The 72089-nt window shown below is 44.8% G+C and overlaps 1 long non-coding RNA gene across 1 annotated transcript; it reads right to left on the reverse strand.

Moving 5' to 3' along the window:
• Nucleotides 1-11425: 11425 nt before the first annotated feature.
• LOC140613219 (uncharacterized) lies at nt 11426-58091 on the reverse strand. The gene is made up of 3 exons (XR_012014397.1): nt 57360-58091; nt 37791-40857; nt 11426-12936 (listed from the first exon to the last, which is right to left on the reverse strand). It is a non-coding gene; the product is annotated as an uncharacterized lncRNA (long non-coding RNA).
• Between the last annotated feature and the right edge of the window lie 13998 nt (nt 58092-72089).

Raw genomic sequence — 72089 nt, forward strand, 5'->3', positions numbered from 1 at the left:
GGGCGTAGAGAGACCCCCAGAGAGGAGGAGGGGGCACCACCTAGGCCCCAACCAGCCCCTGCAGGGCCACCGCCAGGCAAACACAGCTGACGTCCCCACGTGCCTTTCAGGGAAGGCCTGACCCACTGCCGGACATGGGAATGTGGCCGAGCCGGAACTTCCAGCTCAGCTGACCCTCCAGCTGAAAGTTCCTGCACGAGTTAGCCCCGGCGTAGCCAGGAGAGCTCATCTAGCCGCCAAGCGCCAGCATCAGAAATGATATTCTGACAAACATTTTGGGTTTTTTTTTTTTCCATTTTGGGGTTTTGGGTGACCCAGACAGAGGATCCGATAGCTGCATGGGATAGCTGCATGTGATAGACACACATGCACCTCAAAACCAACAAAAGTCAGAATCCCCCCAATGTTGTCAAACAGCAGCCAGATGGTTACATACACTAAGCCGTGGTCCCCAATAGGATACATGGAAAACGCTATAAGCCATGACTGCAGAGGTGCTGGAGGCACGTAGATGTGCCTGCTTGTGTTCCAACAAGGAGGGCAGAGGGGCAGGAAGCATCCTCCGGATGGGGGGCACTCCTAGGAAAGGACATCAGGTCCCTATGAAGGCTACGGAGGGTGAAATCTGTCCTCCTCTCTTTCTGCTTCTGGTTTTCCTCCTAAATGCCATTTTCCTCAATCATATTAGCAAGAATTTTTTTTTGTTGTTTTTAAATTTCTTTTTATTGGAGTCTAATTTGTATGAATTCTTTCTTCAGCAATGTGTCATTCAGGAGGGAAAGAGAGATAAAGATTTTCCCAGACAGGCAACATATAAAGGAGTTCAGGACCACTTAACCAGTCCAGTAAGGAATTTTAAGACGGACTGTTCTAGTGGGGGAAAAAGAGACAAAAAGCAACAAAGACGAGAAAGGCCCAGAGAACGTCACCAGAAACACCAACTCTTCCGGTAACACAAATGCACAAAGTTCATATCTTTGAATAATCACTCTGAATGCTGATAGACTAAATGCTTCAATCAAAAGATATAGGGTATCAGAGTGGCTTAAAAAGCAGGATCTGGGATGCCTGGGTGGCTCAGGGTTTGACCCTCTGCCTTTGACTCAGGGTGTGATCCTGGAGTCTGGGATCGAGTCCCATATTGGGCTCCTGGTGGGGACCCTGTTTCTCTCTCTGCCTAATTTTCAGCCTCTCTCTCTCTCTCTCTCTCTCACACACACACACACACACTATCATAAATAACATTATTATTAAAAAACAACATCCATCTGTACGCTGCCTACTAGAGGCTCACCTTAGACCTATAGACACCAACAGATTGAAAGTCAGGGGACAGAAAATCATTTATGATGCTAATAGATATCAAAAGAAAGATGGAGGACTCATACTTATATCAGACAAACGAGATTTGAAACCAAACCCTGGGGGACACCTGGTGGCTCAGTGGTTGAGCATCTGCCTTTGGCTCAGGGTGTGATCCTGGGATCCCAGGATCGAGTCCCACATCAGCCTCCCTTTGGGGAGCCTGCCTCTCACTCTGCTATGTTCCTTCCTCTGCTTCTCTGTGTATCTCTCATGAATAAATAAGTAATTTAAATTTCAAAAAAGAAAGAACAAATACTGTAAGAAGAGATGAAGAAGGGCATTATTTCATAATTAAAAAGACTCTCTATCAAGATCAAACAACTAAATATTTATGCTGCCAACATGGGAGTATCTAAATATAGAAACTACTGTTGGTGGGAATGTGAACTGGTGCAGCCACTCTGGAAAACTCTGTGGCAGTCCCTCAATGAGAAAAAAATAGACCTGCACAACGACCCAGAAATTGCACTGTTGGGGATTTACCCCAAAGATTCACATGCAATGAAATGCCGGACACCTGCACCCTGATGTTTATATTAGGAATGTCCACAATAGACAAACTGTGGAAGGAGCCTCGCTGTCCATCAGAAGATAAATGGATACAGAAGATGTGGTTTATGTATACAATGGAATATTACTCAGCCATTAGAAATGACAGATACCCACCATTTGCTTCAATGTGGATGGAACTGGAAGGTATTATACTGAGTGAAGTAAGTCAATCGGAGTAGGACAGTGTGTGTTCTCATTCATTTGGTGAATATAAATAATGCTGAAAGGGAATATAAGGGAATGGAGAAGAATTGTGTAGGAATTATCAGAAAGGGAGACAGAACATAAAGACTCCTAACTCTGGGAAACGAACTAGGGGGGCTGGGAGGGGAGGAGGGCTGAAGTGTGGGTGAATGGGTGATGGGCACTGAGGGGGACACTTGATGGGATGAGCACTGGGTGTTATTCGGAATGTTGGTCAATTCAACATCAATACAAAATAAATTTATTAAAAACAAAAGATCCAACAACTAAATATTTATGCTGCAACATGGGAGTACCTAAATATAGAAACGAATTAACAACAAACATACAGGAACTCACTGATAATAATACAATGACAGGGGTTTTAACACCCACTTATGGCAATGGACCGATCGTCTATGCAGAAAATCAACAGGGGAACAATAGCCTTGACACACTGGACCACAGGGACTCAACAGATATAGTCTGAACATTTCTTTCTAAAGCAGAATACACATTCCTTTCAAGTGCGCATGGGACATTCCCCAGAACAGATCATATGGCCCACAAATCAGACCTCAACAGGTACAACAGGTACAAGAAGGTTGATATAACATGCTGTACATTTTCGGAACACGATGCTATGAAACTCGAAGTCAACAGTAAGAAAAAAAAATTGGACAGACAAAAAATACGTGGAGATTATGAACATCCTACTAGAGAATGAATGGATCAACCAGGAAATTAAACAGGAAATTTAAAACAAATGAAAATGAAAATATGTTTTTCCAAAATTCTGGGATGTAGCAAAGGCAGTCCTAAGAGGTAAGTACATAGCAATACAGGACTACCTCAAGAAACAAGAAGTCTCCAATACACAACCTAACCCTACACCTAAAGGAGCTGGAAAAGAAATAGCAAACAAAGCCTAAAGCCTACAGAAGAAGGGAAAAAATAAAGATGACAGCAGAAATAAACAATACAGAAACAACAAAACAGTAGAATGGAATAACGAATCTAAGAGCTGGTTCTTCAAAATAATTAATAAAATGGATCAAGCTCTAGCCAGCTTTATCAATGAGAAAAGAGAAAACACCTAAATAAATAAAATAACAGATGAGAGAAGAGAGATCACAATCAACACCAGCAAAATTAGACAATTATAAGGGAATACTATGAAATTATACGCAAACAAACTGGAAGACCTGGAAGAAATGGACAAATCCCTAGAAATGTGCAAACGAGCAGAACTGAAATAGGAAGAAATAGAAAATGTGAACAGACCCATAATGAGCAAAGGAATTGAATCAGCAAGGTACCTGGGTGCATCAGGGGTTGAGCATCTGCTTTGGCTCAGGTCATGATCCCGGGGTCCTGGGGAATCATGTCCAACATCAGGGCCCACTGGAGGCTCATTTTCCCTCTGCCTTTACCTCTGCCTTTCTGTGTCTCCCATGAATACAAAAATAAAATATTTAAAAAAGAAAAAAGATAAAAAGTGAGAAAGGACCCAAATAAAATCACAAATGGGTAAAGAGAAATAACAACCAACACTAGAGAAATAGAAACGATTATAAGAGAACATTATGAAAAATTATATGCCAGCAACATAGAACCTGGAAGAAATAGATCAATTCTGGAAATATATAACATAGCAAAAATGAAAAAGGAAGAAATAAGGAACTTGAACAGACATATAACCAGCAGAGAAATTGAATAAGCAATCAAGGATCTCCCAACAGGAGACGCTTAGATCAACAGAACAGAATGGAAAGCCGAAACAAGATACAAACCTGTAACTCTGTAATCCATTAATCGACAACAAGGCAGCAAGGAATATCCAATGGCACAAAGACAGTCTCTTCAACAAACCCTAACCCTGACCCCAGGAAAAGAACAAATAGTGTTGGGAAAACCAGGCAGCCACATGCAGAAGAATCAAAGTGGACCACTTTCTTACACCATATATATAAAAAATAAATTCAAAATGGATGAAAGACCTAAATGTGAGACCTGAAACCATATACAAAGAAGAAAAGATAGGCAGCAACGTCTTTGATATTGGCCATTGGATCTTCTTTCTAGATATGCCTCTGACGTGAGGGAAACAAAAGCAAAAATACTATGGGGACTTCATCAAATGTAAAAGCTTCTGCAAAGTGAAGGAAACAACCAAAGCTAAAAGGCAACATACAAAATGAGAGGAGATATTTATAAACAACCCATCCAATAAAGAGTTAGTATGCAAAATACATAAAGCAAACATAAATCTCAGCATCCTAAACACAAATTATCCAACTACAGATGGGCAGAAGAGATGAATGGACTTTGTCTCTGACAAGACTTCCAGATGGCCACCAGACACACGGAGAGACACTCAGCATCACCCATCATCAGGGAAATGCATACCACAATGAGATGTCACCTGACAGCCGTCAGATTGGCTAAAATTAACAGCACAAGAAACAACAGGTGTTGGTGAGGCTATGGAGAAGGAGAGCCCCCTTACACTCCTGGTGGGCATGCGAAAATGTACAACCACTGTGGAAAACAGTGTGGAGGGTCCTCGAAATTTTAAAAATAGGGGATCCCTGGGTGGTGCAGCAGATTGGCACCTGCCTTTGGCCCATGGCGCAATCCTGGACAGCTGGGTTTGAATGGTACTTCGGACTCTTGGTGCATGGAGACAGCTTCTCACTCTGCCTGTGTCTCTGCCTCTCTCTCTGTGACTATCATAAAAAAATAAAATAAAAAGAAGTTAAAAATAGAGCTAACCTATGATTCAAAAATTGCACAGCTAGGTATTTACCACAAGGATACAAAAGTAGTTTAGTAGATTGGAAGAGGGACACGCAGCCCAGTGTTTGCAGCAGTGTTATCAACAAAAGCCAATCTGTGGATACAGCCCAGATGTCCATCGACAGATGAATGGGCAGAGACGATGTGCTAAATATACACACTGTGACATCACTGGGTCATCAGAAGGGATGAAATGAAGCCATTTAAAATGATGTGGGAGAAGTGGAAAGGACTTATGCTAAATGAACTCAGTCAGTCAGAGAAAGACAGATACCAAATACCATACAATGGCATTCACATGTGAATTTTAAAAAACCAAACAAACTGGCAAAGGGGCAGAGGGGGGGATGAGAGAAGCAAACCAAGATACACACTCTAACCAAAGAGAATAAACTAATCAACACCAGAGGATGGTGGGGGAAAGGGGAATCAGGGCATGGGGATACTGGAGGGCACCTGTGACCAGTACCAGGCGTTGTATCCAAGGGTTGAATCACTATGTGGTAAACCTGAAAGTATATCATACTGTGTTTACAAACAGGAATTCAAGTAAAACTTTATTTTTTTTTTAATTTTTTTTAATTTATTTATGATAGTCACACAGAAAGAGAGAGAGAGAGAGGCAGAGACATAGGCAGAGGGAGAAGCAGGCTCCATGCACCGGGAGCCCGACGTGGGATTCGATCCCGAGTCTCCAGGATCGCGCCCTGGGCCAAAGGCAGGCGCCAAACTTCTGCGCCACCCAGGGATCCCTCAAGTAAAACTTTAAAATGATAATTGGTAGGATTGATGAAACATGTGCACACAAGAGATAAAATCAGAAAGGCAACTGAAAATCCAAATAGAGTATTTAGAGGCACAAATCCCCTCCTTAGCTCAGCTCAGGAGAAGCCTGCCATGTCTATTCTGACCCCAGCAGTAGCCTGGATTTTGATTCTCTGGGGAGGCCACTGACTTGGTGGAGTCAGGCTATCTTTGAAACCAAAACCTAAATAGAGTGCATAAAACTAAACTGCCCAAGATACTAGGAGTCCCAGTGAGGCACATGCCAAGACCCAAAGTCTAACCATACACAGACATAACCCTAACCCTACACTTAATCCTAATGTTAACCTAAACCTTAAACAAGATCCATCACTAATCAAAAACCAAACACAAACCCCAAGACCAAAACACATTCACTAAACCTTCCTGCCAACCCTCACCCTAACTCCTAAACCTATTCTAAACCCTTAGGCCTGACCCCTAAATTAAATCTAAACCTAAGCCTACCCTCTAACCCTAACCTTAACTTAATATACTCAAATCCTATTCCTAACCTTAACCAGTACCCTAACCCTAACACTCTAATACTAATCCTATCTCATACCCCAAACTGTACCCTAACCCGTACCGTAAAACTAACACCTAACCCACTCCCTAACTGTATCTCTTACCCTTTTCCAAATCCGTACCCTGACCCTGACCTGAACCTAAACCTAACCCCTAACCAAACACTAACCCTAACCCTAGCCCTAATCCCTATCTTAACCCTAACCCTAACCCTCGCCCTAACCCTAAACCTAGCCCTTCTTTAACTCTAACCCCTAACCCTTAACCCTAACCCTAACTCACACCCTAACCCCTAACCTTAAATGCAAACCTAAGCTCAACCCTAACTCTAACCATAACCCTAACCCCAACTCCAAACCTCCTGCCCTAATCCCTAGAGCCTAAACCCTAACCCTAACTCTAAATCCTGTCCCTAACCCTAACCCCCATCCTAACTCTTAACTACTGACCCTTACACTTATGCCTCACCTAACCTCTAATCCGTAACCATAAGCATAATCATAACTCCTAACATCTAACCTAAGCCTAACCACCAACTGCCTCCCCTCCCCTGACCCTACCATTTATTCTACCCATTCACTTACCCTATGGTTGTGAGTAGTCCCTTCTGATATGGACGTGGCCCCCAATGGCGCCTCCAGAGTCCTCCACGGGGTCCTGAGTAATCCAGGATCATGTGAGTGCGGACGTGGCCCCACATGTTCCTGAGTCATAGTCAGCAGGTCCTGAGGACGCTGGGTCTCCTATGACTGTGGACTATGCCTCACATCCTCTGGAAACCTCACAGCAGGTCCTTAGGAGGCCGGGGGGTCCTGTCAGCCTGAGCATGGCCCCACATCCCCCAGAAAACTCACCGCAAGTCCTGAGGAAGGGCTCCTATCAGCATAGACACATCCCCATACGTCCCAAAGCCAAAGTGCAGGTGCTGAGGATGATGGGGGTCCTGTCACTGTGAATGCGGCACCCAGCTTCCCGAAGCCTCAACTTATGTCCGGAGGGGGCCTGGAGCTCCTGCCAGAGTGGAAGCGGTGCCACATATTCCTGGAGTGTCCCCCTGGGTCCTGAAGCAGCTTAGGGGCTCCTGTCAGCGTAGATGCGGGCCCACAATTTCCTGAAGCCTCCCCGAGGACCTGAGGCGGCCCAGGCCTCCTGGCAGCGTGATGCGGGCCCACATCTTCCTGAACCTCACTGCTGGTCCTGAGGAGACCAGGGCTCCTGTCAGCGTGAACGCGGCCCAATTTCCCCATGAGACTTCCCGCGGGTCCTGAGGAGGCTGGGATTCATCACCGTGGACTCGTCCCCATGTCCTCCTCAGGCCTCCCCAGCACAGGCAGGCTCCTGTTAGTGAAGGCAGAGGAGGCCTACTGCACATGCGCACCCCTGGGTGGGGCCTGGAGTCGGGCGCCCCCTGCGGGACGCTCAGGCGCTGCAGGAGGCCATGCAGGAAGAGTCGGGTGCTCCAGAGGCCACACCTGCCTCATCCAGGTTCCAGCTGTGGCCTGTTAGCTTCGGAAACATCTCACTGAAATGGAGCCCAACACCCGGATTCCCCAGAAATACTCAAAGATAAGGAATTGTAGCCACAGGACACGAAATGAAATGTGGACCAGACTTTTACCACGTCCTGCAAAACTCACTCAACCCTCTTCCACTGTGGGTGGGACTGCGGGCTAGTGTAGCCGCCCTGGACAGTGTGGAGGCTCCTCAGGAAGTTACAAATAGAGCCGCCCTGCGACCAGCAGGTGAAAGGCCTGGAGCTCACTCCGAAGATACAGATGCAGTGAGACTCGGGACACCTGCACCCCAATTTCCACTGCAGCCGGGTCCACAGTAGCCACACTGTGGGAGGAGACTTGGTGCCATCGGGCAGATGATGGATAAAGAGGACAGGAGATAGATGATGGTCATAGAGAGAGGAATGGTACTCAGCTATCAAAGAGAAGGAAATCTTGCCATTTGCAATGATGTGGATAGAACTAGAGAAATCATGTTAAGTGAAATAAATCAGTCGGGAAAGAGAATGACCGTGTGGTGTCATTCATAGGTGGAATTAAAGAAGCAAAGCAGATAACAACTGTAAAGGGAAGGAAAAACAAATATGATAAAAACAGATGCAGGAAATACAGACTCTTAATGATAGGAAACAAACTGAGGGCCGCTGGAGGTTTGGGATAACAGGGGACCAGCATGAAGGAGGGCACATGATGTCATGAGCACTGCTGTTATCTCCAACTGGTGAATCCCTGAATTCTTCCTCTGAAAGTATAATACACTATACATTAATTAATTGGGTTTAAATTAAATTAAGTTAAAAAATCATTTGTATCAGAGCACATTTCCTTCTAGACTCTCAGTTTTGCTCATTCAGCTTATACCGGGACCACCCACCGTGGGTCCTGTTTGTCTAAATAGGCTCCATGCCTCATCCATGGCCCAGCCCAGGGCTAGAACTCATGACCCCTGAGATCAGGACCAGAGGTGAGGTCAGGAGTCGGATGCTTAACCAACAGAGCCAGCTGGGGGCCCGAGAACCACACTGCTTTATCCTGTGTCTCTGTGACATCATTTGAAATAGGAAAGTGCTGCGTTCTGCTCTCTCCTGCTTCTCCAATACTGATTTGCTGTCCGGGGTCATTTGTGGGGGCAGATGGATGTTATGGGTTTTTTTTTTACTATTTCGAAGATCTGCCACCATGATTTTGATAGGAGTGACATTGAATCTGAGGGTGGATTCAGGAACTGCGGACATTTTCACAAGATGAGGCTCTCACCCAACGAGCCCAGGATGGCCTCCCAGAGCCTGGTATGGCTCAGTGCAGAAGTCTTGTGCTCCTTTGGTTCAGTCTCATTATTAATTCTCCTTGATGCTCCTGAGAAGGGAGTCACAACTTCATTTTTTTCCTGAGTGCTCATTGTCGGGACACAGCAAGGCTACTCTGCTCTAGGGTCAGTTTGTGTCCGTGACTTTACTGAACTCACTCCTTAGTTCTAACAGGTTTTGGTAGAGGCTCTCGGGTTTCCTTCTTCTAGCACCGCATCTTCAGCATATAGGGACAGTGTACGTCCCCCTTCCAGGTGTGGAACCTTTGCTGTTTACAGTTTAATGACCTAGAAAGCTCCACAATAGAATCAAAACTGAGCCCAGGACAAGGACAGGAAGGCCCTATTATAATGAGAACAGAACTCAATGCCCTTGAAGGCCCCATATCAAAATGTAAACAGAAGTTGAGGAATTGCTCCAGCCCTTCTGGAGGTCCCCAAGACCAGCCCTTAAAACTAAGCAAAAACCCACATCGGGGTCCAAGTCCCTGCTCCACTCTGTCGGGTATACTAGGACACTATCTTGATCTTGTAAATAAACCCTCATGTGTTTGCATTCGTGTCGGCTTCTCAGTGATTTCTCGAATTCGCAATCTTGGGCACAACAGACTGAGATAAAAAACAAAACCAAAAGAAACTCGGATGAGGGCAGAGTGAAAGCAGGATTCTGAGAGAAGCAGCAGAGACCCGGGGGCTTGGCGGCTCTTCTGTGGTGGGCCTGCAGACTGGGGGGCGGGATGCTCAGCCCCAGAGCTAGAGGACCCAGCGTCCCCACCCGCATCCCACCCATTAGCACGGAGTCTCAGGGAGCAGCACAGTGCCACCCGCTGGAGGCCGAGGCACTGAAGCCCACCCCACCTCTGACCCCACAGGTGCATCTCCCAGGCAGATGTGCACCTGACAATCAGCACCATGGGCCATTCCCAGACCACGCACAGACCACTTGCTGCCACCAAGTTGTTGGACCGCAGAGGCTGCAGAGCTTCAGCTCTGCCTGGAAAGTAGGGTCTAGCTTCCTTTGTACTTTGTGCTTTATTTTCATGTATTTTCTTTGATTCTAGTTTATAAATTGCCTTATTTTAAATTTTATGTATGTACCTTATATATTTCTTATGTTTAGTTTCATGGTACTTTAATTGTGTTTCTTATTTTGGGATTTAGAATCTTTTAACAAGCAGGCCAAAATAATCTGGTGTTCTTTTAGGAGGGCAAATTTATTGTTTTTCTTGGTTTTTCTTTTTCTTCCTTCTTTTTTTTTTTTTGGAAAAAATAATGAGATGGAGAAATTCACCTTCATAAAATAATATGAGGTAGTACTCACAGCCAGGAAGTTCATCCATTCACATATATGATGTCTAAATACAGTTTAAAACAATGATTATAAAGACAGCAGCTGGGCTGGAAAAAGAGCACAGAAGAAAACTGGAGAATCCCTTCCTGTAGAAATAAAAGAACTAAAATCTAGTCAAGCCAACATTAAAAATGCTATAACTGAGATGCAGTCCCAAGTGGAAGCCTTAAAAACAAGGAAGGTTATGGACCACAGAGGCAGACATAGGGAACTCAGCCACTTATTAAAGCAATAACATTCATATCATAGGAGACTCAGAAGATGAAGAGAGAGAAAAGGTGGGCCTTGATCAGCCATTATAAATGGCAAATACCCACCATTTGCTTCAACGTGGATGTAACTGGAAGGCATTATGCTGAGTGAAGTAACTCAATCGGAGAAGGACAAACATTGTATGTTCTCATTCACTTGGGGAATATAAATAATAGTGAGAGGGAATATAAGGGAAGGGAGAAGGAATGTGTGGGAAATATCAGAAAGGGAGACAGAACATAAAGACTCCTAACTCTGGGAAACGAACTATGGGTGATGGTAGGGGAGGAGGGCTGGGGTGGGGGTGAATGTGTGATGGGCACTGAGGGGGGCACTTGATGGGATGAGCACTGGGTGTTATTCTGTATGTGGGCAAATTGAACACACACACAAAAATAAATTTATTATTAAGAAAAAAAAAAGAAGGAAGAAAAAGTGGCACCTGGGTGGCTCAGTCAGTTAAGCTTCTGACTTAGGCTCAGATCATGATCCAGGTCCCAAGGAAGACTCCCTATTCAGCAGGGAACCTGCTTCTCCTTCTTCCTCTGCCCCTCTCACTCATGGTTTTTCTCTCCTCTCTCTCTCAATTAATTAAATAGCGTCTTTGAAAAAGACACAAACAAACCCAGAATGAAGAGAAATCTCCCATGTAGAAGAATTTCAAACAATTTGTGCAGACATTCCACCCTCAAGTTCATGAGCATACCTTCCCACTCTTATGTGTGCAATACACATAGTAACTTCCTTCTATAAAATATATTATGAAAAACCTTAAAAATAATGATAATATAATATTAATAATAATAATAACAATAACAATAAAGAATCACTTTACTACGGAGAAAGCTGACAAACACTACATCAGCAAGATGATCAGATGGATACCAAGACTGATAAATTATGTTGATAGTATCTATCCTTTATATGATAATAATAAAAAATCAGTATATCTCTGTATATAATCCACAAAAACAGTTCAATCATGAGATAACAGACATGTCCCACTGAGGGAAATTTTACAAAATACTCTACTTCTCAAAGCATTCCAGTTCAAAGACAAAAAGGAAAGACTGAAAGACTGTCACAATCCAGAGGAGCCTAAGAAAACATGAGGACAAATGGAGTGTGATATGAGGAATGGTAACTTAGCAAAAACTAAGGAAATCTGAATAAAGCATTGTCCTTGGTTAATGCAAATATTTTAATATTGATTCATTAGCTAATATTTGAACCATACTAATATATCAATAATTGGAAAAATTGAGTGCAAGTGAATGAGAATTCTCTTACTATCTTCTCAATTTCCCTATAAATCTTTGTTTTTATTCCAATAAACAAGATTTATTTTGAAAATTGAGTTAAATAAATCAGGCTCCAAGTGTGAAGACATTTCAAGAATAGTTGAAGTAACTTTTGCCTTATTCTTAGAGAGTTCCTTCATTGGGAACAAAGTAAAAATTTTATATCAGAAGGAAAGAAAAACACTTATGAACACGTACAATGCATTCTCAACCTGAAAAGCAGGAAAGGATAATAAATAGCAAAAATCAGATTAAAAAACTTCTATTATAATAGACACCAATTTGCAAGTGCATTTAAAATTAGCAAGGCATAACATTTATCTCCTTGACATTTGTCTTCCAAAGAGTTCACAGTGTTTCAGTGTCAGTTGAAACAGGGGAAGAATTTCAGGGAAGAATCCTTCACATAATAATAGGACCATTGGTAATAATGTCTCTCAGTTATTTCCAAATCCATAAAGATGCATTTTCTGATGAGTGACTGAGCTGTGAAGAAATAGTTGAGAAAGCCTCATCCCTCTGAATTACTAGTGTCAGAATATATTAACAATACTACTACGGATAGTACATTATCCATATTAAAAGTCAATACGTCTCAGATTGGAATCTGAGCAATCAGATGGGCAGAGAAAAAATGCTTTGACTTGCTCCTCATCTTTTAAAGGCAAAGGAGAACTTTTCTATGTACAAAGTCAGTTGTCAAGATAGCCTTAGGGAATAAGAGTCTGCAGCATCAAATCACGCTGCATAGCCGATATGCCGATCTCCAGGTCTTCCTGATCGCAAATCCCGGGGCTTGTCCCCCAACACAGGCTGCCACGTTGAGGTCATTTGCAATTGCTCTCTTAGGAGCTCTGGGGAGGGCGGCAGGAGCTAGAGAGTATGGGACGGGACGTGGGGAGGCCGAGAACATTACGGCCATTCCACTTTAAGTTCAGCATTTGCACACAGCCAGCAATCCCAGGCCCCTGTGAAGAAGAGCTGAAATTTACATTACTTCAGATACAGGAAAAAAACAAAAATTTACAGCTTAATGTCCAGAATGCCCCAGAATAGAATAAAAACTGAGCCGAATCCAAGGGCTGGAAGCCCCTATTAGAATGAGAAGAGTGCTCAATGCCCTTGAAGGCCCCATATCAAAAAGTGAACAGAACTTGAGGAATTGCTCCAGCCCTTCTGGAGGTCCCCAAGACCAGGCCCTTAAAACTAAGTTAAAACCGTCCTCGGTGTCCAACTCCCTGCTCTACTCTGTGGGGTACACTTGGACCCATGCTCGAGTTTGTAAAACAACTCTCATTTGTTTGCATCAGTGTCGGCTCCTTAGTGGTTTTTCGGATTCGCCATCTTGTGCACAACACCCCCATGTCCCCTTCCCACCTGGACTGACCTCCTGTCCCCTCCCACCCAGGCTGAACCTCAGTCACCTCCCCGCCCACAACAGCTGGGCACAGGCCCTCACACAGGTCCATGGGCATGCTGGGCACTCCCGCCGTCCCCAACTTCCCAGGGGAAGGAAGGAGGATTCCGCAGGACACAATCCCATGGTGGCCCCTGGGCTCCCTGCCCAGGATGGCACCTGGTGACATGTCAGGGTCTGAGTCCCTGACGCTGGCTCCTCCTCCATGGTATTCACACAGGAAATGAAATAAGAGGCCCTGGTCTCCTCCAGGGACATCAAGCAGGTGGACCTGGACATCAACATGACGTTCAGCAGTCACATCATGTTTTGGGACTACTACGAGGTAGGGTGAGGCTGAGGTTCCAGGGGAATGGGACCCGGGGGAGGACTGGTGGCTTCTGGGAAGGGAACATGGGGCTTCTGAGGCCGGGGGAAGAACAGCAGCCAACAAAACACAGCGGCATGGTAGGGTGCTGGGGATGACCTCCGTGTCTCTACCCCTGGTGTCTCAGGGATGAGGAGGCCACTAGGATGGGGCCTCCAGGGGTTGCGATGTGAGCTGATCCCCAAAGGGGTGATGGACGGCACCCTGAAAACCAGGTGCCTGGGTGGGGGCCATGGGGGCATTAAGGGGACCTGGGGGCAGGTTGCATGGCTGTGACTGGAGGAGGATACACATTGATCCGATGAGGGTCTGAAGGGTCAGAGTGACACCCACCCTCGGTGCTTTATATATTTCTAAATTCTATGCATTTAATTTGAGACAACTTGCAATTTGTAAACATACATAGTATGATGACCCCCAGATAATGCGCCCAGTCCAGCCAGGGCCCTGAACTGACCACACGGGGCCCCTGAGGCAGGTGTCACAATAAACCCCAGACTGTGGTCGCCTTTATCTGTAGATGTCTTGGTGTGCATCTTAGAGAAAGGGGATGCCCTGTGTCTGCAGGCCCCCCACGCCATCCCCTTCATTCCCCACCCACACACTATCCCCCTACATCATTATCCCTCATGGCATCCCCCCTACACCATCCCCCTCAAACCCACACACCCCCACACAAACCCCACCCACACTATACCCCAACACCATCCCCCATACACCATCCCCCTCAATCCACCACCATCATACCCCTGCCCACACACCATCCACTCACACACCATCGCCCCTCAGCAAGGATCCGGTGCAGCTGCCCCCTGTGGGACATGGTCAGCCTCCCCATGGTTCTCTGGACAGCCTGCTACCATCAGAAGCCCGGTGTCCCATAGTGTATCCAGGGGTTGCAGGGAGGAGGAAAGACAGGGAGCCCCCGACAGGGTGGGTGCAGGTGCATGGAGCAGAGGAAGCACTGTGCCCTGCCTCCTCCTACTCTTCCTCCTGGAGGGCGGCACAACCTGCACAGGACACCAGCCCCTAACCCAGAGGGACCTGGGCTGACTTGGGCCTAGGCTCTTTGGGGGCTGGGTTGATTTGAGCCCACACCAGTCCCAACTCAAAGACTAATGGAATCAGGCCCCCATGGCCCTGGCCAGCCCTGGATTCTGGCCCTGGGCTGAGTGAGCCCTCTCAGAGCTGGATGTGGCCTCCTGGGCCCTGGGCGTGCCCCACAGATCCAGGTCGCTGATCTAGGGCAGCCCTGGGGATCCCAGGACCCACCAGTGTGGGGAGAGGAAGGGTAAGCCGGTGGGGCCCACCCACACCCACACCAGGAGGCAGACTCCTCCAGGTGCTCCAGCCCCAGAGAGCCTGAAGCCGGGAACCGTCAATCAGGGTGAAACCTCAGGACACTTGCCCCCACCCGGAGTCCACACATTCTCCCAGGTGGGGGACTCCAGCACCCGCCCCCCCACCCCGTGTGATTCTTGCCCCCCCTTAAAGGACAGAAAGGTCTCCTTCCCCAGGGGAAGGCACGAACTCATGGCTCTGAGCCTTTGCTGTAGAAAGCCAATAAAGTGTTGTGGTGTGAAAATTCAGAGCCAACCCATTTCTGTGTCTCCCAGAACTATGTGCACGGGGCATGGAGAGACCCCCAGAAAGGAGGAGGGAGCACCACCTAGGCGCTAACCAGCCCCTGCAAGGGCACCTCCAGGCACACACAGCTGACCTCCCCACGTGCCTTCTAGGGGAGGCCGTACCCACTGCTGTACATGGGAATGTGGCTGAGCCGGAACTTCCAGCTCTGCTGACCTTCCAGCTGAAAGTTCCTGCATGAGTGAGCCTCATCATGGCAACAGAGCCCAGCTAGCTGCCCAGCGCCAGCACCAGAAATGATGTTCTGCCAACAATTTCGGGGTTTTGGGTGACCCAGCCAGAGGATCTGATGGCTGCATGGGATAGCTACATGTGATAGACACACACGCAGCTCAAAACCACAAAAGTCGGAATCCCCCCAATGTTGTCAAACAGCAGCCAGATGGTTACATACACTACAATGTTGTCCCCAATAGGATATTTGGAAAACGCTATAAGTCATGACTGCAGAGGTGTTGGAGGTACAGAGATGTCTTTGCTGTGTTCCAGAAAGGAGGACAGAGGGGCAGGAAGCATCCTCCGGAGGCGGGGGGCCCTCCTAGGAAAGGAAACCAGGTCCCTATGAAGGCTACGGAGGGTGAAATCTTTCCTCCTCTCTTTCAGCTTCTGCTTTTTCAACCTAAATGCCATTTTCCTCAATCATAATAGCAAAAATTTATTTTATGTTTTTAAATTTCTTTTTATTGGAGTCCAATTTGTATGAATTCTTTCTTCAGCAAGGGTGTCATACAGGAGAGAAGGAGGGAGAAAGATTTTCCCAGACAGGCAACATATAAAGGAGTTCATGACCAATTAACCAGTCCAGTACGGAATTTTAAGATGGACTCTTCTAGTGGGGGAAAAAAAGAGACCAAAAGCAACAAAGACGAGAAAGTCCCAGAGAACGTCACCAGAAACACCAACTCTTCCGGTAACACAAATGCACAAAGTTCATATCTTTGAATAATCACTCTGAATGCTGATAGACTAAATGCTCCAATAAAAAGATATATGGTATCAGAGGGGCTTAAAAAACAGGATCCGGGATGTCTGGGTTACTCAGGGGTTGAGCCTCTGTCTTTGAATCAGGGTGTGATCCTGGAGTCTTGGAACGAGTCCCATATTGGGCTCCTGGTGGGGAGCCTGTTTCTCTCTCTGCCTAATTTTCTGCCTCTCTCTCTCTCTCTCTCTCTCTCACACTATCATAAATAAAATTATTATTAAAAAAACAACATCCATCTGTACGCTGACTACAAGATGCTCACCTTAGACCTATAGACACCAACAGATTGAAAGTCAGGGGATAGAAAATAATCTATGATGCTAATGGATATCAAAAGAAAGCTGGAGGACCCATACTTATATCAGACAAATGAGATTTGAAACCAAACCCTGGGGGACACCTGGTGGCTCAGTGGTTGAGCATCTGCTTTCGGCTCAGGTGTGATTCTGGGATCCAAGGATCAAGTCCCACATCAGCCTCCCTTTGGGGAGCCTGCCTCTCACTCTATGTTCCTTCCTCTGCTTCTCTGTGTAATTCTCATGAATAAATAAATAAATATTTTAAATTTCAAAAAAGAAAGAACAAATACTGTAAAAGAGATGAAGAAGGGCATTATTTCATAATTAAAAAGACTCTCTATCATGATCAAACAACAAAATATTTATGCTGCCAACATGGGAGTACCTAAATATAGAAACCACTGTTGGTGGGAATGTGAACTGGTGTAGCCACTCTGGAAAACTTGTGGAGGTTCCTCAATGAGATAAAAATAGAATGGCACAACGACCCAGAAATTGCACTGTTGGGGATTTACCGCAAAGATTCACATGCAATGAAACGCCGGGACACCGGCACCTCGATGTTTATATTAGGAATGTCCACAATAACCAAGCTGTGGAAGTAGCCTCGGTGTCCATTGAAAATTGAATGGATAAAGAAGATGTGGTTTATGTATACAATGGAATATTACTCAGCCATTAGAAAAGACAGATACCCACCATTTAATTCAACATGGATGGAACTGGAAGGTATTATGCTGAGTGAAGTAAGTCAATCGGAAAAGGACAAACAGTGTATGTTCTCCTTCATTTGGGGAATATAAATAATAGTGAAAGGCAATATAAGGGAATGGAGAAGAATTGTGTAGGAAATATCAGAAAGGGAGACAGAACATAAAGACTCCTACTCTGAGAAATGAACTAGGGGTGCTAGAAGGGGAGGAGGGCGGGTAGTGGGGGTGAATGGGTGATGGGCACTGAGGGGGACACTTGATGGGATGAGCACTGGGTGTTATTCGGTATGTTGGTCAATTCAACACCAATAAAAAAAATTTATTTAAAACAAATATCCAACAACTAAATATTTATGCTGCCAACATGGGAGTACCTAAATAATAAAAACCAATTAACAACAAACGTACAGGAACTCACTGATAATAATACAATGACAGGGGATTTTAACACCCACTTATTGTAATGGACCGATCGTCTATGCAGAAAATCAACAGGTGAACAATAGCCTTGACACACTGGACCACAGGGACTCAACACATATAATCTGAATATTTTTCCTAAAGCAGAATACACATTCCTTTCAAGTGCACATGGGACATTCTCCAGAACAGATCATATCATGGCCCACAAATCAGCCCTCAACAGGTACAAGAAGGTTGATATCACACTCTGTATATTTTCGGACCACGACGCTATAAGACTTGAAGCCAAAAGTAAGAAAAAAAATTGGACAGACCAAAAATACGTGGAGATTATGAACATCCTACTAGAGAATGAATGGATCAACCAGGAAATTAAAGAGGAAATTTAAAACAAATGAAAATGTAAACATGTTTCTCCAAAACTCTGGGATTTAGCAAAGGCAGTCCTAACTGGGAAGTACAAAGCAATACAGGCCTACCTCAAGAAACAAGAAGTCTCCAAAACACAACCTAACCCTATACCTAAAGGAGCTGGTAAAGGAATAGCAAACAAAGCCTAAAGCCTACAGAAGAAGGGAAAAAATAAAGATGAGAGCAGAAATAAACAATACAGAAACAACAAAACAGTAGAATGGAATAACGAATCTAAGAGCTGGTTATTCAAAATAATTAATAAAATGGATCAAACCATAGCCATCCTTATCAATGAGAAAAGAGAAAAGACCTAAATAAATAAAATCACAAATGAGATAAGAGAGATCTCAATCAACAGCAGAAAAATTAGACAATTATAAGGGAATACTATGAAATTATATGCAAACAAATTGGGAGACCTGGAAGAAATGGACAAATCCCTTGAAATGTGCAAATGAGCAAAACTGAAATAGGAAGAAATAGGAAATGTGAACAGACCCATAACTAGCAAAGGAATTGCTAGCTAGGAATTGCACCTAGTCACCTAGGTGCCTCAGTGGTTGAGCATCTTCTTTGGCTCAGGTCATGTTCCCAGGGTCCTAGGGGATCACATCACACATCAGGCTCCCTGCATGGAGCCTCATTTTCCCTCTACATATACCTCTGCCTCTCTGTGTTTCTCATGAATAGATAAATAAAATCTTTAAAAAAGAAAAAAGATAAAAAGATGAGAAAGGACCCAAATAAAATCACAAATGAGAAAAGAGAAATATCAACCAACACTACAGAAAAACAAACGATTATAAGAGAACATTAAGAAAAATTATATGCCAGCAACCTAGAATCTGGAAGAAATAGATCAATTCCTGGAAATATATAACATAGCAAAAATGAAAAAGGAAGAAATAAGAAACTTGAACCGACATATAACCAGCAGAGAAATTGAATTAGCAATCAAGAATCTCCCAACAGGAGACACTTAGATCAATAGAACAGAATGGAAAGCCGAAACAAGATACAAACCTGTAACTCTATGATCCATTAATCGACAACGAGGCAGGAAGGAATATCCAAAGGCACAAAGACAGTCTCTTCAAGAAACCCTAACCCTGACCCCAGGAAAAGAACAAATAGTGTTGGGAAAACCAGGCAGCCACATGCAGAAGAATCAAAGTGGACCACTTTCTTACACCATATATATAAAAAATAAATTCAAAATGGATGAAAGACCTAAATGTGAGACCTGAAACCATACAAAGAAGAAAAGATAGGCAGCAACGTCTTTGACATTGGCCATTGGATCTTCTTTCTAGATATGCCTGTGAGGTGAGGGAAACAAAGCAAAAATACTATTGGGACTTCATCAAATTGAAAAGCTTCTGCAAAGTGAAGGAAACAAACAAAGCTAAAAGGCAACATACAGGAGGAGGGGCAAAAATGGCGGAAGTGTAGAGTCTCCAAATCACCTGTCCCCACCAAATTACCTAGATAACCTTCAAATCATCCTGAAAATCTACGAATTTGGCCTGAGATTTAAACAGAGTCCAGATCGAATGCTACAGTGAGAAAAGTTCGTGATTCTATCAAGGTAGGAAGACGGAAAAAAGAAATAAAGAAACTAAAGGCATCCAAGTATGAAGGGCCCTGAGAGGAGCCCGGCTAAGGCCGGGGTGAGTGTCCACAGGACAGAAGAGCTCTGTCCTGGGAGAAGGAGGGGCTGCACCAATCTTCCAGGGCGGAATGGCACCTTCAAGGAGTCAGAGAGGAACCCCAGGAGGGCGGGGATGCTATAGGGCTCCCTGGGACACTAACAGAGACCTGCACTCCCAGGAGAGTGCACCGAGCTCCCTAAGGGCTGCAGGGCACATGCATTGACCAGGGAGTAGCACTGAGGGGCTCCGGTGGTGGCTCTGCGTGTAGGAGTTTGAGCGGCCCCGGGAGCACCTTGGCGGTGGCGCCACCTGCAAAGGAAGAGGCGCCGTGTGGAGGGGGCTGCGCAGCTCCAGGAGGAACTCGGAGGGACTCGGGCGGTGGCTCTGCAGTGAGGCAGCTGTATGGCCAGGAGCGAGAATCCAACAGCGCAGGACCCGGAGCACAGGGCGCCAGGACACAACCCAGGATTTGGCCTCTGCTGGGACAGGCAGAGGCACGGAGGGCCCAGGATAGCAAGGACGCTCCTGCTCAGAGCTGAGCAGATCAGCGGCCCTGCCCAAGAGCCTCCAGGCCCTGCAGATGGACTGCTCCTGAGTTACTGCGGGGGCTGAATAGAGGTTTCCAGAGCTGACCGCTGCCACTGGGGTTGTTCCTCCTGGGGCCTCACGGGGTAAACTAACTGCACTGAGCCCTGCACCAGGCAGGGGACAGAGCAGCTCCCCCACGTGCTAACACCTGAAAATCAGCACAACAGGACCCTCCACCAGAAGACCAGCTAGACGGACAAGTCCAAGGGAGGTCAAGGGACTTAAAGTATACAGAATCAGAAGATACTCCCCCATGTTTTTTTTTTATTTCTGATTGCTTCCCCCACCCTCTTTCTCCACTTTCTTTCTTTTCTTTCTCTTTTTTCCTTCTTTCTTCATTTATTCTTTTTCCTTTTTCTCTTTTCTTTCCTTCTTTCTCTCCTCTCTTTTTGTCCTTTTCCCAATTCAATTTGTTTTTGGCCACTCTGCACTCAGCAAAATGACTAGAAGGAAAACCTCACCTCAAAAGAAAGAATCAGAAACAGTCGTCTCTCCCACAGAGTTACAAAATCTGGATTACAATTCAATGTCAGAAAGCAAATTCAGAAGCACTATAATCCAGCTACTGGTGGCTCTAGAAAAAAGCATAAAGGACTCAAGAGACTTCATGACTGCAGAATTTAGATCCAATCAGGCCGAAATTAAAAATCAATTGAATGATATGCAATCCAAACTGGAAGTCTAAAGGACGAGGGATAACGAGGTGGAAGAACGAGTGAGTGACATAGAAGACAAGTTGATGGCAAAGAAGGAAACAGGAAAAAAGAGACAGACAATTAAAAGACAAGGAAGACAGATTAAGGGAATTAAACGACAGCCTGAGGAAGAAAAACCTACGTGTAATTGGGGTTCCCGAGGGTGCCAAAATGGACAGAGGGCCAGAATATGTATTTGAACAAATCCTAGCTGAAAACATTCCTAATCTGGGAAGGCAAACAGGCATTCAGATCCAGGAAATAGAGAGATCCCCCCTAAAATCAATAAAAACCATCCAACACCTCGACATTTAATAGTGAAGCTTGCAAATTCCAAAGATAAAGAGAAGATCCTTAAAGCAGCAAGAGACAAGAAAATCCTGACCTTTATGGGGAGGAGCATTAGGGTAACAGCAGACCTCTCCACAGTGACCTGGCAGTCCAGAAAGGGCTGGCAGGATTATTCAGGGTCCTCCATGAGATGAACATGCAACCAAGAATACTTTATCCAGCAAGGCTCTCATTCAAAATGGAAGGAGAGATAAAGAGCTTCCAAGAAGGGCAGGAACTGAAAGAATATTTGACCTCCAAACCAGCTCTGCAAGAAATTTTAAGGGGGACTCTTAAAATTCCCCTTTAAGAAGTTCAGTGGAACAATCCACAAAACAAGAGCTGAAAAGATATCATGATGACACTAAACTCATATCTGTCGATAGTAACACTGAACGTGAACAGGCTTAATGACCCCATCAAAAGGCGCAGGGTTTCAGACTGGATAAAAAAGCAGGACCCATCTATTTGCTGTCTACAAGAGACTCATATTAGACAGAAGGACACCTACAACCTGAAAATGAAATGTTGGAGAAAAATTTACCATTCAAAGGGTCCTCAAAAGAGAGCAGGGGTAGCCATTCTTATATCAGATAAACTAAAATTTACCCCGAGGACTGTAGTGAGAGATGAAGAGGAACACTAAATAATACTTAAGGGATCTATCCAACAAGAGGACTTTACAATCCTCAATATATGCCCAGAATGTAGGAGCTGCCAAATATTTAAACCAATTAATAACCAAAGTGAAGAAATACGTAGATAATAATACACTTATACTTGGTGACTTCAATCTAGCTCTTTCTACCCTCGATAGGTCTCTAAGGACAACATTTCCAAAGAAAGAAGAGCTTTAAATGATACACTGGAGCAGATGGATTTCATAGAAATCTACAGAACTTTACATCCAGACTCAACTGAATACATATTCTTCTCAAGTGCACATGGAACTTTCTCCAGAATAGACCACATACTGGGTCACAAATAGGGTCTGAACCAATACCAAGGGATTGGGATAGTCCCCTGCATATTCTCAGACCATAATGCATTGAAATTAGAACTAAATCACAACAAGAAGTTTGGAAGGACCTCAAACATGTGGAGGTGAAGGATCATCCTGTTAAAAGACGAAAGGGTCAACCAGGAAATGAAGGAAGAATTAAAAAGATACATGGAAACTAATGAGAATGAACATACAACCGTTCAAAATCTTTGGGATGCAGCAAAAGCGGTCCTAAGGGGGAAATACATCACAATACAAGAATCCATTCAGAAACAGGAAACTACTCAAATACAAAAGCTAACCTTACACATAAAGGGGCTAGAGGAAGAAAAAGCAGATAGATCCTACACCCAACAGAAGAAGAGAGTTAATTAAAATTCGAGCAGAACTCAAGGAAATCGAGACCAGAAGAACTGTGGAACAGATCAACGGAACGAGTAGTTTGTTCTTTGAATGAATTAAGAAGATAGATAAACCATTAGCCAACCTTATTAAAAAGAAGAGAGAGAAGACTCAAATTAATAAAATCATGAATGAGAAAGGAGAGGTCACTACCAACACCAAGGAGATACAAACTATTTTAAAAACATTATGAACAGCCATACGCCAATAAATTAGGCAATCTAGAAGAAATGGACGCATTCCTGGAAAGCCACAAATTACCAAAACTGGAACAGGAAGAAATAGAAAACCTGAACAGGCCAATAACCAAGGAGGAAATTGAAGCAGTCATCCAAAACCTCTCAAGACACAAAAGTCCAGGGCCAGATGGCTTCCCAGGGGAATTCTATCAAACGTCTAAAGAAGAAACCATACCTATCCTACTAAAGCTGTTTGGAAAGATAGAAAGAGATGGAGTCCTTCCAAATTCGTTCTATGAAGCCAGCATCACCTTAATTCTAAAACCAGACAAAGACCCCACCAAAAAGAATTATAGATCAATAGCCTGATGAACATGGATGCAAAAATTCTCAACAAGATACTAGCCAATAGGATCCAACAATAAATTAAGAAAATTATTCACCATGACCTAGTAGGATTTATCCCCGGGACACAAGGCTGGTTCAACACTCGTAAAACAATCAATGTGATTCATCACATCAGCAAGAGAAAAACCAAGAACAATGTGATCATCTCATTAGATACAGAGAAAGCATTTGACAAAATAGAGCATCCATTCCTGGTCAAAACACTTCAGAGCAGAGGGATAGAGGGAACATTCCTCAACATCTTAAAAGCCATCTATGAAAAGCCCACTACAAATATCATTCTCAATGGGGCAGCACTGGGAGCCTTTCCCCTAAGATCAGGAACAAGACAGGGATGTCCACTCTCACCACTGCTATTCAACATAGTACTGGAAGTCCTGCCTCAGCAATCAGACAACAAAAAGAAATAAAGGCATTCAAATTGGCAAAGAAGAAGTTAAACTCTCCCTCTTCACCGATGACATGATACTCTACATAGAAAACCCAAAAGCCTCCACCCCAAGGTTGCTAGAACTCATACAGCAATTTAGTAGCATTCAAGGATACAAAATCAATGCCTGGAAATCAATGGCATTTCTATACACTAACAATGAGACTGAAGAAAGAGAAATTAAGGAGTCAATCTCATTTAAAATTGCACCCAAAAGCATAAGATACCTGGGAATAAACCTAACGATGGAGTTAAAGGATCTATACCCTAAAAACTATAGAACACTTCTGAAAGAAATTGAGGAAGACACAAAGAGATGGAAAAATATTCCATACTCATGGATTGGCAGAATTAACATTGTGAAAATGTCAATTTTACCAAGGCAATGTTCACCTTTAATGCAAACCCTATCAAAATACCATGGACTTTCTTCAGAGAGTTAGAACTAATTATTTTAATATTTGTGTGTAATCAGGATCCCTGGGTGGCGCAGCCATTTGGCACTTGCTTTTAGCCCAGGGCACGATCATGGAGACCCGGGATAGAATCCCATGTCAGGCTCCCAGTGCATGGAGCCTGCTTCTCCCTCTCACTGTGTCTCTGCCTCTCTCTCTCTCTCTCTCTGTGTGACTATCATAATAAAAAAAAGACTTGTGTGGAATCAGAAAAGACCCTGAATAGCGAGGCGAATTTTAAAAAAGACAGCCATATCTGGGGCTTCACAATGCCAGATTTCAGGGTGTACGACAAAGCTGTGGTTCAAGACAGTGTGGTACTGGCACAAAAACAGACAAATGGATCAATGGAACAGAAGAGAGAACCCAGAAGTGTACCCTGAACTTTATGGTCAACTAATATTCAATAAAGGTGGAAAGACTATCGATTGGAAGAAAGACAGTCTCTTCAATAAATGGTGCAGGAAAAATGGATATACACATGCAGAAGAATGAAACTAGACCACTCTCTTTCAGCATACACAAAGATAATCGCAAAATGGATGAAAGATCTAAATGTGAGACAAGAGTCCATCAAAATCCTAGAGGAGAACACAGGCAACATGTTTTTTGAACTTGGCCACAGTAACTTCTTGGAGATACATCCACAAAGGCAAAAGAAACAAAAGCAAAAATGAACTATTGTGATTTCATCAAGATAAGAAGCTTTTGCATAGCAAAGGATACAGTCAACAAAACTAAAAGACAACCTAAAGAATGGAGAAGATATTTGCAAATGACGTATCAGATAAAGGGCTAGTTTCAAAGATCGATAAAGAACTTCTTAAAATCAACAACAAAGAGACAAAGAATCCAATCATGAAATGGGCAAAAGACATGAAGAGAAATCTCACAGAGGAAGACATTGCCATGACCAACATGAACATGAAAAAGTGCTCTGCATCACTTGCCATTAGGGAAATACATATCGAAACCACAATGAGAACCACCTCACACCACTGAATGGGGATAATTAACAAGGCAAGAAAAAACAAATTTTGGAGAGGATGCGCAGAAAAGGGAAGACTCTTACACTTTTGGTTGGAATGGGAACTGGTGCAACCACTCTGGAAAACTGTGTGGAGGTTCCTCAAAGAGTTAAAAATAGACCTGCCCTACGACCCAGCAATTGCACTGTTGGGGATTTACCTCAAAGATTCAGATGCACTGAAACGCGGGGACACCTGCACCCTGATGTTTATAGCAGCAATGTCCACAATAGCCAAAATGTGGAAGGAGGCTTGGAGTCCTTTGAAAGATGAATGGATAAGGAACATGTGGTTTATGTATACAATGGAATATTACTGAGCCATTAGAAACGACAAATACCCACCATTTGCTTCAACGTGGATGGAACTGGAAGGTATTACGCTGAGAGATGTAAGTCAATCAGAGAAGGACAAACATATGTTCTCATTCAATTGGTTAATATAAATAATAGTGAAAGGGAATATAAGGGAATGGAGAAGAAATGTGTGGGAAATATCAGAAAGGGAGACAGAACATAAAGACTCCTAACTCTTAGAAAGAAACAAGGGATGCTGGAAGGGGAGGTGGGCAGGGGGTGCGGGTGAATGGGTGATGGGCACTGAGGGGGGCACTTGCCTAGATGAGCATGGGTGTTACTCTGCTTGTTGGTAAATTGAACACCAATAAAAAATAATTAAAAAAAAAGTCCAAACAACTAAATATTTATGCTGCCAACATAGGAGTACCGAAATATAGAAACCAATTAACAACAAACGTAAAGGAACTCACTGATAATAATACAATGACAGGGGATTTTAACACCCATATATGGCAATGGACCGATCGTCTATGCAGAAAATCAACAGGGGAACAACAGCCTTGACAGACTGGACCAGAGGGACTCAAAGATATAGTCTCAACATTTCATCCTAAAGCAGAATACACATTCCTTTCAAGTGCACATGGGACATTCTCCAGAACAGATCATATCATGGCCCACAAATCAGCCCTCAACAGGTACAACAGGTACAAGAAGGTTGGTATCACATCATATACATTTTTGGACAATGAGGCTATGAAACTCAAAGTCGACAGTAAGAACAAATTTGGACAGACCAAAAATACGTGGAGATTATGAACATCCTACTAGAGAATGAATGGAGCAACCAGGAAATTAAAGAGGAAATTTAAAACAAATGAAAATGAAAACATGTTTCTCCAAACCTCTGGGATGTAGCAAAGGCAGTCCTAAGAGGGAAGTACATAGCAATACAGGCCTACCTCAAGAAACAAGAAGTCTCCAATACACAACCTAACCCTACACCTAAAGGAGCTGGTAAAGGAATAGCAAACAAAGCCTAAAGCCTACAGAAGAAGGGAAAAAATAAAGATGAGAGCAGAAATAAACAAAACAGAAACAACAAAACAGTAGAATGGAATAGCGAAACTAAGAGCTGGTTCTTCAAAATAATTAATAAAATGAATCAAGCCCTAGCCAGCCTTATCAACGAGAAAAGAGAAAACCTAAATAAATAAAATCACAAGTGAGAGAAGAGAGATCACAATCAACACCAGAAAAATAAGACAATTATAAGGGAATACTATGCAAGATTATACGCTAACAAACTGGGAGAACTGGAAGAAATGGACAAATCCCTAGAAATGTGCAAACGAGCAAAACTGAAATAGGAAGAAATAGAAAATATAAACAGACCCATAACTAGCAAAGGAATTGAATCAGCAAGGCACCTGGGTGCCTCAGTGGTTCAGCATGTGCTTTGGCTCAGGTCCTGATCCCGGGGTCCTGGGGAATCAAGTCACACATCAGGCTCCCCGCATGGAGCCTCATTTTCCCTCTGCCTATACCTCTGCCTCTCTGTGTCTCTCATGAATATATAAATAAAATCTTTAAAAAAGACAAAAAGACAAAAAGATGAGAAAGGACCCAAATAAAATCACAAATGAGAAAAGAGAAATAACAACCAACACTAGAGAAATAGAAATGATAATAAGAGAATATGATGAAAAATTATATGCCAACAACTGAGAACCTGGAAGAAATAGATCAATTCCTAGAAATATATAACATAGCAAAAATGAAAAAGGAAGAAACAAGAAACTTGAACAGACAGATAACCAGCAGAGAAACTGAATCAGCAATAAGGGATCTCCCAACAGGAGATGCTTAGATCGATAGAACAGAATGGAAAGCCAAAAAAAGATAAAAACATGTAACTCTATGATCCATTAATGGACAACAAGGCAGGAAGGAATATCCAATGGCACAAAGACAGTCTCTTCAAGAAACCATAAACCTGACCCCAGGATAAGAACAAATGGTGTTGGGAAAACCAGGCAGCCACATGCCCAAGAAGGAAACTGGACCACTTTCTTACACCATCTATATAAAAAATGAATTCAAAATGGATGAAAGACCTAAATGTGAGACCTGAAACCATACAAAGAAGAAAAGATAGGCAGCAACGTCGTTGACATTGGCCATTGGATCATCTTTCTAGATATGCCTCTGAGGTGAGGGAAACAAAAGCAAAAATACTATTGGGACTTCATCAAATTGAAAAGCTTCTGCAAAGTGAAAGAAACAACCAAAGCTAAAAGGTAACATACAGGAGGAGGGGCAAGATGGCGGAAGAGAAGTGTCCCCAAGTCACCTGTCCCCACCAAATTACCTAGATAACCTTCAAATCATCCTGAAAATCTAGGAATTTGACCTGAGATTTAAACATATACCAGCTGTTATGCTACAGTGAGAAAAGTTTGTGCTTCTATGAAGGTAGGAAGATGGGAAAAAGAAATAAACAAAAGGCATCTAAGGGGGAGAGGCCACCGAGGAGCCGGGCTAAGGCCAGGGCAAGTGTCACCCGGTCAGGAGAGCTCTGTCCCAGAGAATCAGGAGCTGCACCAATCTTCCAGGGTGGAATGGCGCTCGCAACAATTCAGAGCAGGACCCCAGGAGGGTGGGGAACCCTTGGGGTCCATGGAACACTAACAGACACCTGCACTCCCAGGAGAGTGCACCGAGCTCCCTAAGGGCTGCAGGGCACATGCATTGACTCAGGAGCAGCTCTGAGGGGCTCGGGTGGCGGCTCTGTGTGGAGGGGGCTATGGGTCCCTGGAAGGAGCTAGGTGGCAGCACCTAGGGCAAAGGAAGAGGCTCTGTGTGGAGGGGGCTGCGCGGCTCCTGGAGCAGCTCAGAGGGGTTAGGGCGGCGGCTCTGTGGAGAGGTGGCTGCATGGCGGGGAGCGAGAATCCAACAGCGCTGGCCCCAGAGCACAGGGCGCCGAGACACAGCCCAGGATTCGGCCTCCCCCGGTACAGGCAGAGGCCCGGAGGGCCCAGGACAGCAAGGACGCTCCTGCCAAGAGCTCAGCAGACCAGCAGCCCCACCCCGGAGCCTCCAGGCCCTGCAGATGGATTTCTCCGGAGTTACTGCAGGGCTGAATACCGGTTTTCAGACCTGGCCACTGCCACTGGGGTCGTTCCTCCTTGGGCTTCACGGGGTAAACAACCTCCACTGAGCGCTTCACCAGGCAGGGGGAGAGGAGCTCCCCCAAGGGCTAACACCTGAAAATCAGCACAACAGGCCCCTCCCCCAGAAGACCAGCTAGACGTACAACTTCCAGGGGAAGTCAAGGGACTTAAAGTATACAGAATCAGAAGATACTCCCCCACGTTTTTTTTTATTTCTGATTGCTTCCCCCACCCTTTTTCTCCCCTTTTCTTTCTATAATTTCTCCTTTTATTCTTTTTAGCTTTTTTTCTTCCTTTTTACTTTTTTCTTTTTCTCTTCTCTTTCCTTCTTTCTCTCCTCTCTTTTTTTCTTAAGCCCAACAACTTGTTTTTGGCCACTGTGCACCGAGCAAAATGACTAGAAGGAAATGCTCACCTCAAAAGAAAGAAACAGTCCTCTCTCCCACAGAGTTACAAATCAGGATTACAATTCAATGTCAGAAAACCAATTCAGAAGCACTATTATACAGCTACTGGTGGCTCTAGGAAAAAGCATAAAGGACTCAAGAGACTTCAGGACTGCAGAATTTTGATCCAATCAGGCCGAAATTAAAAATCAATTGAATGAGATGCAATCCAAACTAGAAGTCCTAATGACGAGGGATAAGGAGGTGGAAGAACGAGTGAGTGACATAGAAGACAAGTTGATGGCAAAGAGAGAAACTGAGGAAAAAAGAGACAGACAATTAAAAGACCATGAAGATAGATTAAGGGAAATAAACGACAGCCTGAGGAAGAAAAACCTATGTGTAAATGGGTTTCCTGAGGGCGCTGAAAGGGACAGCGGGCCGGAATGTGTATTTGAACAAATCATACCTGAAAACTTTCCTAATCTTGGAAGGGAAACAGGCATTCAGATCCAGGAAATAGAGAGATCCCCCCCTAAAATCAATAAAAACCATCCAACACCTCGACATTTAATAGTGAAGCTTGCAAAATCCAAGGATAAAGAGAAGATCCTTAAAGCAGCAAGAGACAAGAAAATCCTGAACTTTATGGGGAGGAGCATTAGGGTATCAGGAGATGTCTCCAAAGCGACCTGGCAGGGCAGAAAGGGCTGGCAGGATATATTCAGGGTCCTCCATGAGAAGAACATGCAACCAATAATACTTTATCCAGCAAGGCTCTCATTCAAAATGGAAGGAGAGATAAAGAGCTTCCAAAAGGGCAGGAACTGAAAGAATATGTGACCTCCAAACCAGCTCTGCAAGAAATTTTAAGGGGGACTCTTAAAATTCTCCTTTAAGAAGAAGCTCAGTGGAACAATCCACAAAAACAAGAGCTGAAAAGATATCATGATGACACTAAACTCATATCTGTCGATAGTAACTCGAAACGTGAATGGGCTTAATGACCCCTTCAAAGGCGCAGGGTTTCAGACTGGATAAAAAAGTAGGACCCAACTATTTGCTGTCTACAAGAGACTCATATTAGACAGAAGGACACCTACAATCTGAAAATAATGTGTTGGAGAACCATTTACCATTCAAATGGTCCTCAAAAGAGAGCAGGGTTAGCCATCCTTATATCAGGTAAACTAAAATTTACCCCGAAGACTGTAGTGAGAGATCAAGATGGACACTAAATCATACTTAAGGATCTATCCAACAAGAGGACCTACCAATCCTCAATATATACGCCCCGATGTGGGACTGCCAAATATTTAAACCAAATAATAATGAAAGTGAAGAAATATTTAGATAATTATTATCTTATACTTGGTGACTTCAATCTAGGTCTTTCTACCCTCAATACGTCTTCTAAGCACAACATCTCCAAAGAAACGAGATCTTTAAATGATACACTGGAGCAAATAGATTTCACAGATATCTACAGAACTTTACATCCAAACTGAATTGAATAAACATTCTTCTCAAGTGCACATGGAACTTTCTCCAGAATAGACCACATCCTGGGTCACAAATCGCATCTGAACCGATACCAAAAGATTCAGATCGTCCCCTGCATATTCTCAGACCATAATGCCTTAAAATTAGAACTAAATCACAACAAGAAGTTTGGAAGGACTTCACACACTGGAGGTTAAGGACCATCCTGCTTAAAGATGAAAGGGTCAACCAGGAAATTGAGGAAGAATTAAAAAGATTCATGGAAACTAATGAGAATGAAGACACAAACGTTCAAAATCTTTGGCATGCAGCAAAAGCAGTCCTAAGGAGGAAATACATCACAAAACAAGCATCCATTCAAAAACTGGAAAGAACTCAAATACAAAATCTCACCTTACTCATAAAGGAGCTAGAGAAAAAAACAGCAGCTAGATCCTACACCCAACAGAATAAGAGAGTTAATGAAAATTTGAGCAGACCTCAAGGAAATCGAGACCAGAAGAAATGTGGAACAGATCAACAAAACCAGGAGTTGGTACTTTGAAAGAATTAATAACATACATAAACCATTAGCCAGTCTTATTAAAAAGAATAGAGAGAAGACTCAAATTAATAAAATCATGAATGAGAAAGGAGAGATAACTACCACCACCAAGGAAATACAATCGATTTTAAAAACATATTATGAACAGCCATACGCCAATAAATTAGACAATCTAGAAGAAATGGACGCATTCCTGGAAAGCCCCAAACAACAAAAACTGGAACAGGAAGAAATAGAAAACCTAAACAGGCCAATACCCAGGAAGGAAATTGAAGCAGTCATCAAAAACCTCCCAAGACACAAAAGTCCAGGGCCAGATGGCTTCCCAGGGGTATTCTATCAAATGTTTAAAGAAGAAACCATACCTATCCTACTAAAGCTGTTTGGAAAGATAGAAAGAGATGGAGTCCTTCCAAATTCGTTCTATGAAGCCAGCATCACCTTAATTCCAAAACCAGACAAAGACCCCACCAAAAAGGAGAATTACAGACCAATAGCCCTGATGAACATGGATGCAAAAATTCTCGACAAGATCCTAGCCAATAGGATCCAACAATAAATTAAGAAAATTATTCACCATGACCTAGTAGGATTTATCCCCGGGACACAAGACTGGCTCAACACTCATAAAACAATCAATGTGATTCATCATATCAGCAAGAGAAAAACCAAGAACCATATGATCATCTCATTAGATGCAGAGAAAGCATGTGACAAAATAGAGCATCCATTCCTGATCAAAACACTTCAGAGCGTAGGGTAGAGGGAACAATCCTCGACATCTTAAAAGCCATCTAGGAAAAGCCCACTACAAATATCATTCTCAATGGGGCAGCACTGGGAGCCTTTCCCCTAAGATCAGGAACAAGACAGGGATGTCCACTCTCACCACTGCTATTCAACGTAGTATTGGAAGTCGTAGCCTCAGCAATCAGACAACAAAAGGACATTAAAGGCATTCAAATTGGCAAAGAAGTCAAACTCTCCCTCTTCGCCGATGACATGATACTCTACCTAGAAAACCCGAAGCCCTCCCCCGCAAGATTGCTATAACTCATAGCAATTTGGTAGCGTTGCAGGATACAAAAATCACTGCCCAGAAATCAATGGCATTTCTATACACTAACAATGAGACTGAAGAAAGAGAAATTAAGGAGTCAATCTCATTTACAATTGCACCCAAACCATAAGATACCTAGGAATATACCTAACCAAGGAGGTAAATGATCTATACCCTAAAAACTATAGAAAACTTCTGAAAGAAATTGAGGAAGACACAAAGAGATGGAAAAATATTCCATGCTCATGGATTGGCAGAATTAATATTGTGAAAATATCAATGTTACCCAGGCAATTTACACGTTTAATGCAATCTCTATCAAAATACCATGGACTTTCTTCAGAGAGTTAGAACAAATTATTTTAAGATTTCTGTGGAATCAGAAAGGACCCCGAATATTCAGTGGGATTTTATTTTATTTTTTTAAGATTTATTTATTTATGATAGACATAGAGAGAGAGAGGCAGAGACACAGGAGGAGGGAGAAGCAGGCTCCATGCAGGAGCCTGATGTGGGACTCGATCCCAGGTCTCCAGGATCATGCCCTGGGCTGCAGGCAGCACTAAACTGTTGCGCCACTGGGGCTGCCCAGTCAGTGGGTTTTTAAAAAAGAAAACCATATCTGGGGGCATCACAATGCCAGATTTCAGGATGTACTACAAAGCTGTGGTCATCAAGACAGTGTGGTACTGGCACAAAAACACACATAGATCAATGGAACAGAATAGAGAACCCAGAAGTGGACCTTGAACTTTATGGTTAACTAATATTCGATAAAGGAGGAAAGACTATCCGTTGGAAGAAAGACAGTCTCTTCAATAGATGGTGCTTGGAAAATTGGACTTCCACCTTCAGAAGAATGAAACTAGACCACTCTCTTTCACCATAAACAAAGATAAACTCAAAATGGATGAAAGATCTAAATGTGAGACAAGAGTCCATCAAAATCCTAGAGGAGAACACAGGCAACACCTGGTTTGAACTTGGCCACAGCAAGTTTATGCAAGGTACATCCATGAAGGCAAAAGAAACAAAAGCAAAAATGAACTATTGTGACTTCATCAAGATAAGAAACTTTTGCACAGCAAACGATACAGTCACCAAAACTAAAAACAACCTTCAGCATGGGAGAAGATATATGCAAAAGACGTATCAGATAAAGGGCTAGTTTCCAAGATCAATAAAGAACTTCTTAAAATCAACACCAAAGAGACAAACAATCCAATCATGAAATGGGCAAAAGACATGAAGAGAAATCTCACAGAGGAAGACATTGACATGCCCAAAATGCACATGAAAAAATGCTCTGCATCACTTGCCATTAGGGAAATACAAATCAAAACCACAATGAGATAGCACCTCACACCAGTGAGAATGGAGAAAATTAACAAGGCAGGAAACCGCAAATGTTGGAGAGGATGCGGAGAAAAGGGAACCCTCTTACACTGTTGGTGGGAATGTGAACTGGTGCAACCACTCTGGAAAACTGTGTGGAGGTTCCTCAAAGAGTTAAAAATAGACCTGCCCTACGACCCAAAAATTGCAGTGTTGGGGATTTATCCCAAATATTCAGATGCAATGAAACGCGGGGACACCTGCACCCCGATGTTTATAGCAGAATGTCCACAATAGCCAAACTGCGGATGGAGCCATGGTGTCCATCGAAAGATGAATGGATAAAGAAGATGTGGTTTATGTATACAATGGAATATTACTCAGCCATTAGAAACGACAAATACCCACCATTTGCTTCAAAGTGGATGGAACTGGAGGGTAGTATGCTGAGTGCAGTAAGTCAATCGGAGAAGGACAAACTGTATGTTCTCATTAATTTGGGGAATATAAATAATAGTGAAAGGGAATATAAGGGAATGGAGAAGAAACGTGTGGGAAATATCAGAAAGGGAGACAGATCATAAAGACTCCTACCTCTGGGAAATGAACTAGGGGTGCTGGAAAGGGAGGAGGGCGGGGGGTGGGGGTGAATGGGTGACGGACACTGAGGGGGACACTTGACGGGATGAGCACTGGGTGTTATTCTGTATGTTGGTCAATTGAACACCAATAAAAAATAAATTTGGGATCCCTGGGTGGCGCAGCGGTTTGGTGCCTGCCTTTGGCCCAGGGCACGATCCTGGAGACCCGGGATCGAGTCCCACATCGGGCTCTCAGTGCATGGAGCCCGCTTCTCCCTCTCCCTCTGTCTGTGCCTCTGCCTCTCTCTCTCTCTCTCTCTCTCTCATTGTGTGCCTATCATAAGTAAATAAAAATAAATAAAAATAAAAAAATTTATTTAAAAAAAAGACCAAACTACTAAATATTTATGCTGCCAACATGGGAGTACCTAAATATACAAACCAATTAACAACAAACGTACAGGAACACACTGATAATAATACAATGATAGGGGATTTTAACACCCATATATGGCAATGGACCGATCGTCTATGCAGAAAATCAACAGGGGAACAACAGCCTTGACACACTGGACCACAGGGACTCAACAGATATAGTCTGAACATTTCTTCCTAAAGCAGAATACACATTCCTTTCAAGTGCACATGGGACATTCTCCAGAACAGATCATATCATGGCCCACAAATCAGCCCTCAACAGGTACAACAGGTACAAGAAGGTTGGTATCACACCATATACATTTTTGGACAATGAGGCTATGAAACTCAAAGTCGACAGTAAGAACAAATTTGGACAGACCAAAAATACGTGGAGATTATGAACATCCTACTAGAGAATGAATGGAGCAACCAGGAATTTAAAGAGGAAATTTAAAACAAATGAAATTGAAAACATGTTTCTCCAAACCTCTGGGATGTAGCAAAGGCAGTCCTAAGAGGGAAGTACATAGCAATACAGGCCTACCTCAAGAAACAAGAAGTCTCCAATACACAACCTAACCCTACACCTGAAGGAGCTGGTAAAGGAATAGCAAACAAAGCCTACAGAAGAAGGGAAAAAATAAAGATGAGAGCAGAAATAAACAATACAGAAACAACAAAACAGTAGAATGGAATAGCGAAACTAAGAGCTGGTTCTTCAAAATAATTAATAAAATGGATCAAGCCCTAGCCAGCCTTATCAACGAGAAAAGAGAAATGACATAAATAAATAAAATCACAAATGAGAGAAGAGAGATCTCAATCAACACCAGAAAAATAAGACAATTATAAGGGAATACTATGCAAGATTATACGCTAACAAACTGGGAGAACTGGAAGAAATGGACAAATCCCTAGAAATGTGTAAACGAGCAAAACTGAAATAAGAAGAAATAGAAAATATGAACAGAACCATAACTAGGAAAGAAATTGAATCAGCAAGGCTACTGGGTGCCTCAGTGGTTGAGCATGTGCTTTGGCTCAGGTCATGATCCCGGGGTCCTGGGGGAGCACGTCCCACATCAGGCTCCCTGCATGGAGCCTCATTTATCCCTGCCTATACCTCTGTCTCTCTGTGTCTCTCATGAATACATAAAGGTGAAGCCACTGTGGAAAACAGTCTGGAGGGTCCTCGAGAAGTTAAAAATAGGGGATCCCTGGGTGGCACAGCCGTTTGGCACCTCCCTTTGGCCCAGGGCGTGATCCTGGAGACCCGGGATCGAATCCAACATCGGACACCCAATACATGTAACCTGCATCTCCCTCTGCCTGTATCTCTGCCTCTCTATCTGTGACTATCACAAAAAAACTTAAAAAAAAGAAGTTAAAAATAGAGCTACCCTACGATACCAAAATTGCACAGCTAGGTATTTACCCTGAGGATACAAAAGTAGTTTAGTAGATTTGAAGAGGAACACACAGCCTAGTGTTGGTAGCAACGTTATCAACAACAGCAAAACTGTGTATACAGCCCAGATGTCCATCGACAGATGAATGGGCAGAGACGATGTGGTAAATATACATACTGCGACATCACTCGGTCATCAGAAGGGATGAAAGGAAGCCATTTACAATGACGTGGGAGAAGTGGAAGGGACCTATGCTAAATGAACTCAGTCAGTCAGAGAAAGACAGATACCAAATACCATACAATTGCATTCACATGTGAATTTTAAGAAACCAAACAAACTGGCAAAGGGGCCAAGGGAGGGATGAGAGATGCAAACCAAGAAACACATTTTAACCACAGTGAATAAACTAATAAATACCAGAGGAAGGAGGGGAGATGGGGAATCAGGGGATGGGGATAGTGGAGGTCACCTCTGACCAGAACCAGGCGTTGGATTCAAGGGTTGAATCACTATGTGTAAACCTGAAACTACATCATACTGTGTTTATAAAGAGGAATTCAAATAAATCTTTAAAATAATAATTGGGAGTATAGAGGAAACATGTGCACACAAGAGATAAAGTCAGAAAGGCAACTGAAAATCCAAACAAAGAGTCTTTAGAGCCACAAATCCCCTCCTTAGCTCAGCTCAGGAGAATCCTGCCATGCCTATTCTCACCCCAGCAGAAGCATGGATTTTGATTCTCTGGGGAGACCACTGACTTGGTGGAGTCAGGCTATCTTTGAACCCAAAACCTAAATAGAGTGCATAAAACTAAACTGCCCAAGATGCTAGGAGTCCCAGTGCAGGCACATGCCAAGACACAAACTCTAACCATACACAGACATAAGCCTAACCCTCCACTTAAGTCTAATGTTAACATAATCCTTCAACAAGAACTATCACTAATCAAAAACCAAACCCAAACCCCAAGACCGAAACACATTCACTGAACCTCCCTGCCAACCCTCACCCTAACTCCTAAACCTATTCTAAACCCTTAACCCTGACCCTTACCTTAAATCTAACCCTAACCCTAACCTCTAACCCTAACCTTATCTTAATGTACTCAAATCCTATTCCTAACCTTAACCTGTACCCTAACCCTAACCCTCTAATACTAATCCTATCTCATATCCCAAAGTGTACCCTAAACCTATCCTAAAAGAAATCCCTAACCCACTGCCTAACCCTCTCTTACCCTTTTCCAAAACCATGCCCTGACCCTGACCTAACCCTAACCATAACCCCTAATCAAACACTAACCTTAACCCTAGCCCTAACCCCTATCCTAAAACTAACCCTCGCCCTAACCCTAAACCTAGCCCTAACTTTAACTCTAAACCCTAAACCTAACCCCTAACCCCAACTGCAAACCTAGCCTAAACCTAACTCTAACCATAACCCAAACCCCAACTCGTAACCTCCTGCCCTAATCCCTAAAGTCTAAACCCTAACCCTAACTCTAACTCCTGTCCCTAATCCAAACCCCGATCCTAACTCCTAACAACTGAACCTTACCCTTATCCCTCACCCTAACCTTTAATCCATAACCATAAGCATAATCACTAACCCCTAACATCTAACCTAAGACTAACCACCAACTGCCTCCCCTCCCCTGTCTTACCATTCATTCTACCCATTCACTTACCCAGGGTTCTGAGGAGTCCCTTCTGACATGGACATGGCCCCCAACGGCGCCTCCAGAGTCCTCCAGGGGGTCCTGAGGAAGCCGGGCTCCTGTGAGTGGGGACGTGGCCCCACGTGTTCCTGAGTCATAGTCAGCGGGTCCTGAGGACCCGGGTCTCCTGTCAACCTGGATTATGCGTCACATACTCTGGAAGCCTCACAGCAGGTTCTCAGGATGCTGGAGGCTCTTGTCAGCCTGGACACGGACCCACGTCCCCCAGAAAACTCACAGTGGGTCCTGAGGAGGCTGTGGGTTCCTGTCAGCCTAGACGCAGCCTCATGTGTCCCGAAGCCAAAGTGCAGGTCCTGAGGAGGACATGGCCCCACATTTTCCTCAGCCTCACCATAAGACTTGAGGAGCTTGGGAGCTCCTGTCAGCACGGACGTGGCCCCAAATCATCCTGATCCTTCACAGTGTGTCCTGAGGAGGCTGGAGACTCCTGTCAGTGTGGATTCAGCATCCACATCTTCCTTAGGCCTCACCACAGGCTCTGACAAGGCTGGGGTCTTCTTTCTGCATGGACGCATCCCCATATTTCCTGAAGACTACACCGGGTGTCCTGAGGACATCAGCGTCTGTTGTGTGGACGTGGCCCCACGTCCTCCCAAAGCGACACCGCAGGTTCTGAATGGCTGGGGCTCCTGTCACTTTAGATGCTGCCCCCAGCTTCCAGAAGCCTCAACTTATGTCCTGAGGAGCCAGTTAGCTCCTGCCAGAGTGGACACAGCGCCACATCTTTCAGAAGCCTCCAGGCATGTCCTCAGGTGGCCCAGGGGCTCCTGTCAGCGTGGATGCAGGCCCACATCTTACTGAAGCCTCCCTGCGGGTCCTGAGGCAGCCCAGGGGCTCCTGTCAGGGTGGGTGCGGGCCCACAATTTCCTGAAGCCTCCCCGCAGGGCCGGAAGCGGCCCAGGGTCTCTTGTCAGGGTGGATGTTGTCTCACATCTTCCTGAAGCCTCACCGTGTGTCCTGAAGAGACTGAGGCTCCTGTCATCATGAACGCTGCCCAATATCCCCCTGAAGACTCTGCGTAGTTTCTGAGGAGGCTGTGGCTCATCCACGTGGATGTGTCCCCACGTCTTCCTCAGGCCTCCCCAGCACAGGCTGGCTCCTGTTAGTGCAGGCAAAGGAGGCCTACTGTGCATGCGTGCCCCCTGGGCGGTGCCTGGGCTCGGGCACCCACTGCGGGATGCTCAGTCGCTACAGGAGGCTGTGCAGGAGGCAGCGTGCCCGTCTCTGGGCCAACCTCTGCCTCCTTCCAGGCTCTAGCTGTGGCCTGTTATCTTCAGAAACATCTGCCTGAAAAAGAGCCCAACACCCGGCTTCCCCAAAAATACTTAAGGAGAAAGAATTGGAGCCCAAAGGACGCGAAATGAAATGTGGACCAGACTTTTACCACGTCCTGTAAAACTCACTCAACCCTCTTCCACTGTGGGCGGGACCGTGGGCTGCTGCAGGCACCCTGGAAATAGTGTGGAGGCTCCTCAGGAAGTTGCAAATAGAGCCGCCCTGCGACCAGCAGGTGTACGGCCTGGAGCTCACTCCGAAGATACAGATGCAGTGAGACGTGGGACAACTGCACCCCAATGTCCACAGCAGCGGGGTCCACATTGCCACACTGTGGGAGGAGCCTCGGTGCCCTGTGGCAGATGAGGGATAAAGAGGATGGGAGATAGATGATGGTCATAGAAAGAGGAATGGTACTCAGCTATCAAAGAGAAGGAAATCTTGCCATTTGCAATGTCATGCATAGAACTAGAGGGATCATCCTAAGTGAAATAGGTCATTCGGAAAACAGAATGACCCTGTGGTGTCATTCATAGGTGGAATTAAAGAAGCAAAGCAGAACATCTGTGAAGGGAAGGATAAACAAATAAGATGAACACAGATGCAGGAAATACAGACTCTTAATTATAGGAAACAAACTGAGTGTTGCTGCAGGGGAGGGGACGGGGGAGGGGATAACAGGGGACCAGCATGAAGGAGGGCACATGATGTCACGACCACTGCGGTTATATCCAACTGGTGAATCCCTGAATTCTTCCTCTGAAAGTATAATACACTATATGTTAATTAATTTGGTTTAGATTAAATTAATTTTAAAAAATCAGTTGTATCAGAGCACGTTTCCTTCTGGACACTCTGTTCTGCTCCTTCAGCTTATGCTGGGACCAACCCTCGTGGGTCTGGTTTGCTTAAGTAGGCGTCAGGCCTCATCCATGGACCAGCCCAAGGTTAGAACTCACGACCCTGTGATCAGGACCGGAGGTGAGGTCAGGAGCCGAATGCTTAACTTACAGAGCCAGGTGGGATCCCGAGGACAACACTGCTTTATCCTGTGTCTCTGTGACATCGTTTGAAATAGGAAAGTGCTGCGTCCCGCTCTGTCCTGCTTCTCCAATACTGATTTGCTGTCCGGGGTCATTTGTGGGGGCGGATGGATGTCACAGGGTTTTTTTTTTTTCCTATTTATAGGATCTGCCACCATGATTTGACAGGAATGACATTGAAATTGAGGGTGGCTTCAGGAACTGCGGACATTTTCACAAGATGAGGCTCCCAACCCACGAGCCCAGGACGGCCTCCCAGAGCCTGGAATGGCTCAGTGCACAAGTCTTGTGCTCCTTTGGTTCAGTCTCATTATTTATTCTCTGTGATGCTCCTGAGAAGGGAGTCATGTCCGTCATTTCCTTCCTGAGTGCTCATTGTCAGGACACAGCAAGCCCAACAGTAGAATAAATACTGAGCCCAGGCCAAGGGCAGGAAGGCCCTATTAGAACAGCTCTCAATGCCCTTGAAGGCCCCATATCAAAATGTAAACAGAACTTTAGTAATTGATCCACCCTTCGGGAGTTCCCCGAGACCAGCTCTTAAAACTAAGCTAAAACCCACCTGGGGGTCCAAGTCCCTGCTCCACTCTGTCGGGTATACTTGGACACAAGCTCGAGCTTGTAAATAAACCCTCGTGTGTTTGCATCAGTGTTGGCTTCTGATGGTTTCTTGGATTCGCAATCTTGGGCTCAACAGTCTGAGATAAAAAACAAAAACAAAAACAAAAGAAGCTCGGACACAAGTCGAGTGAATGCAGGGTTCTGAGAAAAGAGGCGGAGACCCGGGGGCTTGGGGGCTCTTCTGTGGAGGCCCCAGCAGACTGGGGGGCGGGATGCTCAGCCCCAGAGCCAGAGGACCCAGCGTCCCCACCCGCATCCCACCCATCAGGGCCGGGTCTCAGGGAGCAGCACAGCACTGCCCGCTGGAGCCCAGAGACGCTGATGCCCACCACGCCTCTGCCCCCGCAGGTGCAACTCCCAGGGAGATGTGCACCTGACAATCAACACCACGGCCCATCCACACACCCACACAGACCATTCGCTGCCACTAAGTTGTCGGACCACAGAGGCTGCAGAGCTTCAGCTCTGCCTGGAAAGTAGGGTCTAGATTCCTTTGTACTTTGTGCTCTATTTTCAATCATTTTCTTTGACTTTTTTTTATTAATTGCCTTATTTTAATTTTTATGTATGTACCTTAGATATTTCTAATTTTTACTTTCATGGTACTTCATTGTGTTTTTTTTAAATTTTTTTCAATTTATTTATGATAGTCACAAACAGAGAGAAAAAGAGAGAGAGAGAGAGAGAGGCAGAGACACAGGCAGAGGGAGAAGCAGGCTCCATGCACTGGGAGCCCGACGTGGGATTCGATCCAGAGTCTACAGGATCATGCCCTGGGCCAAAGGCAGGCGATAAACCGCTGCGCGACCCACGGACCACCTTAATTGTTTCTATTTTGGGATTTAGAATCTTTTAACAAGCAGGCCAAAATAATCTATTGGTTTTTTTGTGGGGGGGAGGGAAGTTGTTATTGTTTTTCTTGTTTTTTCTTTTTCTTCCTTCTTTCTTTTCTGGAAGAAATAATGAGATGGAGAAATTCACCTCCATAAAATAACATGAGGTTCTACTCACAGCCAGGAAGTTCATCAATACACATATATGATGTCTAACTACAGTTTAAAACAATGATTATAAAGATAGCATCTGGGCTAGAAAAAGAGCACAGAAGAAAACTAGAGAATCCCTTACTGTAGAAGTAAAACAACTAAAATCTAGTCAGGCCAATGTTACAAATGCTATAACTGAGATGCAGTTCCAAGTGGAAGCCTTAAAAACAAGAAAGGTTCTGGACCACAGACACAGAAGTAGGGAAGTCAGTCACTTATTAAAACAGTAACATTCATACCATAGGAGACTCAGAAGATGAAGAGAGAGAAAAGGTGGGCCTTGCTCAGACATTAGAAACGACAAATAACCACCATTTGCTTCAACGTGGATGTAACTGGAAGGTATTATGCTGAGTGAAGTAAGTCAATCAGAGAAGGACAAACATTGTATGTTCTCATTCATTTGGGGAATATAGATAATAGTGAAAGGGAATATAAGGGAATGGAGAAGAAATGTGTGGGAAATATCAGAAAGGGAGACAGAATGTAAAGACTTCTAACTCTGGGAAACAAACTAAGGGTGATGGAAGGGGAGGAGGGCGGGCGGTGGGGGTGAATGTGTGATGGGCACTGAGGGGGGCACTTGACGGGATGAGCACTGGGTGTTTTTCTGTAGGTTGGCAAATTGAACACCAATTCAAGAATAAAATTATTATAAAAAACAAGAAAGAAAGAAAGAAAGAAAGAAAGAAAGAAAGAAAGAAAGAAAGAAAGAAAGAAAGAAAGAAAGAGTGGCACCTGTGTGGCTCAGTTAGTTAAGCTTCTGCATTAAACTCAGATCATGATCCAGGTCACAAGGCAGGCTCCCTGTTCAGAAAGGAACATGCTTTTCCCTCTCCCTCTGCCCCTCTCACTCATGCTTTTTCTCTCCTCTCTCTCTCAAATAAATAAAAAACATCTTTGCAGAAGAAACAAACCCACAAGGAAGAGAAATCTCCCATGTAGAAGAATTTTAAACAATTTGTGCAGACATTGCACCGTCAAGTTCATGAGCATAGCTTCCCACTCTTAAGTGTGGAATACACATAGTAACTTCCTTCTACAAAATATAATATGAAAAAGTTAAAATAATATTGATAATATAATAATAATAAAAATAATAATTAATAATAATAATAAAGAATCAGTTTACTGTGGAGAAAGCTGACAAACACTACCACAGCAAGGTGACGAGATCGATACCAAGACTGCTAAATCATGTTAGTATCTATCCCTTATATGATATAATAAAAATGGCAGTATATCTCTGTATATAATCCACAAAACAGTTCAATTATGAGATAAATGACAGACATGTCCCAACTGAGGGAAAGTTTACAAAATACTCTACTTCTCAAAGTGTTCCAGTGCAACAACAACAAGGAAAGGCTGAAAGACTGTCACAATCTAGAGGAGCCTAAGAAAACAGGAGGACAAATGGAATGTGATATGAGGGATGGTAACTTGGCAAAAACTAAGGAAATCTGAATAAACTATGGTCTTTGGTTAATGCGACTATTTTAAATTTGATTCCTTAGCTAATATTTGTACCGTAGTAATATAAGATATCAATAATTGGAGAAATTGAGAGCAAGTGCATGTGAATGCACTGTAGTATCTTCTCAATTTCTCTATAAATCTTTGTTTTTTTCCTAATTAATAAGATTTATTATGAAAATCGACTTAAATGAATCAGGCTCCAAGTGTGAAGACATTTTAAGAATCGTTGAATTAACTTTTGCCTTATTCTTAAAGAGTTCCTTTGATGGAAACAAAGTAAGAATTTTAGATCAGAAGGAAAGAAAGACACTTATGAACACGTATAATGCCTCCTCAACCTGAAAAGCAGGAACAGATAATAAATAGCAAAAATAAGATAAAAATACTTCTAGTATAATAGACACCATATTGCAAGTGCATTTAAAATTATCAATGCATAACATTTATTTCCTTGACATTTGTCTTCAAAAGAGTTCACAGTGTTTCAGTGTCAGTTGAAACAGGGGAAGAATCTCAGGGAAGAATCCTTCACAAAATAATCGGACCATTGGTAATAATGACTCTCAGTTCTTTCCAAATCCATAAAGATGCATTTCCTGAGGAGTGACTGAGCTGTGAAGAAAGAGATGAGAAACCCTCATCCCTCTGAATTACTTGTGTCAGAATATTTTAACCATAGTACTACGGATAGTAAATTATCCTTATTAACAGGAAATATGTCTCAGATTGGAATCTGAGCAATTAGATGGCCAGAGTAAAAACACTTTGACTCGCTCTTCATCTTTTAAAGATAAAGGAGAGCTTTTCTATGTACAAAGTCAGTTGTCTAGATAGCCTTAGGGAATAAGAGTCTGCAGCATGGAATCCCGCTGCACAGCTGGGACGCCCACGAGCCAGGTCTTCCTGATCCCAAATCCCTGGGCCTGTCCCCCAACACACGCTGCCAAGCTGAGGTCATTTGCTCTCTTAGGAGCTCCGGGGAAGGGGGAAAGAGCTAGATAGGATGGGATGGAATGCAAAGAGGCCGAGAAAATGAAGGCCTTTCTACTTTAAGTTCAGTGTTCGTACAAGTCCAGCCATCCCAGGCCCCTGTGAAGAAGAGCTGAAATTTACATTATTTCAGTTACAGGAAAAAAACAAAGTTTACAGCTTAATGTCTTTGAAAGCCCCACAACAGAATGAAACCGAGCCCATGCCAAGGGTTGGAAGTGCCTATTAGAATGAGAGCAGAGCTTAATACCCTTGAAGGCCCCATATCAAAATGTAAACAGAACTTGAGGAATTGCTCCAGCCCTTTTGGAGGACCCCGAGACAAGTCCTTAAAACTAAGTTAAAACCCACCTCGGGGTCCAAGTCCCTGCTCCGCTGTGTTGGGTGTACTTGGTCGCAAGCTCGAGTTTGGAAATCAACCCTTGTGTGTTTGCATTGGTGTCAGCTCCTTAGTGGTTTCTCGGATTCGCAATCTTCGCACAACACCCCATGTCCCCTCCCACCTTGACTGAAACCCTATCCCCTCCCACCCAGGGTGAAACTCAGTCACCTCCCTGCCTACAACAGCTGGGCACAGGCCGTCACACAGGTCCCACGGGCACGGTGGGCACTCCCGCCTTCCCTGGCCTCCCAGAGGAAGGAAAGAGGTTTCGGCCGGACACACTACCATGGTGGCCCCAGGGCTCCCTGCCCAGCACGGCACCTTGTGACAGGTCGGGTCTCTGTTCCTGACGCCTGCTCCTCCTCCCCGGTTTTCCCACAGGAAATGAAGCAGGATGCCCTGGTCTCCTCCAGGGACATCACGCAGGTAGACCTGGACGTCATCAGGAAGTTCAGCAACCACATCATGTTTTAGGACTGCTAGGCGGACGGGTGAGGCTGCTGGGCCAGGGGGCTTCCGGGCCTCGGAGGCTTTTGGGTAAGGTAAACGGGGCCTCTGAGGCCAGGGGGAGCAATAGCAGCCAACAACACATGGCTCCATGGTAGGGTGATGGGGATGACCACACCACCCCCCCGGGGCCTCAGGGATGAGGAAGCCACAAGGATGGGGCCTCCAGAGGTTCCCATGGGAGCTGAACACCAAAGGGGAGAGGGACGGCCCCCTGAGAAGCAGGGGATGGGGTGGCAGACATGGGGGGTAGGAACCGGACCTGGGGGCCGTGCGGCATGTCCGCGGCTGGAGCAGGACACACATTGATCCCATGAGGGTCAGACGGTTCAGAGTGACACCCACTCTCAGTGTTTTATATATTTCTAAATTCTGTGCATTTAATTTGAGACAATTTGCAATTTGAAAACATACATATTATGATGACCCCCAGATAATGCCCCTGGTACAGCCAGGGCCTTGCACTCACCACATGGGTCCACAGGGGCAGGTGTTACAACAAACCCCAGAATGGGGTCACCTTTATTTGTAGACGTCTCTGTGTACATCTTAGAGAAAGAGGATGCCCTTTGTCTGCCGGCCCCCCACGCCATCCCCCCATTCCCCAGACCCACACCATCCCCCTACCTCATCATCCCCCATGGCATCGCCCCTACCCCATCCCCCTCAAACACACACAGCCTCACACAATACCCAACCACAGTATACCCCAACATCCCCCCTACACCATTCCCCACATTCCACTACCATCATACCCATGCCCCCACACCATCCACCACCACACCATCGGCCCCGAGCAAGGACCCAATCTAGCTACCCCCTGTGGGACATGATCAGCCTCCCCGGGGTTCTCTGGATACCCTGCTCCCATCAGAATCCCGGGTGTCCCATAGAGTACCCAGGGGTTGCAGGGAGGAGGGACGGCAGGGAGCCCCTGACAGTGTGTGAGCAGGTGAGTGAATCAGAGGAACCACTGTGCCCTGCCTCCACCCACTGTCACTCCTAGAGGGCAGGACACCCTGCACAGGACACCAGGCCCTAAACCAGAGGTACCTGGGCTGATTGGGCCCAGGCTCTGTGGGGGCTGGGTTGACTTGAGCCCCCACCAGTCTCAACACAAAGACTAATGGAATCAGGTCCCCATGGCCCTGGCCAGCCCTGGATTCTGGCCCCAGGCTGAGCAAGCCCTCTCACAGCTGGATGTGGCCTGCAGGGCCCTGGGCGTGCCCCACAGATCCAGGTCGCTGATCTAGGGAAGCCCTGGGGATCCTGGGACACCCCAGTGTGGGGAGAGGAGGGGCAAGCTGGTGGGCCCCACCCACACCCACACCAGGAGGCAGGCTCCTCCAAGTGCTGGGGCCCAAAGAGGCTCCAAGGCCGGGATCCAGCTGCCCTTCAGGGACCCGGCACAGGAGCCCATGAGTTGCAGGTTCAGGTCAGCTCTGATGTCCTCAGTACCATCACTCAGGCTGAAACCTCAGGACACTCGCCCCCACCCGGAGTCCACACATGCTCCCAGCTGGGGGACTCCAGCACCTGCCCCCCCACCCTGTGTGATTCTTGCCCTCCCCTTAAAGGACAGAAAGGTCTCCCTCCCCAGGGGAAGACACACAACCACGGCTCTGAGCCCGCTGCTGTAGAAAGTCAATAAAGTGTTGTGGTGCGAAAATGCACAGCCAGCCCGTTTCTGTGTCTCCCAGAACTCTGTGCACGGAGCGTGTAGAGACCCCCAGAGAGAGGAGGGGGCACCACCTTGGCCCCAACAAGCCCGTGCAGGGGCGCCACCAGGCACACACAGCTGAAGTCCCCACGTGCCTTCTAGGAGTGGCCAGACCCACTGCCGGACATGGGAATGTGGCCGAGCTGGAACTTCAAGCTCAGCTGACCCTCCAGCTGAAAGTCACTGCACAAGCGAGCCCCGGCACTGCCAGGAGAGCCCAGCTAACTGCCCAGAGACAGGACCAGAAATGATTTTGTGCCAACCATTTCGGGGTTTTTTGGTGACCCAGCCAGAGGATCCGATTGCTGCACAGGAGCTGCATGTGATAGAGACACACACACCTCAAAAGCAACAAAAGTCGGAATCCCCCCAATGTTGTCAGACAGTAGCCAGATGGTTACATACACAATGCTGTGGTCCCCAATAGGATACATGGAAAACGCTATAAACCACGACTGTAGAGGTGCTGGAGCTGTGCCTGCTGTGTTCCAACAAGGAGGGCAGAGGAGCAGGAAGCATCATCCTGAGGGGGGGCCACTCCTAGGAAAGGAAACCAGGTCCCTGTGAAGGCTACGGAGGGTGAAATCCATCCTCCTCTCTTTCTGCTTCTGGTTTTCATCCTAAATACATTTTCCTCAATTATATTAGCAGAATTTACTTTATGTTTTTAAATTTCTTTTTATTGCCATCCAATTTGTATGAATTATTTCTTCAGCAAGGGTGTCATTCAGGAGAGATAAAGATTTTCCCAGACAGGCAACATATAAAGGAGTTCATGACCACTTAACCAGTCCAGTAAGGAATTTTAAGAGGGACTCTTCTAGTGGGGGAAAAAAGAGACCAAAAGCAACAAATACTAGAAAGTACCAGAGAACGTCACCAGAAATACCAACTCTTCCGGTAACACAGAGGCACAAAGTTCATATCTTTGAATAGTCACTCTGAATGATGATGGACTAAATGCTCCAATAAAAAGATATAGGGTGGGATCCCTGGGTGGCACAGGGGTTTGGCGCCTGCCATTGGCCCAGGGCGTGATCCTGGAGACCCTGGATTGAGTCCCACATCGGGCTCCTGGTGCATGGAGCCTGCTTCTCCTTCTGCCTGTGTCTCTGCCTCTCTGTCTCCCTCTGTGTGACTATCATGAATAAATAAATAAATAAATCTTTAAAAAAAAGATATAGGGTATGGAGTAGTTAAGAATCAGGATCCGGGATGCCTGGGTGGCTCAGGGGTTGAGCCTCTGCCTTTAACTCAGGGTGTGATCCTGGAGTCTGGGATTGAGTCCCATATTGGGCTCCTGGTGGGGAGCCTGCTTCTTTCTCTGCATAATTTTCTGCCTCTCTCTCTCTCTCTGTCTCTCTGATAAATAAAATTATTATTAAAAAAACAACATCCATCTGTACGCTGACTACAAGATGCTCACCTTAGACCTATAGACACCAACAGATTGAAAGTCAGGGGATGGAAAATCATCTATCACGCTAATGGATATCAAAAGAAAGGTGGAGGACCCATACTTATATCAGACAAACGAGATTTGAAACCAAACCCTGGGGGACACGTGTTGGCTCAGTGTTTGAGCATCTGCCTTCGGCTCAGGGTGTGATCCTGGGATCCAGGATCAAGTTGTCATCGGCCTCCCTTAGGGGAGTCTGCCTCTCACTCTGCTATGTTTCTTCCTCTGCTCCTCTGTGTATCTCTCACGAATAAATAAATAAAATATTTAAATTTCTAAAAAGAAAGAACAAATAGTGTAAGAAGAGATGAAGAAGGGCATTATTTCATAATTAAAAAGACTCTCTATCAAGATCAAACAACTAAATATTTATGCTGCCAACATGGCAGTACCTAAATATAGAAAACAATTAACAACAAACGTACAGGAACTCAATGATAATAATACAATGAAAGGGGATTTTTACACCCACTTATTTCAATGGACCAATCGTCTACGCAGAAAATCAACAGGGGAACAATAGCCTTGACAAACTGGACCACAGGGACTCAACAGATATAGTCTGAACATTTCATCCTAAAGCAGAATACACACTCCTTTCAAGTGCACATGGGACATTCTCCAGAACAGATCATATCATGGCCCACAAATCAGCCCTCAACAGGTACAACAGGTACAAGAAGGTTGATATCACATCATGTACATTTTCAGAACACGACGCTATGTAACTTGAAGTCGACAGTTAGAAAAAAAATTGGACAGACCAAAAATACGTGGAGATTATGAACATCCTACTAGAGAATGAATGGAGCAACCAGGAAATTAACAAGGAAATTTAAAACAAATGAAAATGAAAACATGTTTCTCTAAACCTCTGGGATGTAGCAAAGGTGGAGGGGCAAGATGGCAGAAGTGTAGGGTCCCCAAATCACCTGTCCCCACGAAATTACCTAGATAACAATCAAATCATCCTGAAAATCTATGAATTCAGCCTGAGATTTAAACAGAGACCAGTTTGAATGCTACAGTGGAAAAGTTCGTGATTCTATAAAGGTAGGAAGACGGGAAAAAGAAATAAAGAAACAAAAGGCATCCAAGGGTGAGGGGCCCTGTGAGGAGCCTGGCTATGGCCGGGGCCAGTGCTCACAGGGCAGAAGAGCTCTGTCCTGGGAGAAGGAGGAGCTTCACCAATCTTCCAGGGCAGAATGGCCCCTTCAAGGAGTCAGAGCAGGACCCCAGGAAGGCGGGGATGCCCTAGGGCACCCTGGGACACTAATAGAAACATGCACTCCCAGGAGAGTGCAGCGAGCTCCCTAAGGGCTGCAGGGCACATCCATTGACTGGGGAGCAGCTCTGAGGGGCTCAAGTGGTGGCTCTGCACAGAGGTGTTTGCACGGCCCAGGAGCAGCTTGGCAGCGGCGCCTCCTGCAACGGAAGAGGCTCCATTCAGAGTGGGATGTGGAGCTCTGGGAGCAACTTGGAGGAGCTCGGGCGGTGGCTCCACAGTGAGGTGGCTGTACAGCCGGGAGCGAGAATCCAACAGTGCAGGCCCCGGAGCACAGGGCACCGGGAAACAGCCCAGGATTCGGTCTCCCCCAGGACAGGCAGAGGCCCAGAGGGCCTAGGACACCAAGGACGTTCCTGTCCAGAGCTGAGCAGATCAGCGGCCCAGCCCCAGAGCCTCCAGGGCCTGCAGATGGACTGCTCCTGTGTTACTGCAGGGGCTGAATACAGGATTCCAGAGCTGGTCGCTGACACTGGGGTTGTTCCTCCTGGGGCCTCACGGGGTAAACTACCCCCACCGAGCCCTGCACCAGGCAGGGGACAGAGCAGCTCCCCCACGTGCTAACTCCTGAAAATCAGCACAACAGGCCCCTACCCCAGAAGACCGGCTAGACGGACAAGTTCCAGGGGAAGTCAAGGAACTTAAAGTATACAGAATCAGAAGATAACCCCCATGTTGTTTTTATTTATGATTGCTTCGCCCTCCACTTCCCCCCTTTCTTTCTTTTTCTTTCTCTTTTTATTCTCTTTTTTCCTTCTTTCTTCCTTTATTCTTTTTCGTTTTTCTCTTTTCTTTCCTTCCTTCTCTCCTCTCTTTTTCTCCTTTTCCCAATACAATTTGTTTTCGCCACTCATCACTCAGCAAAATGACTCGAAGGAAAACCTCACCTCAAAAGAAAGAATCAGAAACAGTCGTCTCTCCCACAGACTTACAAAATCTGGATTACAATTCAATGTCAGAAAGCAAATTCAGAAGCACTATAATCCAGCTACTGGTGGCTCTAGAAAAAAGCATAAAGGACTCAAGAGACTTCAGGACTGCAGAATTTAGATCCAATCAGGCCGAAATTAAAAATCAATTGAATGAGATGCAATCCAAACTAGAAGTCCTAATGACGAGGGATAACGAGTTGGAAGAACGAATGAGTGACATAGAACACAAGTTAATGGCAAAGAGAGAAACTGAGGAAAAAAGAGACAGACAATTAAACGACAAGGAAGACAGATTAAGGGAAATAAACGACAGTCTGAGGAAGAAAACCCTACGTGGAATTGGGGTTACCGAGGGTGCCAAAATGGACAGAGGGCCAGAATATGTATTTGAACAAATCATAGCTGAAAACTTTCCTAATCTGGGAAGGGAAACAGGCATTCAGATCCAGGAAATAGAGAGATCCCCTCTAAAATCAATAAAAACTGTCCAACACCTCGACATTTAATCGTGAAGCTTGCAAATTCCAAAGATAAAGAGAAGATCTTTAAGCAGCAAGAGACAAGAAAATCCTGACCTTTATGGGGAGGAGCATTAGGGTAACAGCAGACCTCTCCACAGTGACCTGGCAGCCCAGAAAGGGCTGGCGGGATATATTCAGGGTCCTCCATGAGAAGAACATGCAACCAAGAATACTTTATCCAGCAAGGCTCTCATTCAAAATGGAAGGAGAGATAAAGAGCTTCCAAGACAGGCAGGAACTGAAAGAATATGTGACCTCCAAACCAGCTCTGCAAGAAATTTTATGGGGGACTCTTAAAATTCCCCTTTAAGAAGAAGTTCAGTGGAACAATCCACAAAACAAGAGCTGAAAAGATATCATGATGACACTAAACTCATATCTGTCGATAGTAACTCTGAACGTGAACAGGCTTAATGACCCCATCAAAAGGCGTAGGGTTTCAGACTGGATAAAAAAGCAGGACCCATCTATTTGCTGTCTACAAGAGACTCATATTAGACAGAAGGACACCTACAACCTGAAAATGAAATGTTGGAGAAAAATTTACCATTCAAAGGGTCCTCAAAAGAGAGCTGGGGTAGCCATTCTTATACCAGATAATCTAAAATTTACCCCGAAGACTGTAGTGAAAGATGAAGAGGGACACTAAATCATACTTAAACGATCTATCCAATAAGAGGACTTAACAATCCTCAATATAAATGCCCCGAATGTGGGAGCTGCCAAATATTTAAACCAATTAATAGCCAAAGCGAAGAAATACTTAGATAATAATACACTTGCTTACTTCAATCTAGCTCTTTTTTTAAAAGATTTTATTTCTTCATGATAGACACAGAGAGAGAGAGAGGCAGAGACACAGGCAGAGGGAGAAGCAGGCTCCACGCAAGGAGCCCGATGTGGGACTCGACCCTGGGACTCCAGGATCACACCCTGGGTTGAAGGCAGGCGCTAAACCGCTGAGCCACCCAGGGATCCCCTCAATCTAGCTCTTTCTACCCTCGATAGGTCTTCTAAGCAAAACATCTCCAAAGAAACGATACCTTTAAATCATACACTGGACCAGATGGATTTCACAGAAATCTACAGAACTTTACATCCAAACTCAACTGAATACACATTCTTCTCAAGTGCACATGGAACTTTCTCCAGAATCGACCACATACTGGGTCACAAATCGGGTCTGAACCGATACCAAATGATTGGGATTGTCCCCTGCATATTCTCAGACCATAATGCCTTGAAATTAGAACTAAGGTATCCCTGGGTGGGCGCAGCAGTTTGCCGCCTGTCTTTGGCCCAGGGCGCGATCCTGGAGACCCGGGATTGAATCCCACGTCGGGCTCCCAGTGCATGGAGTCTGCTTCCACTCTGCCTATGTCTCTGACCCCCCCTCTATCTCTCTCTCTCAGTGTGGCTATCATAAATAAATTAAAAAAAGAAAAAAAAAGAAAAAAACACACCTTTACTACAATCAAGCAATTGCACTGTTGGGGATTTACCCAAAGATTCAGATGCAATGAAATGCCGGGTCACCTGCACCCCGATGTTTATAGCAGGAATGTCCACAATGGCCAAACTGTGGAAGGAGCCTGGTGTCCATTAAACATGAATGGATAAAGAAGATGTGGTTTATGTATAGAATGGAATATTAATCAGCCATTAGAAAAGACAAATACCCACCATTTGCTTCAATGTGGATAGAACTGGAGGGTATTATGCTGAGTGCAGTAAGTCAATCGAAGAAGGACAAACAGTGTATGTTCTCATTCATTTGGGGAATATAAATAATAGTGAAAGGGAATATAAGGGAATGGAGAAGAAACGTGTGGGAAATATCAGAAAGGGAGACAGAACATAAAGACTCCTAACTCTGGGAAATGAACTAGGGGTGCTGGGAGGGGAGGAGGGCGGGAAGAGAGGGTGAATGGCTGACGGCCAATGAGTGGGACACTTGACGGGATGAGCACTGGGTGTTATTCTGTATGTTGGTCAATTGAACACCAATAAAAAATAAATTTATTTTAAAAAAAAGTTCCAACAAATAAATATTTATGCTGCCAACATGGGAGTACCTAAATATAGAAAACAATTAACAACAAACATACAGGAAACACTGATAATAATACAATGACAGGGGATGTTAACACCCACTTACGTCAATGGACCGATCATCTATGCATTAAATCAACAGGGGAACAATAGCCTTGACACACTGGACCTAGGGACTCAACACATATAGTCTGAACATTTCAACCTAAAGTAGAATACACACTCCTTTCAAGTGCACATGGGACATTCTCCAGAACAGATCATATCATGGGCCACAAATCAGCCCTCAACAGGTACAACAGGTAGAAGAAGGTTGATATCACACCCTGTACATTTTCGACCACGACGCTATGAAACTCGAAGTCAACAGTTAGAAAAAATTTGGACAGACCAAAAATACTTGAAGATTATGAACATCCTACTAGAGAATGAATGGAGCAACCAGGAAATTAAAGAGGAAATTTAAAACAAATGAAAATGAAAACATGTTTCTCCAAACTTCTAGGATGTAGAAAAGGCAGTCCTAAGGGGGAAGTAGAATAGCAATACAGGCCTACCTCAAGAAACAAGAAGTCTCCAATACACTACCTAACACTACACCTAAAGAGTCTGGAAAAGGAATAGCAAAAAAAGCCTAAAGACTACAGAAGAAGGGGAAAAAAAGGTGAGAGCAGAAATAAACAATTCAGAAACAACACAGCAGTAGAATGGAATAATGAAACAAAGAGATGGTTCTTCAAAATAATTAAGAAAATGGATCAAGCCCTAGCCAGCCTTATCAACGAGAAAAGAGAAAAGACTTAATAAATAAAATCACAAATGAGAGAAGAGATCACAATCAACACCAGAAAAATTAGACAATTATAAGGGAATACTATGAATGATTATACGCTAACAAACTGGGGGACCTGGAAGAAATGGACAAATCCCTAGAAATGTGCTAATGAGCAAAACTGAAATGGGAAGAAATAGAAAATGTGAGCAGACCCATAATTTGCAAAGGAATTGAATCAGCAAGGTACCTTGGTGTATCAGGGGTTGAGCATCTGCTTTGGCTCAGATCATGATCCCGGGGTCCTGGGGAATCATGTCCAACATCAGGGCCAGCTGGAGCCTCATTTTCCCTCTGCCTTTACCTCTGCCTTTCTGTGTCTCACATGAATACATAAATAAAATATTTAAAAAAGAAAAAATATAAAAACTGAGAAAGGACCCAAAAAAATCACAAATGGGAAAAGAGAAATAACAACCAACACTAGAGAAATACAAACGATTATAAGAGAACATTATGAAAAATCATATGCCAGCAACCTCGAACCTGGAAGAAATAGATCAATTCCTAGAAATATATAACATAGCAAAAATGAAAAAGAAGAAATAAAAAACTTGAACAGGCAGATAACCAGCAAAGAAATTGAATCATCAATCAAGAATCTCCCAACAGGAGATGCTTAGATCAATAGAACAGAATGGAAAGCCGAAACAAGATACAAACCTGTAACTCTATGATGCATTAGTCGACCACAAGGCAGGAAGGAATATCCAATGGCACAAAGACAGTCTCTTCAACAAACCCTAACACTGACCCCAGGATAAGAACAAATGGTGTTGGGAAAACCAGGCAGCCAAATGCAGAAGAATGAAACTGGACCACTTTCTTACACCATATATATAAAAAATAAATTCAAAATGCATGAAAGACCTAAATGTGAGACCTGAAACCATACAAAGAAGAAAAGATAGGCAGCAACGTCTTTGACATTGGCCATTGGATCTTCTTTCTAGATATGCATCTGAGGCGAGCGAAACAAAAGCAAAAATCCTATTGGGAGTTCATCAAATTGAAAACCTTCTGCAAAGTGAAGGAAACAAGCAATGCTAAAATGCAAAATACAAAATGAGAGGAGATATTTGTAAACAACACATCCAATAAACAGTTAGTATGCAAAATTCATAAAGCAAATATAAATCTCAGCATCCTAAATACAAATTATCCAACTACAGATGGGCAGAAGAGATGAATGGACTTTGTCTCTGACAAGACATCCAGTTGGCCACCAGACACACTGAGAGACACTCAGCGTCACCCATCATCAGGGAAATGCAAACCACAATGAGATGTCACCTGACAGCCGTCAGAATGGCTAAAATTAACAGCACAAGAAACAACAGGTGTTGGTGAGGCTATGCAGAAGAGGGAGCCCTGTTACATTCCTGGTGTGCATGCGAACAGGTGCAGCCACTGTGAAAAACAGTGTGGAGGGTCCTCGACAAGTTAAAAGTTGGGGATCCCTGGGTGTCACAGTTGTTTGGCACCTGCCTTTGGCCCATGCACAATCCTGGACACCCAGGTTCGAATCGCACGTCGGACTCCTGGTGCATGGAGCCAGCTTCTCCCTCTGCCTGCGTCTCTGCCTCTCTCTCTGTGACGATCATAAATAAAAATAAAATAAAAAGAAATTAAAAATAGAGCTACCCTACGATTCCAAAATTGCACAGCTAGGTATTTACCACGAGGATACAAAAGTAGTTTAGTAGATTGGAAGAGGGACACGCAGCCCAGTGTTTCTAGCAGTGTTATCAACAAAAGCCAATCAGTGGATACAGCCCAGATGTCCATCGACAGAAGAATGGGTGGAGACGATGTGCTAAATATACACACTGTGACATTACTGGGTCATCAGAAGGAATGAAATGAAGCCATTTAAAATGACGTGGGAGAAGTGGAAAGGACTTATGCCAAATGAACTCAGTCAGTCAGAGAAAGACAGATACCAAATACCATACAATGGCATTCACATGTGAATTTTAAAAAAACAAACTGGCTAAGGGGCAGAGGGGGGATGAGAGAAGCAAACCAAGATACACACTCTTAACCACAGAGAATAAGCTAATCAACACCAAAGGAAGGTGGTGGAATGGGGAATCAGGGGATGGGGATACTGGAGGGCACCTGTGACCAGTACCAGGCGTTGCATCCAAGGATTGAATCACTATGTGGTAAATCTGAAACCATATCATACTGTGTTTACAAACAGGAATTCAAGTAAAACTTTAAAATAATAATTGGTAGGATTGATGAAACATGTGCACACAAGAGATAAAATCAGAAAGGCAACTGAAAATCCAAATAGAGTATTTAGAGGCACAAATCCCCTCCTTAGCTCAGCTCGGGAGAAGCCTGCCATGTCTATTCTGACCCCAGCAGAAGGCTGGATTTTGATTCTCTGGGGAGGCCACTGACTTGGTGGAGTCAGGCTATCTTTGAACCCAAAACCTAAATAGAGTGCATAAAACTAAACTGCCCAAGATACTAGGAGTTCCAGGGCAGGCACAGGCCAAGACCCAAACTCTAACCATACACAGACATAACCCTAACCCTACACTTAATCCTAATGTTAACCTAACCCTTAAACAAGAACTATCACTAATTAAAAGCCAAACACAAACCCCAAGACCGAAACACATTCACTGAATGTTCCTGCCAACCCTCACCCTAACTCTTAAACCTATCCTAAACCCTTAAGCCTGACCCCTACTTTAAATCTAACCCTAAGCCTACCCTCCAACCCTAACCTTAACTTAATGTACTCAAATCCTATTCCTAACCTTAACCAGTACGCTAACCCTAACACTCTAATACTAATCCTATCTCATAACCCAAACTGTACCCTAACCTGTACCCTAAACCTAACCCCTTTCCCACTCCCTAACCGTATCTCTTACCCTTTTCCAAATCCATACCCTGACCATGACCTGACCCTAAACCTAACCCCTAACCAAACACTAACCCTAACCCTAGCTCTAATCCCTATCCTAACCCTAACCCTAACCCTCGCCCTAACCCTAAACCTAGCCCTTCTTTAACTCTAACCCCTAACCCTTAACCCTAACCCTAACTCACACCCTAACCCCTAACCTTAAATGCAAACCTAAGCCCAACCCTAACTCTAACCATAACCCTAACCCCAACTCCAAACCTCCTGCCCTAATCCCTAGAGCCTAAACCCTAACCCTAACTCTAAATCCTGTCCCTAACCCTAACCCCTATCCTAACTCTTAACTACTGACCCTTACACTTATGCCTCACCTAACCTCTAATCCGTAACCATAAGCATAATCATAACTCCTAACATCTAACCTAAGCCTAACCACCAACTGCCTCCCCTCCCCTGACCCTACCATTTATTCTACCCATTCACTTACCCTATGGTTGTGAGTAGTCCCTTCTGATGTGGACGTGGCCCCCAGTGGCGCCTCCAGAGTCCTCCACGGGGTCCTGAATAATCCAGGCTCATGTGAGTGCGGACGTGGCCCCACATGTTCCTGAGTCATAGTCAGCAGGTCCTGAGGACGCCGATTCTCCTATCACTGTGGACTATGCCTCACATCCTCTGGAACCCTCACAGCAGGTCCTCAGGAGGCCGGGGCTCCTGTCAGCCTGGGCATGGCCCCACGTCCCCCAGAAAACTCACCGCGAATCCTGAGGAGGCTGTAGGCTCCTGTCAGCATAGACGCATCCCCATACCTCCCGAAGCCAAAGTGCAGGTGCTGAGGAGGATGGGGGTCCTGTCACCGTGAATGGGGTACCTAGCTTCCAGAAGCCTCAACTTATATCCTGAGGGGGCTGGGAGCTCCTGCCAGAGTGGAAGCGGTGCCACATCTTCCTGAAGTGTCCCCGTGGGTTGGGGCGGCTCAGGGGCTCCTGTCAGCGTAGATGCGGGCCCACAATTTCCTGAAGCCTCCCCACGGGACCTGAGGTGGCCCAGGGCTCCTGGCAGTGTGGGTGTGGGCCCATATCTTCCTGAACTTCAAGGCTGGTCCTAAGGAGACCAGGGCTCCTGTCAGTGTGAAATGCGGCCCAATTTCCCCCTGAGACTTCCCGCAGGTCCTGAGGAGGCTGGGATTCATCAGCGTGGATGCGTCCCCATGTCCTCCTCAGGCCTCCCCAGCACAGGCTGGCTCCTGTTAGTGAAGGCAGAGGAGGACTACTGCGCATGCGCACCCCTGGGTGGGGCCTGGGCTCGGGTGCCCCCTGCGGGACACTCAGGTGCTGCAGGAGGCCATGCAGGAGGAGTTGGGTGCTGCAGAGGCCACACCTGCCTCAACCAGGCTCCAGCTGTGGCCTGTTAGCTCGGAAACATCTCACTGAAACGGAGCCCAACACCCGGTTTCCCCAGAAATACTTAAGGACAAGGAATTGGAGCCCACAGGACACGAAATGAAATGTTGACCAGACTTTTACCACATCCTGCAAAACTCACTCAACCCTCTTCCACTGTGGGTGGGACTGCGGGCTAGTGCAGCCGCCCTGGACAGTGTGGAGGCTCCTCAGGATGTTACAAATAGAGCCGCCCTGCGACCAGCAGGTGTATGGCCTGGAGCTCACTACGAAGATACAGATGCAGTGAGACGTCAGACAACTGCACCCAATGTCCACAGCAGCCGGGTCCACAGTAGCCACACTGTGGGAGGAGTCTTGGTGCCCTGTGGCAGATGATGGATAAAGAGGATGTGAGATAGATGATGGTCATAGAGAGAGGAATGGTACTCAGCTATCAAAGAGAAGGAAATCTTGCCATTTGCAATGACATGGATAGAACTAGAGGGATCATGTTAAGTGAAATAAATCAGTCGGGAAAGAGAATGACCGTGTGGTGTCATTCATAGGTGGAATTAAAGAAGCAAAGCAGATAACAACTGTAAAGGGAAGGAAAAACAAATATGATAAAAACAGATGCAGGAAATACAGACTCTTAATGAAAGGAAACAAACTGAGGGCCGCTGGAGTTTGGGGATAACAGGGGAGGTGTTGTCACGTGCACTGCTGTTATCTCCAACTGGTGAATCCCTGAATTCTTCCTCTGAAAGTATAACACACTATACATTAATTAATTGGGTTTAAATTAATTTAAGTTAAAAAATCATTTGTATCAGAGCACATTTCCTTCTAGACTCTCAGTTTTGCTCATTCAGCTTATACCGGGACCACCCAAAATGGGTCTGGTTTGTTGAAATAGGCGCCATGCCTCGTCCATGGCCCAGCCCAGGGCTAGAACTCATAACCCCTGAGATCAGGACCGGAGGTGAGGTCAGGAGTCGGATGCTTAACCAACGGAGCCAGCTGGGGGCCCGAGAACTACACTGCTTTATCCTGTGTCTGTGTGACATCATTTGAAATAGGAAAGTGCTGCGTCCCGCTCTCTCAGGCTTCTCCAATACTGATTTGCTGTCCGGGGTCATTTGTGGGGGCGGATGGATGTTATGGGGTTTTTTTTCCTATTTATAGGATCTGCCACCATGATTTTGATAGGAATGACATTGAATCTGAGGGTGGATTCAGGAATTGCGGACATTTTCACAAGATGAGGCTCCAACCCCACGAGCCCAGGACGGCCTCCCAGAGCCTGGTATGGCTCAGTGCACAAGTCTTGTGCTCCTTTGGTTCAGTCTCATTATTAATTGAGAATGGTGAAGGGAGTCATATCCTTCATTTCCTTCCTGAGTGCTCATTGTCGGGACACAGCAAGGCTACTCTGTTCTGTAGGGTCAGTTTGTGTCCCGTGACTTTACTGAACACACTCCTTAGTTCTAACAGGTTTTGGTGGAGGCTCTCGGGTTTCCTGCTTCTAGTACCGCATCTTCAGCATATAGGGAGAGTGTGACGTCCCCCTTCCAGGTGTGGAACCTTTGCTGTTTACAGTTTAATGTCCTAGAAAGCCCCACAATTGAATCAAAACTGAGCCCAGGACAAGGACAGGAAGGCCCTATTAGAATGAGAACAGAGCTCAATGCCCTTGAAGGCCCCATATCAAAATGTAAACAGAACTTGAGGAATTGCTCTAGCCCTTCTGTAGGTCCCCGAGACTAGCCCTTAAAACTAAGCAAAAACCCACCTTGGGGTCCAAGTCCCTGCTCTGCTGTGTCGGGTATACTTGGACACAAGCTCGATCTTGTAAATTAACCCTCGTGTGTTTGCATTCATGTTGACTTCTCGGTGGTTTCTCATATTCGCAATCTTGGGCACAACAGTCTGATATAAAAAAACAAAACCAAAAGAAACTTGGACGAGGGCAGAGTGAAAGCAGGGTTCTAAGAGAAGCGGCAGAGACCCAGGGGCTTCGTGGCTCTTCTGTGGTGGGCCTGCAGACTGGGGGGCAGGATGCTCAGCCCCAGAGCAAGAGGACCCAGCGTCCCCACCCGCATCCCTCCCATCAGCGCTGAGTCTCAGGGATCAGCACAGTGCGACCCGCTGGAGGCCGAGGCGCTAAAGCCCACCCTACCTCTGACCCCGCAGGTGCATATCTCAGGCAGATGTGCACCTGACAATCAGCGCCATGGCCCATTCCCAGACCCCACACAGACCACTCGCTGCCACCAAGCTGTTGGACCACAGAGGCTGCAGAGCTTCAGCTCTGCCTGGAAAGTAGGGTCTAGCTTCCTTTGTACTTTGTGCTTTATTTTCATGTATTTTCTTTGATTCTATATTATAAATTGCCTTATTTTAATTTTTATGTATGTACCTTATATGTTTCTTATTTTTAGTTTCATGGTACTTTAATTGTGTGTCTTATTTTGGGATTTGGAATCTTTTAACAAGCAGGCCAAATAATCTGGTGTTCTTTTAGGAGGGCAGTTTTTATTGTTTTTCTTGGTTTTTCTTTTTATTCCTTCATTCTTTTTTGGAAAAAAATAATGAGATGGAGAAATTCACCTTCATAAAATAACATGCGGTAGTACTCAAAGCCAGGAAGTTCATCCATTCACATATATGATGTCTAAATACAGTTTAAAACAATGATTATAAAGATAGCAGCTGGGCTGGAAAAAGAGCACAGAAGAAAACTAGACAATCCCTTCCTGTAGAAATAAAAGAACTAAAATCTAGTCAAGCCAACATTAAAAATGCTATAACTGAGATGCAGTCCCAAGTGGAAGCCTTAAAAACAAGGAAGGTTATGGACCACAGAGGCAGACTTGGGAACTCAGCCACTTATTAAAGCAATAACATTCATATCATAGTAGACTCAGAAGATGAAGAGAGAGAAAAGGTGGGCCTTGCTCAGCCATTATAAATGACAAATACCCACCATTTGCTTCAAGGTTGATGTAACTGGACGGTATTATGCTGAGTGAAGTAACTCAATCGGAGAAGGACAAACATTGTATGTTCTCATTCACTTGGGGAATATAAATAATAGTGAAAGGGAATATAAGGGAAGGGAGAAGGAATGTGTGGGAAATATCAGAAAGGGAGACAGAACATAAAGACTCCTAACTCGGGATCCCTGGGTGACGCAGCGGTTTGGCGCCTGCCTATGGCCCAGGGCGCGATCCTGGAGACCCGGGATCAAATCCCACGTTGGGCTCCCGGTGCATGGAGCCTGCTTCTCCCTCTCCCTGTGTCTCTGCCTCATTCTCTCTCTCTCTCTCTCTGTGACTATCACAAATAAATAAAAATTTAAAAAAAATACTCCTAACTCTGGGAAACAAACTAGGGGTGATGGTAGGGGAGGAGGGCTGGGGTGGGGGTGAATGTGTGATGGGCACTGAGGGGGGCACTTGACGGGATGAGCACTGGGTGTTATTCTGTATGTGGGCAAATTGAACACACACACAAAAATAAATTTATTATTAAGAAAAAAAAAAAGAAGGAAGAAAAAGTGGCACCTAGGTGGCTCAGTCAGTTAAGCTTCTGACTTAGGCTCAGATCATGATCCAGGTCCAAGGAAGGCTCCCTGTTCAACAGGGAACCTACTTCTCCCTCTCCCTCTGCCCGTCTTGCTCATGGTTTTTCTCTCCTCCCTCTCTCAATTAATTAAATAACGTCTTTGAAAAAGACACAAACAAACCCGAATGAAGAGAAATCACCCATGTAGAAGAATTTCAAACAATTTGTGCAGACATTCCACCCTCAAGTTCATGAGCATAGCTTCCCACTCTTATGTGTGCAATACACATAGTAACTTCCTTCTACAAAATATATTATGAGAAACTTAAAAAAATAATGATAATGTAATAGTAATAATAATAATAATAATAATAATAATAAGAACAATAAAGAATCACTTTACTACGGAGAAAGCTGACAAACACTACATCAGCAAAATGATCAGATCGATACCAAGACTGATAAATTATGTTGATAGTATCTATCCTTTATATGATATAATGAAAATGGCAGTATATCTCTGTATATAATCCACAAAAACAGTTCAATCATGAGATAAACAACAGACATGTCCCAACTGAGAGAAATTTTACAAATTACTCTACTTCTCAAAGCGTTCCAGTTAAACGACAACAAGGAAAGGCTGAAAGACTGTCACAATCCAGAGGAGCCTAAGGAAACAGGAGGACAAATGGAGTGTGATATGAGGAATGGTAACTCAGCAAAAACTATGGAAATCTGAATAAAGTATTGTCCCTGGTTAATGCAAATATTTTAATATTGATTCATTAGCTAATATTTGAACTGTACCAATATAAGATATCCATAATTGGAAATATTGAGTGCGAGTGCATGAGAATTCTCTTAGTATCTTCTCAATTTCCCTACAAATCTTTGTTTTTTTTCTAATAAATAAGATTTATTTTGAAAATTGACTTAAATAAATCAGGCTTAAATGTGAAGACATTTCAAGAATAGTTAACTTTTGCCTTATTCTTAAAGAGTTCCTTCGTTAGGAACAAAGTAAAAATTTTATATCAGAAGGAAAGAAAAACACTTATGAACACGTACAATGCTTCCTCAACCTGAAAAGCAGGAAAGCATAATGAATAGCAAAAATCACCTAAAAATACTTCTATTATAATAGACACCATATTGCAAGTGCATTTAAAATTAGCAAGGCATAACATTTATCTCCTTGACATTTGTCTTCCAAAGAGTTCACAGTGTTTCAGTGTAGTTGAAACAGGGGAAGAATCTCAGGGAAGAATCCTTCACATAATAATAGAACCATTGGTAATAATGTCTCTCAGTTATTTCCAAATCCATAAAGATGCATTTTCTGATGAGTGACTGAGCTGCGATGAAATAGTTGAGAAAGACTCATCCCTCTGAATTACTAGTGTCAAAATATTTTAACAATACTACCACGGATAGTACATTATCCATATTAACAGTCAATACGTCTCAGATTGGAGTCTGAGCAATCAGATGTGCAGAGAAAAAACGCTTTGATTGCTCCTCATCTTTTAAAGGCAAAGGAGAACTTTTCTATGTACAAAGTCAGTTGTCAAGATAGCCTTAGGGAATAAGAGTCTGCAGCATCAAATCACGCTGCATAGCCGAGACGCCCGATCTCCAGGTATTCCTGATCCCAAATACCTGGGTTTGTCCCCCAACACAGGCTGCCACGCTGAGGTCATTTGCAATTGCTCTCTTAGGAGCTCTGGGGAGGGCGGCAGGAGCTAGAAAGTATGGGACGGGATGTGGGGAGGCCGAGAACATTACGGCCATTCCACTTTAAGTTCAGCATTTGCACACAGCCAGCAATCCCAGGCCCCTGTGAAGAAGAGCTGAAATTTACATTACTTCAGTTACAGGAAAAAAACAAAAATTTACAGCTTAATGTCCTAGAATGCCCCAGAATAGAATAAAAACTGAGCCGAAGCCAAGGGCTGGAAGCCCCTATTAGAATGAGAAGAGAGCTCAATGCCCTTGAAGGCCCCATATCAAAATATGAACAGAACTTGAGGAATTGCTCCAGCCCTTCTGGAGGTCCCCGAGACCAGCCCTTAAAACTAGGCTAAAACCGTCCTCGGGGTCCAAATCCCTGCTCCACTCTGTGGGGTATACTTGGACCCATGCTCGAGTTTGTAAAACAACCCTCGTTTGTTTGAATCGGTGTCGGCTCCTTAGTGGTTTCTCAGATTCTCCATCTTGTGCACAACACCCCCATGTCCCCTTCCCACCTGGACTGACCTCCTGTCCCCTCCCACCCAGGCTGACCCTCAGTCACCTCCCCGCCCACAACAGCTGGGCACAGGCCCTCACACAGGTCCATGGGCACGCTGGGCACTCCCGCCTCCCAGGGGAAGGAAGGAGGATTCAGCAGGACACACTCCCATGGTGGCCCCTGGGCTCCCTGCCCAGGGTGGCACCTGGTGACATGTCGGGGTCTGAGTCCCTGATGCTGGCTCCTCCTCCCTGGTATTCCCACAGGAAATGAAGTAAGAGGCCCTGGTCTCGTCCAGGGACATCAAGCAGGTGGACATGGACATCAACATGACGTTCAGCAGTCACATAATGTTTTGGGACTACTACCGGGTAGTATGAGGCTGAGGTGCCAGGGGGTTTGGGACCCGGGGGAGGACTGGTGACTTCTGAGTCGGGAACATGGGGCTTTGAGGACGGGAGAAGAACAGCAGCCAACAAAACACGGCAGCATGAAAGGGTGCTGGGGATGACCTCTGTGCCCCCACACCCAGTGTCTCAGGGATGAGGAGGTCACTAGGATGGGGCCTCCAGGGCTTGCCATGTGAGCTGATCCCCAAAGGGGTGATGGACGGCACCCTGAAAACCAGGTGCCTGGGTGGGGGCCATGGGAGGCATTAAGGGGACCTGGGGGCAGGTTGCATGGCTGTGACTGGAGGAGGACACACATCGATCCGATGAGGGTCGGAAGGGTCAGAGTGACACCCACCCACAGTGCTTTATATATTTTGAAATTCTATGCATTTAATTTGAGACAATTTGCAATTTGTAAAAATACATAGTATGATGACCCCCAGATAATGCGCCCGGTCCAGCCAGGGCCCTGCACTGACCACCCGGGACCCCTGGGGCAGGTGTCACAATAAACCCCAGACTGTGGTCGCCTTTATCTGTAGATGTCTTGGTGTGCATCTTAAAGAAAGGGGATGCCCTGTGTCCGCAGGCCCTCCACACCATCCCCCTCATTCCCTACCCATACACTATCCCCCTACATCATTATCCCTCATGGCATCCCCCCTACACCATCCCCCTCAAACCCACACACCCCCACACAAACCCCACCCACACTATACCCCAACACCATCCCCCATACACCATCCCCCTCAATCCACCACCATCATACCCCTGCCCACACACCATCCACTCACAAACCATCGCCCCCCAGCAAGGACCCAGTGCAGGTGCACCCTGTGGGACATGTTCAGCCTCCCCGTGGTTCTCTGGACAGCCTGCTACCATCAGAAGCCCAGTGTCCCATAGAGTGTCCAGGGGTTTCAGGGAGGAGGAAAGACAGGGAGCCCCCGACAGGGTGGGTGCAGGTAGGTGGATCAGAGGAAGCACTGTGTCCTGCCTCCTCCCACTCTTCCTCCAGGAGGGCGGCACAACCTGCACAGGACACCAGCCCCTAACCCAGAGGGACCTGGGCTGACTTGGGCCCAGGCTCTTGGGGGTTGGGTTGATTTGAGTCCCCACCAGTCCCAACTCAAGGACAAATGGAATCAGGCCCCATGGCCCTGGCCAGCCCTGGATTCTGGTCCCGGGCTGAGCAAGACCTCTCACAGCTGGATGTGGCCTCCTGGGCCCTGGGCGTGCCCCACAGATCCAGGTTGCTGATCTAGGGCAGCCCTGGGGATCCCGGGACACACCAGTGTGGGGAGTGGAGGGGTAAGCCGGTGGGCCACACCCGCACCCACACCAGGAGGCAGGCTCCTCCAGGTGCTCCAGCCCCAGAGATCCCAGACCGGGGTCTAGCTGCCCTGCGGGGACCCAGAGCAGGAGGCCATGAGCTGCAGGTCCAGGTCAGCTCTGCTGTCCTCAGAACCGTCAATCAGGCTGAAACCTCAGGACACTCACCCCCACCCGGAGTCCACACATGCTCCCAGGTGGGGGACTCCAGAACCCGCCCTCCCACCCCATGTGATTCTTGCCCCCCCTTAAAGGACAGAAAGGTCTCCTTCCCCAGGGGAAGGCACGAACTCATGGCTCTGAGCCCTTTGCTGTAGAAACTCAATAAAGTGTTGTGGTGTGAAAATGCAGAGCCAGCCCATTTCTGTGTCTCTCAGAACTATGTGCTTGGGGCATGGAGAGACCCCCAGAGAGGAGGAGGGGGCACCGCCTAGGCCCCAACCAGCCCCTGCAGGGGCGCCACCAGGCACACACAGCTGATGTCCCCACATGCCTTCCAGTGCAGCCAGACCCCCTGCTGGACATGGGAATGTGGCCGAGCCAAAACTTCCAGCTCAGCTGACCTTCCAGCTGAAAGTTCCTGCATGAGTGAGCCCCGGCGTGGGCAGGAGAGCCCAGCTAGCCGCCCATGGCCAGCACCAGAAATGATGTTCTGCCAACCATTTCGGGGTTTTGCGTGACCCAGCCAGAGGATCTGATAGCTGCATGGGATAGCTGCATGTGATAGACACACACGCATCTCAAAACCAACAAAAGTCGGAATCCTCCCAATGTTGTCAAACAGGAGCCAGATGGTTACATACACTACACTGTGGTCTCCAATAGGATATTTGGAAAAATGCTATAAGCCATGACTGCAGAGGTGTTGGACACATGGAATGTGTTTGCTGTGTTCCAACAGGGAGGGCAGAGGGGCAGGAAGCATCCTCCGGAGTGGGGGGGGACCCTCCTAGGAAAGGACACCAGGTCCTTGTGAAGGCTACGGAGGGTGAAATCTCCTCCTCTCTTTCTGCTTCTGGTTTTCATCCTAAATGCCATTTTCCTCAATCATATTAGCAAGAATTTATTTTATGTTTTTAAATTTCTTTTTATTGGAGTCCAATTTGTATGAATTCTTTCTTCAGCAAGGGTGTCATACAGGAGAGGCGTGAGAAAGATTTTCCCAGACAGGCAACATATAAAGGAGTTCATGACCACTTAACCAATCCAGTAAGGAATTTTAAGAGGGACTCTTCTAGTGGGGGAAAAAAAGAGACCAAAAGCAACAAAGACGAGAAAGGCCCAGAGAACGTCACCAGAAACACCAACTCTTCCAGTAACACAAATGCACAAAGTTCATATCTTTGAATAATCACTCTGAATGCTGATAGACTAAATGCTCCAATAAAAAGATATAGGGTATCAGAGTGGCTTAAAAAACAGGATCCGGGATGTCTGGGTGGCTCAGGGGTTGAGCCTCTGCCTTTGACTCAGGGTGTGATCCTGAAGTCTTGGATCGAGTCCCATATTGGGCTCCTGGTGGGGAGCCTGTTTCTCTCTCTGCATAATTTTCTGCCCCACCTCTCTCTCTCACTCTCGCTCTCTCTCACACTATCATAAATAAAATTATTATTAAAAAAAACAACATCCATCTGTATGCTGCCTACAAGATGCTCACCTTAGACCTATAGACACCAACAGATTGAAAGTCAGGGGATGGAAAATCACCTATGACGCTAATGGATATCAAAAGAAAGATGGAGGACCCATACTTATATCAGACAAATTAGATTTGAAAACACACCCTGGGGGACACCTGGTGGCTCAATGGTTGAGCATCTGCCTTCAGCTCAGGATGTGATTCTGGGATCCCAGGATCGAGTCCCACATCATCCTCCCTTTGGGGAGCCTGCCTCTCACTCTGCTATGTTCCTTCCTCTGCTTCTCTGTGCAATTCTCATGAATAAATAAATAAATATTTTAAATTTCAAAAAAGAAAGAACAAATACTGTAAGAAGAGATGAAGAAGGGCATTATTTCATAATTAAAAAGACTCTCTATCATGATCAAACAACTAAATATTTATGCTGCCAACATGGGAGTACCTAAATATAGAAACCACTGTTGGTGGGAATGTGAACTGATGCAGCCACTCTGGAAATCTCTGTGGAGGTTCCTCAATGAGATAAAAATAGACCTGCACAATGACCCAGAAATTGCACTGTTGGGGATTACTGCAAAGATTCAGATGCAATGAAACGCCGGGACAACTGCACCCCGATGTTTATATTAGGAATGTCCACAATAGCCAAACTGTGGAAGGAGCCTCGATGTCCATCGAAAGTTGAATGGATAAAGAAGATGTGGTTTATGTATACAATGGAATATTACTCAGCCATTAGAAATGGACTGCTCCCGAGTTACTGCGTGGGCTGAATACAGGTTTCCAGAGCTGGCCGTTGCCACTGGGGTTGTTCCTCCTGGGGCCTCATGGGATAAACTAACTGCACTGAGCCCTGCACCAGGCAGGGGACAGAGCAGCTCCCCCAAGTGCTAACACCTGTAAATCCGCACAACAGGCCCTTCCCCTGGAAGACCAGCTAGATGGACAAGTTCCAGGGGAAGTCAAGGAACTTAAAGTATACAGAATCAGAAGATACCCCCCATGTTTTTTTTTATTTATGATTGCTTCCCCCACCCTTTTTCCCCATTTTCTTTTTTTTCTTTCTTTTTTTATTCTTTTTTCCTTCTTTCTTCCTTTATTCTTTGCCTTTTTCTCTTTTCTTTCCTTCTTTCTCTCCTCTCTTTTTCTCCTTTTCCCAATTCAATTTGTTTTTGGCCACTCGGCACTCAGGAAAATGACTAGAAGGAAAACCTAACCTCAAAATAAAGAATCAGAAACAGTCGTCTCTCCCACAGAGTTACAAAATCTGGATTACAATTCAATGTCAGAAAGCAAATTCAGAAGCACTATTATACAGCTACTGGTGGCTCTAGAAAAAAGCATAAAGGACTCAAGAGACTTCATGACTGCAGAATTTTGATCCAATCAGGCCGAAATTAAAAATCAATTGAATGATATGCAATCCAAACTGGAAGTCCTAACGATGAGGGATAACGAGGTGGAAGAATGAATGAGTGACATAGAACACAAGTTGATGGCAAAGAGAGAAACTGAGGAAAAAAGAGACAGACAATTAAATGACCAGAAAGACAGATTAAGGGAAATAAACGATAGCCTGAGGAAGAAAAACCTACGTGTAATTGGGATTCCCAAGGGCGCCAAAATGGACAGAGGGCCAGAATAAGTATTTGAACAAATAATAGCTGAAAACATTCCTAATCTGGGAAGGGAAACAGGCATTCAGATGCAGGAAATAGAGAGATCCTCCCCTTAAATCAATAATAACCATCCAACACCTCGACATATAATAGGGAAGCTTGCAAATTCCAAAGATAAAGAGAAGATCTTTAAACAGCAAGAGACAAGAAAATCCTGACCTTTATGGGGAGGAGAATTAGGGTAACAGCAGACCTCTCCATAGCAACCTGGCAGCCCAGAAAGGGCTGGCGGGATATATTCAGGGTCCTCAATGAGAATAACATGCAACCGAGAATACTTTATCCAGCAAGGCTCTCATTCAAAATGGAACGAGAGATAAAGAGCTTCCAAGACAGGCAGGAACTGAAAGAATATGTGACCTCCAAACCAACTCTGCAAGAAATTTTAAGGGGGACTCTTAAAATTCCCCTTTAAGAAGAAGTTCAGTGGAACAATCCACAAAAACAAGGACTGAATAGACATCATGATGACACTAAACTCATATCTGCGATTAGTAACTCTGAATGTGAACAGGCTTAATGACCACATCAAAAGGCGCAGGGTTTCAGACTGGATAAAAAAGCAGGACCCATCTATTTGCTGTCTACAAGAGACTCATATTAGACAGAAGGACACCTACAACCTGAAAATAAAATGTTGGAGAACTATTTACCATTCAAAAGGTCCTCAAAAGAAAGCAGGGGTAGCCATCCTTATATCAGAAAAACTAAAATTCACCCCGAAGACTGTAGTGAGAAATGAAGAGGGACACTAAATCATACTTAAGGGATCTATCCCACAAGAAGACTTAACAATCCTCAACATATGCCCCGAATGTGGGAGCTGCCAAATATTTAAACCAATTAATAACCATAGTGAAGAAATACTTAGATAATAATACACTTATACTTGGTGACTTCAATCTAGCTCTTTCTACCCTCGATAGGTCTCTAAGCACAACATCTCCAAAGAAAAAAAGAGCTTTAAATGATACACTGGACCAGATGGATTTCACAGAAATCTACAGGACTTTACATCCAAACTCAACTGAATACACATTCTTCTCAGGTGCACATGGAACTTTCTCCAGAATAGACCACATACTGGGTCACAAATAGGGCCTGAACCGATAACAAGGGATTGGGATCATCCCCTGCATATTCTCAGACCATAATGCCTTGAAATTAGAACTAAATCACAACAAGAAGTTTGGAAGGACCTCAAACACATGGAGGTGAAGGACCATCCTGCTAAAAGATGAAAGGGTCAACCAGGAAATTAAGGAAGAATTAAAAGCTTTCATGGAAACTAATGAGAATGAACATACAACCGTTCAAAATCTTTGGGATGCAGCAAAAGCAGTCCTAAGGGGGATATACATCGCAATAAAAGCATCCATTCAAAAACTGGAAATAACTCAAATAAAAAAGCTAACCTTACACATAGAGGAGCTAGAAAAAAACAGCAGATATATCCTACACCCAATAGAAGAAGAGATTAATTAAAATTCGAGCATGGGATCCCTGGGTGGTGCAGCAGTTTAGCGCCTGCTTTGGCCCGGGACGTGATCCTGGAGACCCGGGATCGAATCCCACGTCGGGCTCCCGGTGCATGGAGCCTTCTTCTCCCTCTGCCTATGTCTCTGCTTCTCTCTCTCTCTGTGACTATAATAAATAAATAAATAAATAAATAAATAAATAAATAATAAATAAATAAAAAATTCGAGCAGAACTCAAGGAAATCGAGACCAGAAGAAATGTGGAACAGATCAACAGAACCAGGAGTTGGTTCTTTGAACAAATTAATAAGATAGATAAACCATTAGCTAACCAGATTTAAAAGAAGATAGAGAAGACTCAAATTAATAAAATCATGAATGAGAAAGGAGAGATCACTACCAACACCAAGGAAATACAAACAATTTTAAAAACATATTATGAACAGCTATATGCCAATAAATTAGGCAATCTAGAGGAAATGGGCACAATCCTAGATAGCCACAAACTACCAACTGGAACAGGATGAAATAGAAAACCTAAACAGGCCAATAACCAGGGAGGAAATTGAAGCAGTCATCCAAAACCTCCCAAGACACAAAAGTCCAGGGCCAGATGGCTTCCCAGGGGAATTCTATCAAACGTTTAAGGAAGAAACCATACCTATCCTACTAAAGCTGTTTGGAAAGATAGAAAGAGATGGAGTACTTCCAAATTCTTTCTATGAGGCCAGCATCACCTTAATTCCAAAACCAGACAAAGACCCCACCAAAAAGGAGAATACAGACCAATATCCCTGATGAACATGGATGTAAAAATTCTCAACAAGATACTAGCCAATAGGATCCAACAGTACATTAAGAAAATTATTCACCATGACAAAGTAGGATTTATCCCCGGGACACAAGGCTGGTTCAACACTCATCAAACAATCAATGGGATTCATTGTATCAGCAAAGAAAAACCAAGAACCATATGATCCTCTCATTAGATGCAGAAAAAGCATTTGACAAAATAGAGCATCCATTGCTGATCAAAACACTTCAGAGCGTAGGGATAGAGGGAACATTCCTCGACATCATAAAGGCCATCTACGCAAAACCCACAGCAAATATCATTCTCAATGTGGAAGCACTGGGAGCATTTCCACTAAGATCAGGAACAAGACAGGGATGTCCACTCTCACCACTGCTATTCAACATAGTACTGGAAGTCTGAGCCTCAGCAATAAGACAACAAAAATAAATAAAGGCATTCAAATTGGCAAAGAAGAAGTCAAACTCTCCCTCTTCACCGATGACATGATACTCTACATAGAAAACCCAAAAGTCTCCACCCCAAGATTGCTAGAACTCATACAGCAATTTGGTAGCGTGGCAGGATACAAAATTAATGCCCAGAAATCAATGGCATTTCTATACACTAACAATGAGACTGAAGAAAGAGAAATTGAGGAGGCAATCTCATTTACAATTGCACCCAAAAGCATAAGATACCTAGGAATAAACCTA

This window comes from Canis lupus, chromosome 21, assembly GCF_048164855.1.
Source record: "Canis lupus baileyi chromosome 21, mCanLup2.hap1, whole genome shotgun sequence".
In the NCBI taxonomy this organism is placed as follows: domain Eukaryota; kingdom Metazoa; phylum Chordata; class Mammalia; order Carnivora; family Canidae; genus Canis; species Canis lupus.